General features: G+C 36.5%; 6 protein-coding genes and 1 long non-coding RNA gene across 10 annotated transcripts; 5 read left to right on the top strand and 2 right to left on the bottom strand.

Annotated features, from left to right (window-relative positions):
• Nucleotides 1-18660: 18660 nt before the first annotated feature.
• Nucleotides 18661-23381, bottom strand: LOC143449547 (serine/threonine-protein kinase PINK1, mitochondrial-like). Of its 2 annotated transcripts, none has more exons than XM_076949798.1 (12): nucleotides 23144-23381; nucleotides 22886-23017; nucleotides 22483-22694; nucleotides 22212-22349; nucleotides 21923-22016; nucleotides 21263-21389; nucleotides 20952-21086; nucleotides 20579-20742; nucleotides 20302-20435; nucleotides 19780-19891; nucleotides 19343-19467; nucleotides 18661-19178 (listed from the first exon to the last, which is right to left on the bottom strand). In XM_076949798.1, the coding sequence occupies exons 1-12, from the start codon at nucleotides 23274-23276 to the stop codon at nucleotides 18930-18932; spliced, it is 1755 nt and encodes a 584-aa protein (XP_076805913.1). In that variant the 5' UTR covers nucleotides 23277-23381; the 3' UTR covers nucleotides 18661-18929. The 2 variants fall into 2 exon arrangements, with proteins under 2 accessions (XP_076805913.1, XP_076805912.1); XM_076949797.1 differs by having other exon boundaries at nucleotides 22209-22349; nucleotides 23144-23380.
• Nucleotides 23382-24917: 1536 nt separating this feature from the next.
• On the top strand, nucleotides 24918-29238 carry LOC143449957 (uncharacterized). Of its 2 annotated transcripts, none has more exons than XM_076950311.1 (6): nucleotides 24918-25517; nucleotides 25956-26015; nucleotides 26174-26294; nucleotides 26375-26528; nucleotides 26861-27030; nucleotides 27210-29238. In XM_076950311.1, the coding sequence occupies exons 2-6, from the start codon at nucleotides 25990-25992 to the stop codon at nucleotides 28434-28436; spliced, it is 1698 nt and encodes a 565-aa protein (XP_076806426.1). In that variant the 5' UTR covers nucleotides 24918-25517; nucleotides 25956-25989; the 3' UTR covers nucleotides 28437-29238. The 2 variants fall into 2 exon arrangements, with proteins under 2 accessions (XP_076806426.1, XP_076806427.1); XM_076950312.1 differs by lacking the exon at nucleotides 24918-25517 and adding an exon at nucleotides 25609-25883.
• Nucleotides 28824-31381, top strand: LOC143449958 (uncharacterized). 2 transcript variants are annotated; one of them, XR_013114625.1, is made up of 3 exons: nucleotides 28824-29329; nucleotides 30051-30174; nucleotides 30704-31371. It is a non-coding gene; the product is annotated as an uncharacterized LOC143449958 (long non-coding RNA). The 2 variants fall into 2 exon arrangements; XR_013114626.1 differs by having other exon boundaries at nucleotides 29194-29329; nucleotides 30685-31381.
• Nucleotides 31382-35198: 3817 nt separating this feature from the next.
• LOC143448847 (ATP-dependent RNA helicase DHX58-like) lies at nucleotides 35199-43217 on the top strand. The gene is made up of 16 exons (XM_076948763.1): nucleotides 35199-35363; nucleotides 35742-35871; nucleotides 36673-36798; nucleotides 36901-37039; nucleotides 37296-37461; nucleotides 37666-37776; nucleotides 38123-38271; nucleotides 38510-38672; nucleotides 38844-39062; nucleotides 39230-39397; nucleotides 39568-39722; nucleotides 39988-40158; nucleotides 40297-40430; nucleotides 40647-40834; nucleotides 41022-41101; nucleotides 41188-43217. The coding sequence occupies exons 1-16, from the start codon at nucleotides 35276-35278 to the stop codon at nucleotides 42403-42405; spliced, it is 3405 nt and encodes a 1134-aa protein (XP_076804878.1). The 5' UTR covers nucleotides 35199-35275; the 3' UTR covers nucleotides 42406-43217.
• Nucleotides 43218-43277: 60 nt separating this feature from the next.
• On the bottom strand, nucleotides 43278-49401 carry LOC143448849 (kelch-like protein 21). The gene is made up of 11 exons (XM_076948764.1): nucleotides 49167-49401; nucleotides 48844-49009; nucleotides 48491-48691; nucleotides 47882-47988; nucleotides 47367-47554; nucleotides 47026-47199; nucleotides 46685-46821; nucleotides 46314-46491; nucleotides 46028-46154; nucleotides 44800-45015; nucleotides 43278-44515 (listed from the first exon to the last, which is right to left on the bottom strand). Exons 1-11 carry the CDS (start codon nucleotides 49349-49351, stop codon nucleotides 44428-44430), a joined length of 1767 nt encoding a protein of 588 aa, XP_076804879.1. The 5' UTR covers nucleotides 49352-49401; the 3' UTR covers nucleotides 43278-44427.
• Nucleotides 49402-54981: 5580 nt separating this feature from the next.
• On the top strand, nucleotides 54982-58491 carry LOC143450466 (uncharacterized). The gene is made up of 8 exons (XM_076951027.1): nucleotides 54982-55278; nucleotides 55516-55703; nucleotides 55887-56017; nucleotides 56092-56365; nucleotides 56456-56568; nucleotides 56732-56907; nucleotides 57770-57908; nucleotides 58185-58491. Exons 2-8 carry the CDS (start codon nucleotides 55523-55525, stop codon nucleotides 58350-58352), a joined length of 1182 nt encoding a protein of 393 aa, XP_076807142.1. The 5' UTR covers nucleotides 54982-55278; nucleotides 55516-55522; the 3' UTR covers nucleotides 58353-58491.
• Nucleotides 58492-60624: 2133 nt separating this feature from the next.
• LOC143449269 (uncharacterized) lies at nucleotides 60625-63759 on the top strand. The gene is made up of 7 exons (XM_076949386.1): nucleotides 60625-60847; nucleotides 61029-61159; nucleotides 61240-61510; nucleotides 61743-61855; nucleotides 62408-62568; nucleotides 63141-63276; nucleotides 63479-63759. Exons 1-7 carry the CDS (start codon nucleotides 60670-60672, stop codon nucleotides 63674-63676), a joined length of 1188 nt encoding a protein of 395 aa, XP_076805501.1. The 5' UTR covers nucleotides 60625-60669; the 3' UTR covers nucleotides 63677-63759.
• The last annotated feature ends 1315 nt before the right edge of the window (nucleotides 63760-65074 follow it).

Raw genomic sequence — 65074 nt, 5'->3', positions numbered from 1 at the left:
TTTTCTGCTAACTCTCCGATCTTCAACTGGAATCTCTAGCTCTGTGCATTTTTTGATCGCTGCATCCACAGAACCTTTAACCAGATTATCTCGTTCTTCTACTATAAAGTTGACAAACGCTTTCATCTTGTTAGAGCATTGCACTAACAGCAATCCTTTTTGCTGCAAGTAAGTTTGAGTATGATGAGATTCTCGCAGGATTACTTTCCAAAAACATAAGAAGAAAAAGAAAAAAAAATTCTGAATCGCTTCTAGAATACTATGAGCGTCACCTCGTGTATTAAGATTTTCGTTTGGATTACATAGTTCCTCTAGACTTTAGAAGGACATCCCATCTATAAGTAGAGGCAGCAAAAAAAACATACTTTGTAAAACAGCGAAAATCTGTCGCTTAAATGCGACGATCCGACGGCATGAACACCTGCAAGATTCAGTGTGTGATTTCCACACGGTACGAGTAGTGCTTTTGGATTTATGTTTTTGATTTTTTGCTGAACTCCAGTATGAAATCCCGACATAGTAGATGCGTTGTCGTAGCCTTTTCCCCTACACATCATCACATCTAAGTTGTTTAGTTCAAGTTCATCTAGAATAGATTGAGAAACTTCAGCTGCCGTTTTTCCGCTCAACGGAAAGAAATTCAAAAACGATTCCTTCAGTTGGGCAATACTGTTTTTGATTGTTACATATCTGACTATAAGAGTCATTTGATCAGTATGTGATACGTCCGGAGTACGTATGTCGCACATAATCGCAAAATATTTAGCTTCGCGCACCTCTTCAAGAACGATGTTTTTGACTTTTTTACTGAGAAGCAAAATGAGTTCATTTTGAATAGTGGGAGAAAGATAAGTAGTTGTCATCTTCGTAGAAATACGAATATCAGCAAGGTTTTTGATGATTACGGGACTATATTTTTCCAGAAGCTTCACGGTCTCTAAAAAATTCCCTTGGTTGTTGGATTCAAAAGCTTCACGATGTCCTCGAAAAGAAAGGTTTTGCTTAACTTAGAAATAATATGACATCAACAACGCTTTCTAAAATTGCTTTCCACTTTTTTCGCTCTTCATCCATATAAATGGTGATCTATAACTTCAGGCCAATAGGCCACATCATTGGGCAAATTGTTGACTATTGCAACTGCTTGGTCGTTATTTAGACCCTGTTTCTTGCGTTTCTGCTGATAAGCTGATATTTTCAGTATCTCTCTGGAGCTCAGCGTTATTGTCTGGGTTTTCATTTCAATCGTTCTCTGGTAATGTTAAAGAAACATTTGAACCCGAAGAGGTTACAAACTTTAGCATAGCTCCGTTGTGCTTTTTAATTCTGTTTCTCTGGCTTTCTCTTCTTTTTAAAAAAAGCTCGACTCTCTTTGACACGTTTCATTTTCGAGTCTAAATTAACACTTGTATAAATTTAACCACAACTTTTCATTTAGACGTTTAAATGCCCAGGACTGGTTCACCTTCCACAGTTTTCTTGGTCAATTTTGGCCTCCTTTTCCAGCTGCTTCCCAACGTAAGACTTAGCAAGAGACGGATAAAATTCCTTGAGTGCAAGAGTCAATATGTATCTCTATTTACTTTTTAACCCTGAAAACGTTAATAACAAACTGCATCAAAATATGCCAAGCAAAACTTACGTAATCTGCTTGATGCAAGGATGCAAACGTTTTCTATGTCCGACACGCCTTCACGCGTGATTTATCACGCTTAGGCCACGTATCAACAACATGTCTGGTGTTCTGATTGGACGATAAAAAAGCTCGTTGCCTCGACGGAATCCAGTCATTCGTTACAAGCCACCTTAGCCTGCGGGTGCATGTCTTATTTGTGCTTTCTTGAACAATGGTTTGCAGAATTATTGGGTTTGAACGTCTGTAGTCTATACAGTTTGTAAACATGGAGGCTTAGAGAAATTGTTGACTGAACTACGAGGAAGATGCTAAGATGTACGGTACGGAAATTTTTTTTCAGGCGGTTTCACAGGAAAATGACCTGGTTTGTTGTCGTGTTTATTTTCGTTTAGTCGTTACGTCTACTGACATTTTCCTATTGGTTATCATTATCACAGAAGTAAAATGGAAAGCTTGAAAATGTAGGCAGACTTTCGAATTGATTCGATAAATACTTTTTGAGAGACTTGTTTGTCTGCTTTCATGGCAGCATTTTCCGGTTTAACGATCTCAATGTCAACAAATCTTTCAACCTGTTTGTGACGTAGGTTATTTGTTTGTCGGCATTTTAAGCTGTATCATTTAGTTAGGAATTGTGCCACGAAAAATGTACAATGATAACGGTTATAATCCAACAAAAACTGCCTCAGAAACAACACTGATGTGAATTCTCCGCGATCGTCTCCAAATTGTCGCGATGGTTTTAAAGAAGTGCATTGTCACGTACATGAAACTTTCTTTCTTTAACTGAAGTACGCAGTCGCGAAAGGACATGGTTAAACACACAACTGAAGCAAGGAAAAACAACAACTGAAGCATAAAACTCACTGAAGTTTTGGCTCACAGTTCAGTCATGGTTGTATGCCGAAGTAAGCCAAAGCAAGTTAATGGGCCCTTTGTCTGCATTTCTTATGTCGATGTTGGTTTTTCCTTGGCCCCTGACATCGTTCGTCCTTGAGTGTTGCCACTTTTCAACATATCCAAGAAAATTTGCAATGTTGCTCTTTTCCCTTGTCTCTTTTCTTACATATTATGAGGTAGTCGCATGAAGATTTGTGAAGTCCTTGTAGAAACTCTGATCATCGCTGGGGCATAGTTAGTTGGCCCGGGCCTACAAAGTTGTTGTGTATGAGTGCAAATCAGCACCCTCCTCGGAAATTTCTTGTTCAGCATCCGGATTCAACTGTTTCTCATTGTCCTCATCGATTTCTTCACCAGTTTTATGCAGTGTGAACTCAGGAAGGGAAACCTGAAATGCTTTCATCATGGAGGAAGCATTGTCGGACATGGCTCTTGACTGTTCAAGATTAGTGTGGTCGGGTAAGCTGCAAACATTTAATATTTGCAAGTAGGCCTATGTTTTTATGTTCTGTTAAGTTGGTCTCTTTGCTTTGCACTAGCGATAGTTGATTATAGTCTTTCCAGAAACTCGAAATGATTAATTAATTATCTTTTTTCTAACTCAGTTCGTTTGCTAGGCCAAGTAGTGAAAGTGATTTTAGATTCCGGTAGCTTTGTTAACGTTGTTTGGTTTTTCATGTTCGTGCGAATCTTTGTTTTATTCATTTATAAACTAAAAACTACGGATTACCAACCAAGGATAAATAAGACTTGCAGAGAAGATGCAGCAGCAAGTTTTGCATTAACATGTAATTAATTGTATGACCCAATTTTGCTTTTTCAAAGATTAAAGTCTTTTGTGACCCATGAACTAAAAACGTTTCGCCATCCCTGACCCAAGTTCCACCCTACCCTGGATGTTAGAAATGCCCACGGATTTCTTGAAAGTCTTATATTGAACAGCTAGAAAGAAATGATTACTTGAACTGACGAACAGAACAGATACAAATCTACGAGTGTGTGGTTTCTGAAACACAACCCAGGGTAATATTACTTATCCTCTGAAAGTACAACAAGGAATGAAGACTACCCTGTGAGTCTGCACACAACTGTAATAATCGGTAATACGCCTCTAAAAGGCAGAGCTTGCGTATGTCACGCATGAATCCGTTCTTTGCAGTCTTAACTTGGACTCTCCGCACAATCCCATCCTTGTCTGGCACGCTTTTGGCCAATGTCCACGTTTGGTGTTCTCATCGACCATCAAGACAATCTCCTCAGTCTTAAAGTTTGGTGTTGGTTGCAGGCAATTTTGACGTTGCTGCAATAGTGGTAGGCAGAGGTTCTACTCCTGACATTACGGCTGGAAAAGACTCAATAAATCAATCATATTTCTATTGTTATTGTATTTATCATCGGAATATAATCATGTGCCGGGTAAAACCTGAACACAAAAATTGGATGTTGGAAAAATGTCCATGGACAGTTTTCGGATAGGCTTTAATAGTGGATATGATGTAAGTGTAAGCCATTGTAGATAGTTTTTATGTGATAATGGCAAATGTGCTTGTTTGAAATATTTGCCCTGGATAATGTTTTGTACTACCCAGTCAGAAAAATTTTCCTTTGTCAAACATGATTTGCATGGGTCCAAGCTAGGTCTTGAGATAAATGCCAATGAAACGCCCTTGATATGTTACCTGGCGTATGTTTGTAAAGCTGACCCTATGATAAATCGCCAATGAAATGCCCTGAAATGCCCTGAAATGCTTAATCAAAACAGCACTGCATTTAAAGATCAAAATAAAGCGTTTATTCAAATGAAAATGTCATGCACAGAATTGTTCCTAAAAGCAGTCTATCAGGCTGTGTCCAACCGAGTGGTATTTTCTGGCAGAAAGACACGGTTCAGTGCTTCCATCAGAATCACTGGATTTACTTCGTCTTTCATTTCTTCCCCCTTCCCAGTTTCTACAGCCGGCCAAAACTTGTGAAACAGCTCATCCAATAGAAGCTGGGCAAGTGAACTGAGAAAAACATTGATGGTGAACTCACTTTTGGTGTTATGTCCTCCACAGCTGCCATTGCATAATCAATTTTTCATAGAGTCAAGGTTGGTCTTTCCCTCCGATAACAACGTTTTCCTTTATCGAGGTTGTACAAAAACAAGCTTTGCAGCGCCTAAATGAGGTACATTGACGATCCCTAACTTAAAAACAGTTGGTAGGCAACAGTAATATTCTGCACTTTTTCCATTAACGTTGTAATACTCCCTTTTATGCTCTTGCTCGACAACGATTCTGGGCTTTCCTCCGTCAACTTTTCAAACGGCTTGTCTTCAGTACCAGATGCTTCAGTTGTTGCTAAGCCGTATGGCCTCAGAAAATCTTTTGGGAAATGCTGGAAGAAGTCGAATTCACCAGCGGCCCAAAATGAATCGATATACATTCTGCTGTACCAACACGAGGAACGAGCTTCATGATATTAAATGATTAAACTTTGAGCTATAAATTGTTTATTGTTACTTTATTTTGGTCGGTTTACGCAGCGTTGCTGGTGTACACACTAATTTTATTACTATATACAATATGCATAAGATGCGTTTGTGTTATCATTAGGGCAAGCACTTAATTTTAACCAAAGTTGCATTTATGCACAAGTTTTTCAAAATTATCATGTTATGAGATACTCGACAGGTTCCGTTGTTTAACGCAACAGTTTAAGATTCGCAGAGTGTCTGCTTGGTCCGTTTCTTTCTTCGATATTCAATCGATCATGCATAACATTTTTATGTTCTTTAGGTTTGAAACCTACCTGCATTTCGCTATCAGCCTCTGCATTGCAAAACCCCTTTACCCTAACCCACCCTGATGCCTACATTATCTTGTATATTTGCTGCTATTTTTTTCTGTAGCATGTTTCCATTCGTGTACCGTTTGATGATTGTAAGAATCTGGCTGGAGACAACAAATGCTGCATTCTCAGCACTTGCGAAGGAATGAATGTCAGATTGTATAAACTGATCATTAGGGCAACCAAAAGTCAATATGGTCAATTTTTTTTACCTGCTCAGAATGCTATGAAACAAGCACAAAACAAATTTAAGCTTTGTACGACGTGTGGTATAGAAGTTATTAGGTCAGATAAAGTCAAAATGTTACGTCAGGTCTTTTTTTAAGGTCAAAATCTATTAAACTTGTAATTTTGTAATATTATTCTTCCGTTTTTCTCTTTTCTTGTACTGCAAAGAATTCCAGTCCCGCAAATTTTACTTAGAACCAAAGCCACAAAGAGAGGAGAGGCTTTTCAGCGCGTTTGGTGAACGGCATTGCATTTGAAACTGCAAGTTGTCAATCTTAATACGCAGAAACGAAAAAAAAGTTAACACTAGAAAAGCATTTTGTCATTTTTAAATGCAGCTTTAGATTAGAAAGTTGCTGTAGACAGTGTAGAGACTATCAGTATAGCGTTTTTCAAAATAAGGTCAAAATTTAAAATTTTTAGGTCAAAAAACTGGTTGCCCTACTGATCATGTTGATTTTTATTTGAACTGTTAAATAGAATGCTGTTTATGTGCCAATGTTCTGTTCAAATTTAATCGCTCATTTTACAGCATTGAGCTTAATATACTTTTGCTATTTTCAACTGTATGATATTACTGGTACTGGTTACTAAAAATAAAACACGCCAAAGCACTGCAGAAGTGAACGCATGCGAGAAAGGCAGGCACAACTTTAACCCTTTGCTGTCCACCTACATCCCTCTGATGACTTTTGTGTACAGCGGTTTTTACAGGTCTATCTACATTCTACGAATGTTAGAACATTTTTTATCGATTTCGGAACATACTAGTTATTTATTAGGGTTTTTCCCTGAACTCAGGTTAAATTGAAGTTAAGTTTGAACTGGAAAACAGTTAGTAAAACTGGGGTAGTCAGGAACATTTCAAGGCCTTATTGTTAGGTTGAAAAAGAAGTGGCTAATTTTGTCCTCGTTTTTCGGCTGCATGGCCAGAAACAACTTTTAAACAAACATCAATCAAACAGATTTTGATACACTTTCTGAGTTGTCCGTTTTCCAATGCCAAAAACGTGAAACTCAAGCAAACGATACAAAGATAAAGCTTTGTGTTGGATACTAATAATCAAATTCAAAGTACACACAAAGCATTCTACTTTACCGATTGGAATGTAAGATTGATTATTATTATTGATCATTAAACAACAGTTACCAGGAAATGCTGGAACACTCATACACATAATAAATGGTTGTTGAAGAACTTTATTTTTTATGTCTAATAAACATCCATTACTGTCAAACACAATGACATACTTTGAGCCTGCAGAACAGACTTTCTCTGCCAGCCTTTGAAAAACGACATAGCTCCCCTTTTCTGAGCCTTCTTCTACAAACGAGACGCCAAGAGATGATAGAAAGCTGGACCATCCAAAAGGAACAGTTGGAACGGAACTCTTCGTAGCCCTCACTAACTAAAGCAATCAATGAGTAAGATATAAAATTCTTATAACTTCTATAAAATCAACACCTTACTGCCACGTGTAACACATCTTATGCCAATTTACCTCAATCGGATGAAGACAATATTGCGAGTATTTTTGAAAGATAACATCAACGTCATTTCTCTTCGCCAGATGACGAATTTCCATCAGTCGATGTTCAGGATTGGATTCCCAATCATCGGCAGCTCTCTCTCTTTCTGCTCATGCCAAGTTGTACTTGCAGTACCCGATTCATCATCGCTTTTTGATTGTCCGCTTTTTTGCGGACGGCTAAATCAAGAGCTACCCACGGCTTCTCTCCACCGCATCCCAAAACCGGATACTCCTTTGCAATGTTTTTTTGATATTAATTGTCGCTCAGTCCTCTCTGATTTGCGGCCCAAAGTAACAGATATTATTTCTTCAATACGTCTCACAATTATCTAAATTTAGAGGCCTGAAGATTATTTTTGGTTACAGCGTTAAGAAATTCTTTTTCCACGCCTGAGAAAGGAAATTCACTTCCTATCCCTCCTGGATAAGGTACCAACTGGAGAGATGGATTGGTTGGAAGACACGTCGTCGCCATTGGTGGATACATTCACGCTTATATCACTATCGTTTGCTGACGCGAACGAAAAGGATGTGGACGGCCCATCGGTGTCGTCTTCAAGAAGGGTAAGCATACCTTCAGAAATTACACATGGTATGCTGTCAAGATCTTGAGTTTCGGTCTGGATAAAACCAACAGTTAACCGTTATTAACCAGCTGTTTTAATACAAAAAAACTATGTCACTGCATCGTAATACAATAATTAAAAATATTATACGCACCTCACGAAATAACACTTCAGCAAGGAAATTCAAACTCTTCTTTAACGATAGCATGTGTGAGTGGCAAGTCAGTCGCCATTTGTTAAAACACCTGACATACAGGAAACTAACAACAACATAGGCTAAATACATCGAAATAACCCTATCAAATTGGAAACAGTTTGTAGACAGATTTACAAGCAATGGACATCATCAGTTTGTTGATTGGCATTAGGCATCATTAGCCTGAGTATCTATTTGTTTATGAGATCCTAACCCAGATGTAGCCCTAGGCTATCAGGCAAGCTCAGGCTTTGGTATTATGGATTAGGGTTAGTTCGGATATCAATGATTTTTACTATCCGGATAACGGATACAAACGTAACAAAGAATGTTCAAACTTACTAAAAATTGTAAAACGCATTAGCAACGATACTCTTTTAGCGGGTTAACTGGCAGAATTGTATCCGGATATCAGATAGAAAAAAAAACTGCGGTTAATCGGTTAACTAGGCTAGGCTGCCTAGACTGTTTAAACTTTGAATTGTACACGTACAGGTAAATTTGAATGGAAGAAAGTTCTGAATGGTTCTACAATTCTATACATTGTGTTGCTGAATTTATAATACTGTTATGTTTGTGTATAAACCTAGACTTAATTTTGAAAAGTTTTGTGCGGTTCAGGTGGTGTAATTGTCATCATGGGAAGGAGAGTAAATTTTACAGTTACGGAAAAAAACATTTTTATTGACTTAATGAATAAGCCTAATTACATTAGTGTAATTGAATGCAAAACAACTGATAGTAAATCTTTGGAATCCAAGTTAACTGCTTGGAAGGAACTCTGTGCAGAATTCAATTCAGCATCAAGTTATTGTTTCCGATCAGGCCGATTAAGTCAAAGTAGTGATAAGTAGCAGAATTGGTGGTTTTCAGTGATTACGACTTGTGTTATGCTCTAAATCAGAGGAAATCATCCCCAAAAGTTGAAGAACTGAATCTTTTCTAAAGCGAAAACGTTCGCGAAATTGCTCTTCTGTAAAATTTTCAAATGGGTGTAGCCGGTCTCTTATGTTTCTTCTCGGTGGTGTCTCAATAAAATGTTCAATAAATTCAATACAATCCATTACAATATTTGCAACGTTTTATTGCTAAATCTGACAGAAAATGACACAATAAACAAGGTAACATAATCTATGTTAACAAAGGTTAACCGAATGCTTGGTCTCATAGTTTTATTTGTATTCCATAAAAAATCTAGCTAACGCTTAATCTCTCTGCTATGTAGGTTGCAATTTATGATATAATGAAATAAAGCAACACAAGCCTCTGCTACCTACCATTAAGTTCAACGGTTGATACCCTTCTGTAGTATTACTGCCATTGCATTTTTAACATTGGCTCAAAGGCTAATAGGACTTCCAATACACAACCTATAGCACTCTCCAATACTTCCATAAACTTGCTTTTCATCAATTATTCACATTGGTCTAGACTTAAACCTCCTCGTCAGTAGGATTAAATTCAAGGATTAAATGCCTTATTTTAATCCTGGATTATCTTTGATTGTCGCTGGTGCATACCGTTAGTAAAGATCAACAGTAGTTGATCGCAGATCTAAAGTAATCTGTACTTGATCGTTTTTGGTGCATCCCACCTTTATTCTGTACTAACGATATGAGTAATAAAAGCCAGCAATCTTCCGGGTTATATTTCTCAAATTGAAAAAAATGAAGAAATTTGTGCAGCCAAATTAGGATTAAAAATGTGCAATTTGAAACGTCACATAGAACGGCATCACCCTGATATTTTCAAAACTGTTCTTAAAGAAGAGCAACCAAAGAACAAAGAAGATATTCAAGACAACAACAGCACAAGTAAACAACAAATGATTTGGGTTAAAAGTGAGACATGTTGCTTCACTTATCAGCAAAATTCGCCAGGTTGTGACAGCAGCAAGAACTCCGAAAATTTATGCAATTTTAAAGAGAAAAACCAATGAAGAGGCTATTAATAACCAAGCTACAAGGTGGGGTAGTACATACCATATGCTTCAACCCCTTCTTGAACTGAAACCTGTCTTGGTAGACATTGTACATCCCCCGTCTGATGGTCAATGGAACGAAGTAAAACAGCTGGAAGAGTTGCTTCGCCATCCTATCGTCACAACCTGCAGGCTTCCTATTTGACACCAGGGTCATTTTTCAAAGAATGGAAAAAACTACTTTTCCAGTTTCCTCATATTGGTGGTAATTTGGCTGATGCCATAAGAACATCCATGGAGCGTCGTGAGCAGGCGCTTTTTGCCAATGATGTGCTGCTGGCAGCAGTATATTTTGACCCGATGTACATGGTAATATTGAATGATGAGCAACATTCAAAAGGGAGATTAGGTAAAAATCTGTCACAAGGTGGAAATCAAACCAACGTGGGAGAATCAGCAAACTTTTCACCCACCTCAGAACATGAAGACTTTGAAAAAATTCTAGATTGAACGTAAAAAACTCCCGTTAATTCGGACACAGGTTCGCAATTCCATCGTTTCGTTTTAACACAAGATGCGATTGCATTATGAGTGAATATGGTGAAACAATGACGATCCATGCAGTAACAATCGACAATAAACTCATATAACGCCGTGCCAGCTTCATAGTCGCTTTTACTTCGGTACAATTGCGTCCATCTTGTAGGACAGAATGGTACAGAAAAGTTTAGCACAAAAAGTGAAATTGCTCACTAAAGTAAACGAAGACGTTTTATGCGATCAGGGCCAGTGACTGCAGTATAACGCAGCTGCAATTCATTTATTACGCAACAGTACAGTATTTTAAATGCGTTTTCTGCCTTTATGCATGACCATGAAACGAACAATTGATTTTCCGCTTAATTCGGCCAAAAGTGAGCGGAACCAAAGTGTCCGAATTAAGCGGAGTCGACTGTATATCTTTCATGTTTTGCCTAACTTATTCCGTTTGTTTTGATAAAACCTAAGTTACTTGAATAGGGAGTTTCGAGGTCATTACAATTTGTTAAAACAAGATAAGACGAACTGGTCATCGTCAAGCTCTTACTTCGACCGAAAGATCATACGGTTAGCCCGGATACCGTCGCATACACACACACACATCCCATACAGTTTTCAAGTATTGGTTACAGACGGTCGAAGACTACATTGCTACACTGGAAGAGCTACGCCGTACGCAATCGCCCGCAATAATAAAAAAAGAGTTGTTCGCAGCTCCTAAGTAGAAGGTGATAGCTACGAGAGTATTGTAACTCTCCTGAAAGAGTTGTTCGTCCGACCGAGAAATAATGTCTACGCACGACTCCTACTGGTCAGTAGGCAGCAAAACCACGGGGAAAATGTCCTGGAGTACCTTCGTGCCCTTAAATTGCTCGCTAAGGATTGTACTTTTGAAGCGGTCACAACGAGTAGGTACCGCGACGAACTTATACGGGACTCTTTCATTAATGGGGTGAGTTCTTCGCTCGTATGTCAACGCCTGTTGGAGATAAATAATATCGACCTACAACGATCGGCCGATTTAGCCGATGGCTTAGAGCTAGCTCAATTGCAATCGAACTCAATGGGACGTCCTCGCCTGGTGGCATCGGCCAAATCAACGTTGCTCGCTGTGACACCAAAAGAAACACTACAAACTGGAGGATATTAGTGTTTGAGTTTCGAGGTCATGACAATAATGACAGTGATTTTCCTCATCACCCATTTACAGCTACTGATGTGGGACCAAACTTGGAAGAGATCCCAGAAACAGAATTGGACTATTTTCAGAATTTTATGTCTGATGATATGTCTATGGAAATTTTGATGGCCACAAATGCATATGCAACAAAACGACTTAGGCAAAGAAGATTCGTAAAGAATTCTGTATGGTATGGTTGGCAAGATGTAACTTTACCTGAATTGAAGGCTTATCTCGGAGTTGTACTGAAGATATCCTTGGTAGAAAAACCTGAGATAAAGGACTAGGGTAAAGTGGTGTAAATTGGACCCTCGTGTAAATTGGAGTATCTTCAGTAGAAAATTTACTGAATATTGCCCATTTTTTCTTCAGGTATTTTCTCGTCGGCGTTTGCAAATACATTGGATGCTACATATAAAGTCGCCGGAACCAACCACTGCACCCATAACCCGTGGAAGTAGAATGAATAACTTCATTTCTTGCATCCAAGAAAAATGCCTTCGTAATTTCACCCCCCCCGGCAAAACATTGCTGTTGATTAAAGCACAGTTGATTTGAAAGGGCGTATTGCTTTCAAAACTTATAAGACTGGTAAGAAATCTTTATTGCAAATGCCCGCTTCTTAACTTTACACTGATTGCATCGTCAGCTTGGACTATACATGTAACTCCCTTTGTTTCCTCACAGCATATGTTCTGAAATGCTGCATTTTTCTTGTCGAACATTTTTACTCCCGTCGCACTTCTAACAGCGAGTCGAATGAGCTTACTACGCTGATCATGATGTTTGCAACTCAATAGACATCTTATTAGCAGTAGTATTACTATGTTTTTTGGTTATGCGTAATATTCAGAAAGTGTACAGCACCTAGAATAAAAACTTTTTCTTGTAAACTATATCTGCTGTAATATTAATACTGTAATAATATCTTTCGGCTGATAAGCAGTTTCTTTTACTAAAAAGCTATCTCCTATTATCATCATGTTTTATTTGTCTACGCCTAGTTCTGCATGCACAAAACGTAAACCTTGACGGTCTGAAATCTGACCGTAAGGAAAATGCAAAGATTAAATTATTTCCGTAACATGGTGCAACATTTATTCTAATGCTCTGGGACATTTTCAAAAAACGATAAACTGTTGTCACGATGTTTTCAAACCTTTCCCATACAAGTAATGATGGATTACGTGTGTCTTACAACCTAATTAAACATTGCTTGGTGTACTAAAGTTTTTAGAAATTAACTTTCGAAATCACGCAACTTCAAAAGATACCATATCTAATGCAACTAGTTCTCTAGATTTGTTAGAGTTGCACGACATCACTAATTTATGACTTAGATGCTTATGTTTTGCAACGTGTTGGTCACCTCTTTTTCAAAATTCGATCGTTTCAAAAGGCGAAGGTACTAAAGTCAAAATTAGTTCCAAGCCGAAATTTTAAGAACATCAGTCTACGTAAATCACTGAAGTAATATCTGATGCGTTTACATATAATCAATGTTTTTTTATTATCGATGACTGTAGTTTAAGCAATCAAAAAAATGTGTGTTAATCACCACAGTGAGAACATTTCAAAATGAATTAATCAACAATTTCAACATTGCTCCCCTTTACTTGTTTGTATTGTTTCTGCCCATATGAATTTACTTCAGGAGCCTCATTGCTTCCTCCTGTACGGCGAACTTAACCAAAAAAAGCTTCCAAAGGTTCTTGGTTGATGCGACGAGTACAAACATACGAACCAAGAGGACTAGTTGGCATATGTCTGTTTTGACAAAAATTGTTTTTCTAATTCTAATTCATTTTTACAGTTGTCAAGCTCGTTAATAAAAGTGTCAGACAGCCACATCAAGCGGGGATAGTAAGGGTGGGGTGGATACCGCTGATGAAATGCTCCGCGCTTACTCTACTAAGGCAGCATCACGAAGATGGCCACTTGCTGTATTTTTTAACTTGTTGGACATTGTGACACTGGATGCATACGTAATATGCAAAGATGTGCAAATAACAATTAAAAAGAGAAGGGATTTTATTATCGAACTGGGTGAAAAGCTGTGCCTAGCAGAGAAAAACAGAAGACGTACAGTTCCCCAAGTTTTTCATCTGAAACGCACACGAGAACATGCTGAAGAAGAATTACCACTCAATAAAAGAACCAAATGTAAAATATGCCAGTCAAACAAAACAAGGGTACAATGTTCTAACTGTTCAAAGTTTGTTTGTGGAACGTGTAGTACACCTGTGTGTAAAAGTTGTTTCGAAATGTAACTGAACAAACGAATATTTTCGGCTTTGGGGTCGACTGACCCCTGTGGTAATTCACCGTTTTTCATTCCAAAACACCTGTTTTGAAAAAAAATTTCGATTGTCGTGTTGATGATGTGTCAAATACCCAGAAAGAATAAAAGTAAATTAGCCTACGTCAATTTTATTTAGATTCAATGTAAGGATTGCGGTAGCTTCTTAACAACTAATACAACCCGCAACACAGGTTGTAAGCGTTATGGCGGAAAATGTGACAACAAAAAAGGGCGTCATTGCAAGTGGACTGAACACTAAGGAGACAACTGCAAGAAAATCAAATGATGCGAGGTCACATGACACTTTTCCAATTGGGATTCCGCCAGGCAATTTTATCAACAGCTACTGTATCTTAGCTTATTCCTACGTCGTATAAGTGTTTCATGGAACAAAATCTTGGGTGAACAGCTGACAAGGGACTTCGATTTTATATCTCACTAGTTTCTAGTTTGATTTGCATTGTGTAAAACCAACGTGTTTAGAACTCTAAACTACCGCCCAGATGTACGTAAGATGTGTTTCGTTCAGTAAGGACATTTCACAAGGCCAACGGGATATGCTTAAAGGTATGAGGACTAAGAGCACGTCAACGAAACAACCATAACAACTTGTTCAAGTAACAACCAAATCAAGGTGAAAACCAAGATACCGGCTTATAACTAGTCTTGGTTGTGGACTTGTGGATGACATGCAGCCGAAAAACGAGGACAAAATAGCCACTTCTTTTTTCAACCTAACAATAAGGATTTTTATTTGCTGTGTACTGGTTGGCCGCAGCCTTACGCAAGGAGAGCTGTTATTGATTGATGGCTTGGTTACAGTTAACCTGCATGCATGCTATTTACAAATCAGCCATTTTCGCCTGCTGAATTAGGCTTAAAATTTCGAAGAAAGTAGCTTAAGTTTGAGTCTTTTCGGTTAAGAATTATTTCATGGCACGAAAGTGTTCAAGGATGTTTCGAGTAGGACTGGATTTCTGGTGTGATGCTGAGCTACACAGCAATTCGCGATCTTTCGCCATGTCTGTTATAAACATTTTCATCTGGTAGTTTTAAACCATCCTTTCTTAATTTAATCACTTGCAACTAATCCTATATTGGACTTTACAAAGCTAAGGAGTCAGACATTTACTTCATAACCTCACGTTGGTTAACTAGACAAATCGATCACATACTGTATGCTACAACCGCCTGCATTGTCATAACCTCACCACCAATTTAATAATAACTGAAAAACTTTCCTGCCTTTAACTAATCTAATTGTGCATTTGCAACATGATACAAGCACTTCTTAGTATAATACATCTCGTAAAGATCTTGAGCCAAGAAATGACGCAATTGAACTCCGGTGGGAGATGTTGGTCTAAAAGTTCTTGATTTGCAAAGTCAACCACAGCCACGATTAAACTAAACCTTGTAAACCAAAGTCAATCTGAACCAAATATAAGCCAGTCTTGGGGAAAAAAATAGTGGTAACAACTGACAGCTAAACCAAAATAACTCGCCTGTAAATAGACCCAGGAGCCTTGGTAATTTGGTACAGAAACCTGGCTAAATTGCATTTACCCTATTAGTGTAGTGAACACAGGTCGAAAGAACATTCAAAAATGTAGCCTTCCACAACACGTTATTTCCTGTAACATTCACGTAATCAAATCGTCAGGTAGAAAAGGCAAAAAAAATCAAACATGCCTTCACAAAATATCTTCACCCTCACTCTAGGACAGCGCGCAGCCGCGCAACGAATGACTTGAAAACGATGTGAAGAGATTTTTTCCCAAACTAGATCACGTGACCTTATCATGCGTTCGACGCGTGACGGCGTGCGAAGAAAAATTTTCCATGTCGGCAGAGAATCAGAGATACCACAAAGTAATGTCGAGCGACCGCAAACAAAATTCCTAACGAAATAGAACAATAATGATACAGCAATGTTTTCGATCAATCATATTAAACTGACTTCCCTAAAAAAGCCTGAAAGAATCGCTAGCTGAGAAAATACTAAGTCACAACTGATACAGTAGGCTACTAGTCTTATTATTAACCTAGCTGGCCTGCAACATTAAATGCTCTACTCGTGTCGTATTTGCGACATATTTTTCTTTCGTGATGTCAAAAGATTTTGGTGGCAAAACACTGGGTCAGCTTTTTTAATTAGCTGATGAAATGGTGGAACTATTAAAATGGACCTGCTTTCAAGAATGGGGTTTCCCACAAACTATATTTTTGCCAAAATAAACATCTCCCCATTACAAATGCATATTTCTTACTCTAGGATAAGAAAGGCACACTTCCTGCCATTGAAATGGGAAAATATTACCGCATTTCCACCCATTTCAATGGGCGGAAAGCAGACGAATCGGGTGGGTTAAGGAACGTTGATGTTTTGCTATTCCAATCAACACCGTTGCAGTCGGCATAGAAATAAGAAAATTTGTAGGGGGAATAAAATTACAAGACGTTAAAACCAACTGTCTTTGAGTTTTGCCGATGGCTTATTAATTCACCCTTATTTTTCTGATTACACTGGACAACAATTTACAACTTATTTTTTATTCCTCGCTCATTTCAAGTTTACCTAGACTAATTTTGCAATGCTGAATCCAAATCTGGTCTTAGATTTTTTCTAACACGTCACGTTTTTGAGATATGATATATGCTCACGACAACCCATAACTGTGATTTTGGCTGAGCGGAACAAAACATTACATGTAATCAACCCAGTAATTTCTATTGAAAATAACAGCATTATCATACTGCACAATTTAACACAACCCAGGATAATTAAATCAGACAAAAATAACATTATATTCCCTCAAAAGTGCTTTATACACTTGCTCTTTCGAGTATGTTCAGTGTCAGTTTCACGCTGAAGAAACCAGCAGTAGTCCCCCATCATGTTTGGGTTAAATTGACCTCTATACTGCGATTCCATCACAGAGATGTCTTGGTGAAATCTTTCCCCATGCTCGTCGCTCACATCACCCAGGTTTGGCGGGAAAAATTCCAAGTGTGAATGAAGAAAATGCAGTTTAACCGACATTCTGCAGCCCATTTCGCGGTATGATTCCAGCAAATTGTCCACTAGTTCCGTGTAATTTTCTGCCCTGTACTTCCCAAGAAAATTTTTTACAATCTGTACAAATGCATTCCAGGCTTTTAATTCAATTGAATTAAGCTTGAATGGAAATACTGGGTCACGGATCAAATCACGTATTTGGGGGCCAACAAATATTCCAGCTCTCAGTTTAGCATCACTTAGTATTGCACCAAATTTTTCTTTTATATGCAGGAATCCATCTCCATTGAAATCCATTGCCTTCACAAATTGTTTGATCAGGCCCAGTTTAATGTGAAGTGGTGGCAAGTACACTTTGCTCGGATCAATTAGGGGTTGGCACTTAACATTATATCTTCCAACAATGTAGTCCGTTCTCATTGGCCATTCAGTTGTGTCATAGTGGTTTGCATCGTCTCGACTGTCCCACAAACAGAGAAAGCACATATGCTTGGTGTAACCCAACTGCAATCCGAGCAAAAGTGACACAACTTTAAGGTCTCCACATATGTTCCCCCCCTACCCCTCCCCCCCCCCCCCCCTCTATAGTCATGGCCAAGAACATTCAAGAATGCATTAATTGTGAAAAGATAGAACATTGCATTTACAAAATAATGTCAATATTAATCTTACATAAGATGCATTGTGACATAATATGACCAACAATTCGCTGGGAAAGAAAATTGCACAATACCTTGTACTGTAGAACCTTATAATATAGTGCCAATCAATGCAAAATCCGAATTTCGTGAATTTTCATATCTTGAAAACCTGACGTGATAGACCAATTCTGATTTCAGATTTGGAATCAGCGTCCCAAAGTTAGTCTAGGCAGTTTATTTTCATTTGAGGAATAATTTTGCTGTTGTCCAGTGTTATAAACAGTAATAAAACTATGAAAAATATTTAATATAGATTGAAATTTCAGTGGACCAAGCAAATTTAACGGTGGAAGCAAACCTAAGGCTGTATTTTTGAACATGCTGACTCTTCATATAGTTGCGGGGAACGGTCGCTATGAGAGTTTGAGTCGAATTTTTGAAGTTACCCTGTACTCTGGAGATACCCAACTACTAGGACGCGTTCAATTTGCAGCCAGGCTACTAAAGTTTAACACCTTAAACGTAGAACATTAAAAACGATACGTTTAGAGTTGGCAAGAAAACTACTGTGGAATTAAACCCAGGCTATGGTATAAGACCATCTTGATTTTTTGTTTTCACTTTTAACAACAACCAAACGTTTCAAGTCTTTCCAATCGATGTTGCTGGTATCCTGGATTAACAATCTTTATGGTGGAGAAAAATAATTATCCTCATTTTTACAGACATTATTCAACCACTTATGTACTGCATCTACATAAACGAGAATCAAGATTATACAACTCAGATAAATTTCATGATTAACCGAAAAATCCAGATTAATGCCAACGAAGTTTCATTGTGATTTCTTTGAGTACTTCTTCTAGCTTCCATTGGTGCCAAATGATGTTAGTTCATGTTCCGCTAGATAGCCCCCACCGTGCATTTAGCGGCCCATACACGTTTGTAAAATGTCTTAATTTTTTTTGTTTATTCTATAATAAAGTAAAATTTCTTAGAATGCAATTAATCGAAAAAACTTGAATGATTTACGTTTCATTCCTAAGAGCCATCATCCCCCAGCAGATGTTAAGGAAAAATAATTCAGTTAAAGATACTGTAAAGTGAAAACATGTTATTCTTGGTCACTATGTAGAGTTGTAGACAGCATTCTTGACTAACTACAGATACACGGCAAACTTGACTTTTTATTTCACAAAACACTTAAAAGAATCTAAACTCTAAAGTGAGATGAAAAGAATCATGGACAAAGAAGAATGTTTGAAAGAAAAAACACATGAACTCATCCAATCCATTGCATGCTTAATGATGGTGGTAGTAGTATCAGAACTACTAAAGGTAGTGCATCAAAATCATTGCAAACGATGAAAGTATTTACGGACATAGCAAAGCAATGTATTTACAAGAACATTCCCCTTCAAATTACCACTAACTCATTACACCTTCAGTAAATCCCAGAGATAAAAAGCGCGTGAAAACTGTTTCGAATCTAACCTGGCAAAGAATGAACAGGAGAGCTGATACAAGATATTATTGTGGGTTCTTCTTGCAAATACCTCCGCACAGTGGTCGACCATCCACGAATGTAGCTCTTTGCACTTCATATCTTCCGAGAAACTACCAACCGGCGGAGTTGCGAATAACTCCAAATGCAAGATGTCTGCTGCTTCCGCTGCACTCAATCTCTGGGAATCAGAGTTTAAACAAGTTAAAGACAAGAACACGTAGGGCTGGCAATAAAGCCGAAATTGGTTTTGGGCTTACAAGTGAGTAACTAAATAATTAACAAATGAATTATATCCGTTCTTGTCTAAAAAATATATGAACAAAAGCCTAAGAAAACATGAACCTTGTTATGGTCGGCATTTAGCAACATCTGCGCAACGACCTTCAAGACATGTGACACATCGACATCATCAAGACATGGAAGGTCAGACCAGGTGTATTGACGAGAATCCAAACTTACCCCATCACCTGTTGTGAGATGCAAGTCAGAAACTAAGCATAATTTTGTACGTCTCACCACACATTTCAAATGACGAAAAGCAACTAAAAGTGACAGTAATTTGCTCAAATATAACCAAATACATTAGCTTAGTCCAAATTCGAAAGTTTTACTTAACAGGCTATTTATGTGGAATTAAAGCACCACTCGTGGACCCCCTGCACCAACTTTGTGGGCCTCTGGAGGTCGGTCTGCAAACCCCAGGTTGGAAAATATTACATTAGTTGATTAACATGATCACTCAAGTGAATGACTTTCAAATTAGCAATCTGGCCTCTTACCTTGAAAAGGATTAGCTCCTGTCAAGACCTGATAAGCGACGCAACCCACAGACCAAGCATCAGATTTGCGATAATCCACAAACTGCCTTCTGCCTGCTTTAGCTTTTGAAATCTGTTGGTAAGAATATTTATGCCTCATCCAAACATTGATTTCCAAGCACTATAACAGCTGGCACAAAAAGAACTGCTTTGCATACATGAGACCAGTTGTACAATGAACATGCAAAACTGGTGGCTAACTAAAGCTGGAACGAGACTTTGGGATGCTGAACAAATGCAGAGTCTATTACGCCTAAGGCATCAGGCTTGCATGCTTGTTACTACTCTAATTAAACTAAGCCAGTTTAAATTCAGCTTCAGGATGTGCAAAGCTAGCTTAGTAGCGGAGTGGTTTGAGCACTGGGTTTACAATAATGTGGCCTATGTTTGATACTCAGTGATGTTGCCATTGCAATGCCTATGAAAGGCTATGATAAAGATAATGATGGCTGATATCATACCAAGATCACTCCAACCTCATACCTCAGGTGCTTGTGAAGATAATGGACAGATCCTTGTATCGAGGCTGCTGTGATAAAACGGCACCAGCATATCTTTGTACGAAGATGCAACATACGCGGAACCAAAACCATCCAGTAAAGCATGCGGAAAACCCTCTAAACACAGCAAAACTTGAAAAAAAGCTGGAAACTGGTCAGGAATGAGAAAAAACTAACAAGTTTTGTAAATTATACTTAGCCTAATTATACTAATCTTTATTATTCTAATAAAATACGTTAAAGCAAAAATTGCGACCTACGTTCATCAAATCCAAGCATTATGTTGTCACAGTTGATGCTTCGATGGACAATGTGGTTCTTCACCAAATGGGAAACTGCTTCTAACAGTTGCAAAATGATCAGACAAGCAATATCACCGTCTGGTCTTGTATGTTTCAAGTATTCAGCGAGTGTCACAGGATATCTACACATGCAAAAGGGTCAAAATAAATTTTAATAACTTCGGTTATATATTTGATGTTGATTGCAATGTTTCTATTAAAAATTAATACCTCCAACTTAATTATTCATTATAAATGGTAACATTGTTACTGTGGGGCAATTCCCATACTTCAGACAGTGAGTTTTAATCAAGTATATAACACACCTTACATGTAATGGATGGCAGCTTACCTTTTTGTGACAACATAAAGAGCCTTATCATAGCTTGAGCTGGCTTGATCTGTCCTCTGATGGAATTTATCAACAAACATCCTTTCAACAGCAACAATATTAGGATGGGGAGGCAGTTTTTTTCTTGGCCAAGTCCTATGACAAAAATAATGAATAGTCACACATGTACATGTACATATTATAAGTATATATATATATGTGTGTGTGTATGTACAAACAGAATAATATCCGTATACATAAATAATGATTAAATATGCTCTGACAAGTAGGCAACCATACCGCAAAAAACAACGTTTTCATGCTTAACCCACCCATCTTGACCATCATGATTTCCAAACTGACCCCGACCACATCGAACTGAATCACCTTCACTTTGTTTCAAGATCACCTCGTTGCTATGGCAACCTCTCGGTGGAATTATGACTTTCACGGCGAATTCTTTTGTTTAAGGATACACACAAAATACAAATCTCTGATGATAACTGTAGTAGGAAGTCAGCTTAAGTTGACCAAATTTACTTTAAAACTGAAAGCGAGAAGCAAGTGGTTAAACAAGTAAACCTTAAATCCAAGAATAGAGCCCTGTTAGTACAGTATCGGGGAAGCATTTATCAATGTTTTGTGGTTTCTAAGCAGTCATCAATGACAAAAATGTATGACAAGTTACTGCTTTACGACGACAAAAGTGGCGATGATTATGACATTAAAATATGCTTTGATGAACATCATTGATGAAATGTCATGCACATGGACTTCACATTCCAACTTCATTATTGCAACCAAGGATGTCATAACTATGATATATTTGCATTTTTGGTGATAATTTTTTGGCAATATAGATCAGTTTATCAGGTAAATATAACTGAGCCTTGGTATATTTCTTCAATAGGTCTGAGCTTTACGACAACTGTTTTTTAAATTAAGGTCAACTTGTTTTTGGACTTGCCTGGCTCACATTAAAAAGATTTTACCTGGACTGAACAGCGATTCAGCGAAAGGAAGATTGCTTTCCCAAACATAATCATCCAAAGCAACAGCGGCCATTATTTCATCGGTGCTTTTATCCTTATAATAAATCAAAATATATATTGAGATATTACAAACTAAACTAATTGAACATTATTTAGTATTGACAAGTGACAACAGAAAGAAACTTTTTAAACTCTTTATACTGTTGTTGGTAGACATAACATTTTAAGTTGATAAATAATAACACAACCAGAATTAAAATTTCTCAGACACTTTTATAACACTTACCACCTGGTCCTTAACTTTAGCTTGGTATTTAATCACTCCGGTTTCCATTCTGTCTTCTTCCCTGATCAGTTCGTAATCATCTGCCATACCTCCTGTGTCAGGTGCCAACGTGTGTTCATATTCATATTCCGGAAACATTGTCTATGAGAACAATGCAAATTGATCACATGGATACATAGACACACCCAATAAAGAAAATTACGATACTACTAAAACATAGTAAGCATAAAATTTAAAATTTAAAAAAAATAACAGGTTTGTATTGCTATTAAACCTTTATGTTCTTGCAAACTGTTTCATAAATTTTGTATTGTGCAGCCACTTTCTGTGACATCAACTGATCTTCTTCATTACAAATAAATAATCCAGCAAATGCAATCAATGGCATATTTCTTGCTCTCCTCCACATAAAATCCTTTCGAAAGAAAGTATTTTCCCCCAAAGCATTTCGATAATTTACTTGCTGCTGAACTTTGAACGCATTTTCTGGATGAAGAAAGCATTAATCGTAGGACAAAATTAAAACTACTTTTTACTATTTTCTTCTTAAACATGGTGTAACACAGAATTACCATTAACCAATGTCAATTGACAAATTAACACAATCTGGATAAAGATGACTTTAATTTGGTAGGCTATAAATCTCAGAAATTCTAGATTTCTTTTCGATGACAAACCTTTCAGAGATGACCTAAAATTTTGTAGCTGTGGTCGCCAATTAAGGAACAAACTTTGCTTTGGTGCAACTTGTGAGCCAACATTTTTCACTTCATTGGAAGAAATTTTCTGGACCTTTTCCTTACCACCAACTACAACGTGTAGTTAAACAAAAATTAACTTTGCATTAATAATAGTTTGTATTATAGTATGACAAACAATTCGGAAAAATGCCTTTCTGCCATTTAATGAAATACTGGGAACAACAAAATTCACACCTTTTGAAACAACATCTTTGAAATCCTTGAAAAGGACATCAACTTCTGCTAATTTACTGCGAGCCCATCGACCAACAACATCAAGACCCCTGGGCATAAGGTGTCCAGTAAATTTATCCATTTTCCCCCACATACCAGGTGTCAATCACCTAGATGTGGGCAGAAAATGCAAGCAACTTACAAGAAAATGTTCAATGAAATATTAACTTCTATAGTCTGAAGTATATAGCAGACTGTAAGCATTATTGGTTTCAGGAAACTACAAATGGACTAAAACTTTTAATTTCAATCTATTATTTGAGCAAGGTTCATTTCTGCCCAAAGCATTTAAAATCATTGTTGAGATTATTAAAAAAAGTTTGATTCATGTTATAAATTGGGATCTATTATACAAGTGCACAAACCTTTCGACGTCAAATTTTCAGTAGCTGTGGTCTAGCATACAAAGTCACCCTGTGGTTGTGCACTTGTATGGTCGATCCGTAAATTGTAGGTACTACATAAACTTTGTAATTTTGCCAAAGTTTGATGACACTAGTTGATTAATGTGTTAAACATAATTCAATCATTGAAGTGTCAAGTTATACTAACGTCGATAGTGATCTACAAATAGTGACAATGGAAATATATGGAACAGGTAAAGTTAAAATTTTTAGTTAAATAAGTTAGCCTGGAATAATTAATTTAGTGGTAGCCGAATGGTCATCATTACTCACCACGTGTAAATAAAAATTTTGGGTTGCGTGGTGTGAATATTGAAGGCAATGAGTGATTGACATTTAATAAAAAAGGGACATACCGTAAAACCTCTATTTCACCGCCATGGCGCTCTATTTTTCAACTCTTGTTTAAAAGTGGCGTTCTATTAGAGGTGATGTTCAATTAGAGGTTGGCGCTCTATTTTTCAACCCTTCTTTAAATACAATTAATACAATACCTGCTAATACAATTCCGCCGCTAAAAGTGGTGTTCTATTAGAGGTGGCATTCAATTAGAGGGAGGCGCTCTATTTTTCAACCCTTCTTTAAAAGTGGCGTTCTATTAGAGGTGGCGTTCAAATAGAGGTGGTGCTCAAATAGAGGTTTTACGGTAAAATATATTTTTAAGACTAAAAAGTATAAAATATTAAATGGTTTAGTAGAAGTGATGACGTTCCTTAGATAGTGACATTTTAAATTTGTGCATTTAAACTCTTGTGAGGATTTCGTTACTAAAATACCGGTCTACTGTATTTGAGCCGTATTTAGGCAGTTGTAGACACTGTTTTAAACCAGCAAAGTAATAAATTTTATAATGGATCTAAAACTAAGCCGAGCTTTTTTCCGGATCTGGGCCGCCATGGTAGTCGCTATTTAGCATTGTGCTCTCAGTCAAAAATGATTAGCCATTCACTATCTGTTCCTATCCTAAAACAACTTTCTGGTCTCAAGTAATCACTGAATGACACTGATCACAAGGTTGTTTGTTTGTTTTCAAGTGAGAATTATTTCATGAAACTGTTGGATCAAATCAGTAGAATCCGATTGAAAACGATCAAAATTAATATGAAAACAAAAGTTGTAGCTGATGTATTGTTACTGCTTTATTATTTTTAAATTTTTTGCAACTTTAATTGATTTTATAGCAGATTTTTGATAAAATATTCATTTCCAAAGGGATTAATTTGTTATTGACTTTTTCTAAAAACAACGAATTAATGTCTTTTGACAATATGGGGAATTCCCTTGAAGAAAACTTGGGTTTCGTTGTGATGACCAAGTTTCCTCTCAAAGTCGTTGCGTATTTGAGTGAAAACAAGAAATAGAAAGGGGATTTATTTGCTCTTTTTAAATTAAACAAAAAAATAAAATCCAAACAAAATCAGTAATTGCTTGTCGTGGGGCGGCAAAGAAAAATACCCGGCAAAAGGAAAAACACGGCCAAGATGTAGAGTTTTTTCATAGAATATATACTGTAACAAATCAATTTTCTTAACGCTGTTACGCTGCTGGATCTTCTTTTCTTTGGTCTGCTTAGTTTTTTCTTTTTAAAAAAAAAAACTAACAAATGTTTCGTAAAATAACAAAAACAGTATGTAGCTTGGCACTCTGAAGGTTAACTCTATTTATATTTCTCTACACGAGCTTTCGCAAGCGTAAGCTTGCTTCTTCAGGTGTACTGTGAAATGGAAAAAAATTACTTAAAATTGCTACGTAAAGCTGTGCTTGGAAACAACAAAAGTTTAGTGAAATATTTTGGTCTTTTATACCACCACTTAAAAGCGTAAATGAAAAGGAGTTATGAGATAATAGAAACGAATTTGTATGGTAATAAATAATTTCTCATTGTTCGATCCTGATATGAAAACGTAAAGGAGAACCAAATATTCAATAAGGTAAAAAGTGTAGAACTGTTAAGTTTTTTTTGCAGACTCTAATCCAAGAAGAACGTGGTCATATTTACAAAACTATATATACAGCGCGAAAAAAAAAGAAAAACGACATCAACATATTTTCTCTGACCATAATCACTGGACCTTTTTATAGTCCTATTTGTGTAGGCTGTTTAACAATTATATTAGTTCCAAAAAATTCTTTATTTTATGGCAAAGTGGTGTGATTGCAAGGCTTGTTGATAAAAAATCTTGGGTCTAGTATACAAGTGCCCAACCGCAGGATGCCTTTGTGTTGTACTCCCCAGCTACAAAAACTGTGACATCATGTGGTTGTGCACTTGTATACTAAACCCAAGATTTTTTTAGGTAATTCGACTGGTCATAGACTCTGTAAAACTTAGCAGTTTGTGCGTTTAGTCGTTTATTTTTTGTATTCAGTATTTCATTTGATTGGTTTCACAAATGAACAGAAATGGGAACTTCCGTAAGAGGCCGAAGGTAATTTCTTGTAGAAGCATTTTTTATGAGACAGAAGTTTTTTAAATGCCACTGCTTACATCGACAATAGTAGTGGATGGATTATAACTTATTATGGTAACTTTGCATAAAATGTAATTATAAATTCTATATATATATATATATATATATTTTAATAGACTGGACGACTTAGTAAAAGAGAAAGTAACAAGAAACTTGTTCATAAAAAAGAGGTTATTTGATATTATGAAGCCGAAAGAATTGCTTGAATTCATGCCATGTGTCTATCTTGGTACCAAGGTGCATTATCATATGATTTGTTTTCTATAACTAAGGATTAATATCGCAGATGTAGATTACTCATGTTTAACAACTTTTAGCAAGAAATTGTCCAAAGTGAAAGGAACGATGGCCAGAGATTTTCTACAGGGATGTTTCTAGACAAGGTCCCCACATATGGAAATTGGGCTGAACAATTTTTAGCTGCATTGTGTGAAACAGGACACGAAGATGTAGTACGGCAATTTTTTCCAGGTACTGATACTACTTTACTATTGGTTTATTATTATTTTCTCATTACATTGTTCTGTCCTGCAAGAACATCTCTGATTTAAAAATAATAGAATATATATTTTGTTACAAACTGTAAAAGCTTATTAATTGCAACTTAGCTAAAGGGTCTAATAGAGTTACTTGAATTATCCATAGTAGTGTCTTTACTTGTTCTAGCATTTTTGGGACAAGTTACTTTGAATTGTGTAAAAATTGGAATTTAAAGGAAACGAGCTCTTTCTGAGTTTATTGTTTATATAAAAATTTTTATATAACAACTTTTTATCCTTTAACTGATTTCATTCTTCATCCAGAGTATTTTCCTCTGTTACCTGCATGTGATAATAACCACGATTCCCCTCCTGATGACGATGATCATCATCCAAGTGCTCCAGATTTTCCAGAGCTTTCTTCTCATCCTGGCCGAAACGAAGAGAGTTCTTGTTCACTTCCAAGTCCAGATGTGCCTCCTTCATATGAGGAAGTGGGTAGTCAAGCAATACTAAAATAATTTTCAGTATTATCTTTGACACAGTTTGTTTGGTTTATGTTGTATGCATACAAATTGAAACATTGTCCACTGTAGACTTTACGTATAGCTCATCATAAATATATTTACAATGAGACATTGACCTATAAGGATACTATGTGTATGTTTTGCAGTCAACAAGAGGCGAAATACCAAGGTGTAATGAAGTTGATGAAGAAGATAGAAGACCAGATGGGTCCAGCATAAATGAGAGTGATGAAACCCGACCAAAGATGCCGGTTTACTCAGAACAAGAACCCAGATGTCAAGTTCGGATGAGTTCTGCTGATGATAGTGACTTGACAATGACTGAGGTCTCACGGAGCGCAAATAATTCTGACATGCCAATAGACAGCAGTGCTAGTACATACAGTAGCAGGACCACATCCAACACCGATCCTGAAATTTCAGATCCTAATTATATTGATGAAGCCTTAGCTCATACACTTTCATCTGTCAATCAGCAAAATAATCCACCGCGTGAAAATCAAGCAGAAAATAGTAGGTTTGAGAATTCGCATTCTCCCAATGAAAGACGACAGATGGTGTACTTAGGATCTCCAGCTTCTTCGAAACTTGGGTCTGCACAAAGTTGTGGTTCACTTCCAAGCAAAATGCACAACACCCAAGATATTAGTGGTTCATCTCTAGCGAAAGTGCCTGTAACGAAATCTTGTGCTTCTGATACTGATGTGTCAACATCTTGTAATTTGCATAGTGTTGCTATGGAGATTGAAAGTGAATCTCTTCACGGTAATACACACATATCAGAACCTGTCTTTTCCGTGTTTAAAAAACCTCAGCAACAACTACAAACAGATTCTGAAGAAAATGAAACAACATATCAGCCATCAAGTTTAACGTCAGGTTCTAGTCATGATAGTAGTTTGAGTTCAAGTAATACTCCACCGGAATCTCACCCTCATTCTTCTGCAGCACAGAATAGGCAAGAGGTGGTGAGTAGCATTGAATCCTCGCTGGTAAAGGTTCCTCCTCTAATCGATGAAAAATCTGATGAGGAAGAGGATGGATTTTCTTCATCTGAATCATCAATTGCGTCAGCTGAATATGAAGTAGACACAGATTCCTGCCTTCCCAGCTCTAATCCTGTTCCTGATAGAAGTAAAGAATCAATTGAAGATGGTGTTTTGTCTCTATCAAATACGACGCAAATTTCATCGGAACAAAGTGCAGGAGTAACTACAGAAGATCTCCATAGAAAACGAGATCAACCACAAGCTGTGGATGATGAATTGTTGCCTGCATCACCAGATACGTCTCCAATCACTAACATCACTCTAAAACTGCAGCAAGGATTTCGGTGGCTTCAAAACTGGGGTAGAATTGAAACGCCAGTTTAAGTTAAGCGATGTTAAGCCTATGTTGGTTAAGCTTAGCTTTTGTTGTAAGCTATGCCTATGTTGGCTGCTATCCTACAGCATTCACAAAACCCTGTTTTCAAGAACTTTTATTAAGGTCTTAATCTAGCTCAAATATGTGCATATATTTTTAAAGAATATTTGACATTCATACATATAAATACAATATATACTTATTATCTCTGTGTTTAAAACACAGCTATTTCAGATGCAATGTTTTACTTTTTGTACATTATTGCTATGCTGTAACCTGAAAAATTATGTAAAGGTAACGATGACGTAAAATTTCAAATTATTATTGTTTGTACGTTACCATAGTATTTCAAATGATTTTCATTCTTGTAAAAAAATCTGCCTGTTTAAATAATCTTCAGATACATTAACAAACAGAACGATGAGCTTGCATGTAGTTTGGTTCAAGTTAAGCAAAATATTTTTAAAAAATCAACTTCTGTCATAATTTTTGCATCCATTTATGTATGCATAGATATAAATTGTTGTGCAAAACAATGATTAAAATTCCATATTAAAAATATCATTTTATTATTCTTAAGTAATTGTTGCCATTTTTTGTATATTGTTGTGTCACAATGCTATCCTTATTAATAGTTTCTACGCTAAACTTTCCTGAACTGTGCTGAAATGTTCTAAAGTGTAAACCAGCCTTAAGTGTTTGAATTATTACTTTTGCTAACAACTTTAACTTTTCATTGAATTAAGGAAATTCATTTATTTACTTGTGAGATATATATTTATGGCAAGGCTGAAACACTATTGTTTGCAGGAGGCCTTAGAAATGTCTGCTATCTGAATTTTGTTAAATCTGATTCTTCATGAGAACTGTCCGGTCTTGAATGAAGGACTTCTAATATGAGGTTTGTTATTGCTTGCCATAGAAAAAATTGTAATGGACAAGATAACTGAACTTTCTTCTGTTTAATTAAACTGGTTATTAAAAGATATTTTCAAAACGTTTTCTTGTAAGAAATAACATTTGTGTGTAAACGAAAACAACAAGTGTTCTTCAAAACCTAACTATTTATGCATAATAGATATTTTAACCAACTGCACAGAACAGATGAAATAATTACTATAAATCTCCAGCTTTGTATCGATCGAGGCTTTGATACAGTCTGGCTCTGTTGCAGCGAAATGAAAATTTTTAACATTTAAAATCTTTAACTCTGAATTTAAACCAGACTGTAGAAAGATACTTAATTTAAACTAAACTTGGTCACTGACATATTGGCTCTATAGTGTAGAGCTGGAGATATCCTTCATTTTGTTAGCTTTAAAACAACTCACACTGAGAGAAAACTCTTTTGCAAGGGTATTACCCTAGAAGCAAAGTTAACTTTTAATTCCATTCTAGTATTCTATTACAAACGAAACCTAATTGCTTTCTGTCATGTCCAATCTGAACAACAATGGATATGGCATACCTGTTGCTTTGCTGAATCATATGAATCACATGTTTTAAAGTACTAAATGTAGCTTAATATGACAATGCTAGAATTTACATCAGTGCAATAAGATATTAACTTAAACTTGCAACATGAAGCTTTTATTAATGTTAGCCATGTTGTATATCTACAGTGAGCGAGATAGCATTTTAAAGCGAAAAGTGACGTATGATGTTAAAATTCGACGTCTTCTTTTGCAAAGAATTTGTCCGTCACAGCTGCTAGACTGGATGCCCTGTGTTTATGTTGGAACAAAGGTACAGTAAATATTTAAAATTAACTGACCTCTTAATACTATTCCTCATAATCATAAATTGTTTTTTGAATATCTTAAATACAGTATTAGAATGCTTTGCAGCAATGATCAGTCAATTTATCCCTTACTTAGATTTTGAGTAGAAGTGAAACTACAATAACCAGCCTGTCTTTGAAACATTATATTTTTTGACAAACCACATATGATATGATCCATAATGGATGCATGTATCTGTTCAGAAGATGTCATTATCAGTAATGACTTTACTAAGGCTTGTGACATAATAATGCATCCTAGGGTGGTCCCGGGGTATGCAACTTCCAACAAATTTGAAATTACATTTACAATTTGGATTCCTTTTTATTTTAAAAGGAGCCTTGTCAGGGAGTTAATTGGTGCTGTTTAGTAGATTCTGAAGGTGTGTTTGATTCAGATTTACTTAAAAGTGAAAAAAATTATTTAGCTTTGTCTTAATTTTGTTAAAATAGGCCTACTCTGGTTTCTAATGCAGAATTTACTTTACCCAACAGCAAGAAATACAACAAATAGAACGTAATCAAGGACAGGCATCAGCGGCTGCTAAGTTCCTTGATGCTGTACCAAATTTTGCTGGATGGAGTGAAGAATTTATTGACGCTCTTTTGACGATTGGCCAAAAAGACATTGCCAACATTTTACAAAAGATCTTTTCAGTTTGATATTTTTATTTTTGCCTAACAGTTTTGTTTGTGTTTAGTCACGTAAAATATTGTATAAATTGTATGTCAGCACTCAATCGCTTTTGTATTATGTTCAAAAATCACTTTGTGTACTTGTGTTTGTAGTTGGATATATAATTTGTAATTAATTGTGTAAAAACATTTTCTAAATTTTAACAAAATGCAGTTGTTCTTATTCTTTGTAGAAAGAAATGTATGTTTTCTGTAATTTGCTTGTGATGCAATTTGTTTTTAATAACAGAGTAAGTTAAACTTCCTTTGCATACATTTACGTGTACAATCCTCCTCTTTATGAGTTACTTTCCATACTGCCGTTTATAACTGGAATTCCATTGTAAGTCAATGATTTTGACGTTGTGCATAGTAAGTTACTGCACAATTTAATCGCTACTGCGGTGTTCTCTTGTTCAGACACTTAAAGTGTTGAGGCTGTGTTCAAGTTTGATTGGCTGACGATGTCTATCTAACAATAAACGAAAAAGTGGCAAAGCCGTTTGATTTTAAATATGTACGTATGTGACGCTATTCCTCGCATAGGCAGGTGTTTCTAGGTCACCCAGACTAGATGTTGGTGCAAGAATTAAGCAGACTTTGACGCCGTGTTGTCATTAGTAATGCACCGATCTTGCGCTTCATTGGAAACACGGCTGATGGAGCAGTCAGACATGATGTGGTCTAGGATTTGCTTCTCCGTGCTACACTCATAGGCCATGCAGAGGAAACCACTCCCCATGAAATCAAATACAAGGAACAGGTCGGGAGACGAAACATTGGATGCCTGCTTGCGGTTGTCAACTGCTGAAATCGATGTTGATGTAGAGGTATTAATCTTTAAGTGACCAATAAACAGAAAAGTTGTTTGAATTGTTTGGCTATGGTTTAATGGTTTTCGTGTAAAATAAACTGTTTCGTTTTCTTAGCACTGATGTAGCCTACTGTGTGTGGCCCGCGAACAACGCTCAAAATAATATTGTGGCCCCAGATGCTGACAAACTTGGACCACCCGTTAGACTAGCGGTTGATAGATAGACTCTACCGACAAAAAACAATCGCTGGCACCTTTTAACTGATATAACATGGAAGTAAAATGGAAATATACGTAGGCCTACATAGGCCTATGATGGAAAATTAAATCAAAGGTCGCAGCTTATCAGTCTTAACTTATATTACTCGGTCTTAATTTACCTGCCGAATTAATGATCTGACTCCGTGGTTGCGTGCGGTTAGAAATCTCTAACCTTAACGTGTTACTACTGTTACTAACCGAAAGCTATTACGATTAACAGATACAGTTTATCAGAAAACAATCCTTTATTATAGGAACTGTACAGGTTCCGATTATTATGACACAAGCACAAACTTAGCATTCACCAATTAAAACAAGTCTAACAAATTACATTTTAACACGACTGACGTAATACGTTCGTACGATTCGATATCTCTGTCTGCACGGCTACTCGCATATTAGCACGAGTTTATAAAGCGGAGCGATGTGAGCGGAAGTATTCAACAAAATATACACAAATAGGTCAGAAATCGCAAACGATAAACTAAGCGTTGGGCAATGGGGATTATACACAGTTTAAACTCGGATGCTATGAAATCACCTGGTAACATAATAAACGGCGCTTTCACATAAAGTTGTTTAGGGAAAGTTTCCAAATATTAAGCGACAATTGCAGTTTCATCAACAAACAACATTTCAATAACCAACTGGCGAACACTTTCCCACGAATGATATATTGGTATCGGATGTGGCTCCCAAGCCACTACACGCTTGCGATTCGTCGGACGATGCCACATATGACGATTTATATTACATTCAATTTTGGAGTCAAATCAGAACTAGCTGAACGCTCATGCATTTCAAAAAAATTTCCTCACTAGCTACAGCAACATTTAGATGGCGCGTCAACATTGGGTTTTTCATGGTTAGAATTCAGTAATCATTCTATTTTTCGTCAAAAGCGCTATGGAGAAGAAAAATCAAGCTAGTTGTTACTAACACGCGCCTATAAAAAAGAAAAAGTAAGCAAGCTGAAAGGCTTGAAAGTGCTTAAAAATAATTACTTTAATAATTGCTGGTAACAGCTAGCCCGGCCACTAAACTCATAGATCAGTAAAATTAAAAAAAATTTTCAATTCTCTTCGAATTAAACAATCTTTATTGTGCTTAATATTAATTTTAATTGCTATACGTTTTGTAAAAGGATAAAAATATTCTGTAAACATTATTATAAAACATTTAGTAAATGTTTCAGAATAGTTAGTTTTAAATGTTTTTTACGTATACTCATTCAGTTTAATCGTGACTTTGGCACTGTGTTTGCGAAACTGAAATCTTCCCATAGGGAATTTCCCACTTTCGAACCAAGCGGTAGTTGTTGCATAGCGGTATAGCCTATGAATTTATAGTAGTCTACGACTCTACGCCTAAAGAAGGAAATCACAGAATTGCTTGTGAACTCTAGCCTAGGTTTATATGTTTCGACTTTAGCACATGTTTTCGGTGTGTATTGTGTTTTATTTTCTGTACGTTCACAAAGGTTCTGAGCTTATGTAAATTCACTTGATACTGTGGAGATGGCGATGTGGATTGTTTTATGTTGGCTTAAAGCGAAAGGTTTTTAGTCTTTCTTTTAGAACTCCTAGCCTATTTTGTCTTTGACTCCGTTGCGTATGCTATTTCTGATTGTTTCTTTAAATCGGCACAACATTCATAAATCTAAGTTGTTATATTGTCCAAAATATAGTCGTAGTCACATCAGAAACAATTTCATCACCATTTCACATCCGTATAGAGCAGGGGTGGGCAAATTTGTTCAATGAAAGAGTCACTTGCGGAAAAATATAAACACCAGCGAGCCGCAAAATCAGTAATGATTGTCAATTTGGTTATTATACTATTAGTAGTCATTTTGGGATATTACTTTTTAACTAAAAGACCCATAAAAACATGTTGGTGAGGTGCATTTTGACAACCTTTGCCATAGACTCATAGAGTATAGAATCTATACCTGAAAACAATGTCGGAATCGATGTCTAGTGTTACGTCATAAACGAAATCCTGGCCTAAATAAAGAAAAACTACACAGAAACTTTCATAAACGGTACTCTTGGTAGGCTTTACATGTTTTTGGAATTTTACGATTCAACTAGAAGAGCCACAAAAAACATGCCGGAGAGCCGCATGCGGCTCGCGAGCCGCAGTTTGCCCACGTCTGGTATAGAGCTATCACTTCAATTGAATAATGAATAAACGAGTGGATGTAAAACTGATGGATGAGAAGAGAGAGATTTTACCCAAGCCTAAGTTTTTATACCGCTGTATCTCAGCCAATCAGCGACAGACTTGTTGCTTGCCATGCTACATGTAACATATGTAATATCTAACATTATTTTACGTCACCGAGCTTTTCACCCAAGTACCATCAAACTTTATACCGTGTGAAACGCAATGCTACTTAAAACACTTATATCTAGGTCAGTATGTCGGTTTAGCGATATAATGTTTGAATAACAGCTTAACCAAAAATAATACACCTGTCTAAACTAAACATTCAATTTACATCTAACTGGAGAACACACAATCGCTTATTAAAATGCCAATTATATAAATTATTACAATTTACTATCACGACCGCCACAATCGTAACCACGTAGTCTACCTTTATTGACCTCACTTTTCTCTGTGTATGTTTTAATTACGGATGTTCCGAACCTGAACTCAAACGTTCGGCATGAACTTCATAATTTTTAAGTGTTCTCCCAAGCCTAGACAACAAAGTTTGGCAAAGGCGCAGTCAATATTGGCTTTGATGGGCTTCAGTGCCACACTTAAGGTGCGTTATTCTGCACTTAATGACTTGGACAGAACTTCGGTGCACTCAATTTTCAATCGATTTAAAGATTGAATAAGTCAAACTATGTACGTTATTTGTGTAATTGCGGACTTTCATTGCATTTGAGCATTTTTGCACACCGTCCTTGCCATGTTTGGTTATTTGGCACACCCAAGATCTTACTAAAAACAGCCCCTAGTCTGCACTTTTGCAGTGTAGTCACCAGCCCGATATTTACTTTTTTTTATCAAAACGTTAATTTTTTTGGCCAAAAGTGACAATTATTCCAATATTTTACTAAGGGGTATAGTTTTTAATCTTGCATGAATTCTTCATCATGAATTTAGGGAAAACTAAGAAGTCTTATCATAAAAGTTTCAGGTTTAAACTTAGGAAAACATTTGAAATATCTATGCAAATTTTCATAACTTACATCATCTCATTTTCCATTTCATTTCAAGATTTAGGCTATTTAGTTTCAAAAATGACTTAAGCTTTGAAAAAGTGCATTGTGCTTGCTTTTGTAAAAAGCCAGTTTGAAATGGATGGTCTCAATTTGAGAGATTACCAACTGGAATTGGCTGGTCCAGGTTTAAGAAGTGAAAACTGCATGATAGTCGCACCAACGGGTAATTAAAAACATTTCATGTTTCTTCCAAAACTTTTGTTAAAACATGACATAACCAACTCTATCAATATCAAAACAATATTGGTTAGAAAAAGTTGCAATTAGATAAACAGAAGAAAAGTAAAATTTTTCAAAATTTGGGTAGTTGCTAAGCATAGGGAGTGGTAACGCTTAAATGAAGGTTTTCTGGAAAATGGTAGCATAAAGCAAGCAGTTTTTGTGAAATGGTTACAGTCACACCAGTTATCATGTCATGTACATTACAAACATACTTTTGAAGTTTAAAACTTCACATTAAATTCCTATTACGTGGAGAAATAGCCAATTGTGAAATAAGATTAAGCATTTAAACTTTATTATGATATGTTTATATTTATAGGCAGTGGAAAAACGTTTGTTGCGTTGAAGATTTGTCTGGATCATGTCAAAAGGAAAGCAGAAGAAGCAAAAGTTATATTTTTGGTGCCGCGAGTGCCACTGGTGCAGCAACAATACAAGCTCTTTAAACAGTAACTTGAAATTTATCAGAATTTGATCTGACTTTAAAGTATTTCTTTCTTAATGTACATGTAGAAATAGTACTTAATATCAGCGCATAGTTTAAAACTTTTCCAGGTTTGTAAAAAACCTTTTTGTATTGGGTTTTGTGAAAAATAATTTGAGAAAGTTTTAACTAGTGGACCAAGTAATGGCCGATTCCACGTTCAATTTCTTGTTTTCTTTCTGGCTGCATTTCCATGTGATTGTACTTCACCAATTTTGCCAAAACGATTAATTTGATTTAGTCAATAATTTGAAATTTATCACAGAAATTAAGATTTTGCAAAGCACTTGAGTTTTATGGGCAGAATGCATACCATGACAAATAGTCGCAGGATAAATCAAGCTGAAAGGAAAAAAATTTGAGACAAAAGGAGAAAACATGCCTGATGACTTTTTACTGCATTGTAAAACTCGTTAGCTACTTTAGTCTGAATGATACATGGTGTATATGGCAAAGTAGTAATAATCTAGCTTATGGCAGATTTTGCAGTCCATGAATTGGGTGCTTTTTGTGGCGACATCAGGTTATAACATAAATACTCACAATGTCCAGTGTAATACAAAGTGAGAATTCTTGCAGTGATGGAAAATATAATCTTAACTTTCTAAAGCATTTCGTACTTACGTAATTTGTGAAAAAATAGGTGTTTGAAGTGGGCAATTTGCTAAATTTGCTTAGCTATTTTGCTAAAGTTATGATCCAAACATTTGTAGCTTATTCTACCTTGCTTCATTCAGAATGTTAACTTTGTATTTTTCTTGTTCAGGTATTTCAACCCCAATACTATGTTTCAAATCACTGGTGATGCAAATTCAAATGTTCCAATGCACAAGTCTTTACAAAACCATCAAATAACAATCATGACTCCTCAAATTTTAGTAAATTTACTCGGGTAATTAGTATACATTATATTGAGCTTACGATGCAAGTACATCTGGTATATCTGATTCGGTAATTCCATGAGCTATCCATTTAAATTATGTTTTATTTGCAGTGATGAGTTATTGGACATTCAAGAGCTAACTCTTCTCATATTTGATGAATGTCATCATGCCGTGAAGAAAGACCCATACAGTCAAATTATGAAGCATTACTTGGATGCAAAATTTCAACCAACATCAACATTACCACAGGTTTATTATGTTCAGTTAGCATATCTGGAGGAATAGTGGAATAGTCCAACATCTTAAACACAATCTAACCAGATATTAACCAGATAACCACACATATTAACCACACATATTACACATTGACCAAATTAACCACAGATCTACAGATATACAGACACATATATTAACCAGATATTATTTAACCTAACCAGATACTAGTGCATTGAAGATCAAGTCACAACTCGCAAAGGCTCATTTTTCATCTTTTGTGTTGTTTAAGATCGTTGGTCTGACAGCATTACCAGGCTTTGGAAAGGCAAAGACCATGGCTAAGGCTGAAGAAAACATTAAAACTTTGATGGCAATCCTGGATATTTCGCTTGCACCAGTCCGAGTAAAAAAATATATTTCCAGTCTTCGACAGTATCAAACTGAAACTAAAGATGGTGAATATTGTTCATTACAATTGTATGAAAGAATATTACACAGGATGCATGTGATAACTGTGATAACGCAGTGATCACTGCTAATGTCGCAAGTATAAAGAAAGTAAAGAAATAAAAAATAGTAAAGAATAAAAAATTATGAACGAATTCCTCTGGATCTCATGATAAAGTTTCTGCTTTTTAAATATTTCTTTTATTTTGTAGAAATGAAAGCAGTGTCCAGGAGAAGAGGAGACCATTTTTGTGCCGGCATAAAAGCCGTCATGGAACGCATTCATCACTTGATCAAAAGAGCAATTGATGAATACAAAACAGGTTGTTAAATAGCAATAATGCGTAGCAAGTGTTTTTGGTGTGTAATTGTTTGTTTCTTTAGAAGGCTCAAATGGTTCAAAGGCTCAAAGCTCAGATGGTTCACATAGACCACTTTGCGGTTAATGTTATTAATGTATACTGGGGTACTATTGCGCAGTTTCAAAGTTTGGTTTGAAAAAGGTGCGAAGGAAAATATAGATTAGATTGGTAGCCGGTGCTCTAGTGGTGACAACACTGTTGAGTTAGGAAAGAGATTTTTTTCAGCTTGTGCATTTAAAGTGAAACCACTGCAAGTGTATCGCTTATATGGTCACTTTAAATTTGTGAATGTTCAACATCTTTTTAGTGCTTGAAGGAAAACTTAAATATGATCTTCGTGCTTCACCGGGCAGTCAAGATTACGAGGCGTGGTGCGTTAATCTTTATGAAGCGAGCAAACTTATAAAGTTTACCGAAGCAACCCAACGTTTCATGACATACGCCATGTTTTTGAGGGTTTGTAGCAATCAAAGTTGTGCACACGAACATTGTTATTAAAATTATATTATATAATGTACATTGTCAATTACTCATCAGTTATATTTGAGTATCTTTTATTTGTCAATAAAGAATTATTCAAGGTTAGTTTGATTATGCAGTAGTTATTCAGACTGGTAAATATCTTTTAAAACTTTTTTGTCTAAGACCGAAAAATTTATGTCGCACGATGCTAGTGATTTATCAATGTATGCAGGAGTACAACACATCGTTGATTCTGAATGACCACGTACGTAGCACTGATGCGAGAGATTATTTGGTGGAAAAACTTGTCCTGGCCAATTGTGCTTCGGAAAGTGTAAAAGATGAATTACTGGAAATTCACAAAAATATCTGTGAAAAACAATTTCATTATTTCGGTATGGTTTACTATTTTACTATCCAATTTAATTAATTACGGTAAGTTATTGTAAGTTATTTTGCGAGAAAATGACCCAACACAAATTGCTATCATGCAATTTTTTTCCTAATAGGTGAATATCCCCGTAAGTATATATATTTTGTACCATCATTTGCTTTTTATCATACAGAGATGGATGAGAAAGAAAACATGAACCCAATGCTTGAACAACTTTATGAAATTTTAAGACAACAGTTTGAAAGGCAATCTGACTCAAGGTGCATCATATTTGTGAAGACTCGAGCAATAGCGAGCAACTTACTGACCTGTCTAAAAGAACAAGATGATTTGACTGACTTAAACCTCTTTCCAGAACAGCTCATTGGTTCAGGGAGAGCCGTTGATGCTGGTAAAGTTATTAAACCTGTAATTAACCACGAAAAGTATTTAAAATGCTAAATACTAATAGATTGTAGTTATAATGCAAAAAATATGCAGGTTATGAATTTTGTGTTATTATTTGATAAAAATCAGGTAATTGTGGTTTATACTTTTCACGAGAATCATGTTTTGAAGGAATGAATAAGACCAAACAAGAGGACACACTACAGGCGTTCAAGGATGGCAGATGCAAGGTTATTGTGGCCACGTCTGTAGCTGAAGAAGGGTTGGACATCAAAGCTTGCAACCTCATCATCACTTACAACTACTCCACCAACGAAATAGGACGTGTTCAGAGAAAAGGTGACATTTTACGGTGTCTGTTGACTTTAATTTTATCTTTACTTAAAATGCATTGTTTCCATTCTCCTTAAAATCTAATCGTCTTCCATGTTGATTATACAGCATTGTCATGTAAACTTATCTTTCCCAGAGCTTTTAAATATCAGATTATCTGCTTCTGCTGTTTATAGGTCGAGGCAGAGCAAAGGATAGTAGGATGTTGATGCTTGCTTATGATGACAGTGGGCACGTCAGACGTGAGAAGGAAAATGAAATACGAGTTGAACTCACGAAGGAAATTCTCGACACGATTGGAAGCCGTAACTCCATGTTGCTACTTAAAGATGTAAATTTCGTATTATGAGAATAAAGTGTAGATTTGTAAAAATTGCAATCAGTGAATTATTCTTTGATAACCATATGCTCTTATCTTTCGCCTGATGATCAACTTCTAAGTACAGTGTTGCACTTGTAAATTATAGCACCTTGAGAAACATGAAAGGCCAACATTTGTAGACTATTTTTTGTCATGAAAATATGGGTCGATAATTTTTCCTTGCTTTTCTATTAAAGAAAGTGAACTTTTTATGTGATATCTTTGGTTATTTCAGATCCAAGATATTCAAAAAAAATTGAAAAAAACGCAAGATTTTGAAGAAAAGGTAGAATTTTTTAAAAAACAACGAAAGAAGCCGGATATCAAAACTGTTTACAAACTCATCTGCTTACACTGCCACAAACAGGCCACAACTTCAATATGTTTTCGACATATCGACCATAAGGTTACTTGAAATTTTCTACGCGAAATTTGCCAAAAATGTATTTAACAATCTAGCAGCAATGTAGTATCATAAGAAAATTATCAGAAAATGAGTTTTGAAGAAGAAACTTAAAATCAATTTTTATTATTTTTTTTTCAGCATCACGTTGTGGTGGACGGGAATTTTCGCAAAATCGCTTTGTTTTCACAAGATCTTAACGAAAGCTATGAGGCACCACCAGATGGCGGTGAAGAGTTCATTGGACCAATTTTCTGTGGAAACCCAAAGTGCCGGTGACATATGCTTTGATATGTTTCAGCATTCTGTGAAACTAACTTTTCACTTTACTCTTCACTTTAGTAATGGCGATTGTGTGCTGATTGGACGTGTTTACAATACTTTGCTATAGTTTGGTCACATCAAATAGACGCTGATTAAATAAATTTGAATTATTTTAACATTGGTCACCAATGATAAAAAGAATTTCAGTTATACGTTTATTTTCACAGGTTGCAGTGGGGTTGGAGAATGCGCCACTCCGAATGCTACGTTCCTGTTCTAAAGATCGCCCACTTCGTTATTCATAATGACAAAGGCTATCGTGCAGTTAAAAAACAATGGAAGGACGTCCCATTTAACTCCTTTATAAGAGAACTTAGTATCGATGATCTAAGCGAGCTTTATGAAGCCCCACAAGGTAGATTGCCTCCATTATCCAGTAGGGTTGTGTAGGAAAACGTTAAAGTTATAACAATACAGTGTGGTGAGAATTTCCGCCAAAATCATGAGGCTTCAGTTTTGCTTTGTCAATTTGTTTTATATTTTACACAAAGTATGTTTGTTAAAACAAGTTATCAATATTTAATGTAACTATGTTATTCCAGCTGCTATTCATAGCAACGAAACTGCCATGGATATGGAAAATCCAAGTCATACTTCTTCCAAGCCTCCTCCTTATGAAGAGGTTGGTGGAGTTTTATCATCGTCATTTTTGAGCAAATGCCTCAGCAATATAAGCAGGCAGTTGACAACTTTATTTATAATGAGCAGGCAGTCGGCGGCCGTTCTTCTCGCCCATTAAGCTCTTCGCTCCTTCCACAACGTCATTCTTATGATGAATTAACTTCTCTTAAAGATGTTGGTGTGAACCGACGTAGTGGAGCAAGAATTTTAGCGGATGATCAACGTCAAGAATTTGATAAGATCCAACGACTGAGACTACATGAACAAGAAAGTGGTATTCAGAGGAAAGACAATTTCAACCAAGAAGATCTATCAAACTTACAAGTCGGGACTCTTGGTGAAACGCAACCCAATGTCGCCGATGAGAGTTTTGACAGTATATCGAGCCAACCATCAGGCGATCTTGAAAATTCTGATGAAGATCGCAGCAGTGGAAACACTTCCCCTAAAAAGTTTATACTTGCTCCTAAATTTGATCGTACCACTACTTTCCCCAGTACTAGTTCTCCCAGGAACAATGAAAATATGCATAGACATCCCATAACCAGCAAGCACAATAACAAGTCGCTTGGAGAAAGGGATGAATATATTAGCTGTTTTCAAACTGTATCATTTCAATATATTAGTGGTGACAGTGAGTCTATCACAGAGAGTAAGGTCTTGATAAGTGACACTTCAACTACAGAAAGTGCGATTTGTGTCAGTGAAAGAAAAGTACCTGCCTCTGCTCATAATGATGCTGGCTCCGAACCGAATGTCAGTGATGACACATCTACTGAGGCTGAATCATCTTCAGGTGATGATGATCTTACGGAGAATGCAAACTCTGCAAACAGCAGCACATTTTCCAAGCCATTGGCAGTGGAACCAATAAATGACAATGATCGCCACAAACTCACTCTAGTGGCAGCAGAACCATCGTTGCCCTCACAAGCCGAACTGAAAAACTCGGAAGGAAATTTATCTACTAGCTGCCACCCACCACAAGAAAGATCCAACGTGGCACCAAGAGATGTTGATGATAATGTTGCAACTAGTGATGTACAAACATCATCAACCAATGAGAATGCGATGAAAGCTCCAGTGGAAATCATTCCAAAAACATCTGATCATACTGTTGATAGCCAATCAGATAAGGGAAAAGATCCCAGTTCATCAAGCAGCAGTCGTCAATCTGACACAACACCAGCCAGCAATCAACAGAATAATGAAAATGAAGGCAACTCAAATGAAAACAATCAACCAAGTATAACTAAGTCAGTGAAATACTTTTTTAAATCGATGCATAACTACGGCAGTTGGTAAAGTTCAAGAACTGGAAGATATTATAGAAATCGAACTTTTACATTGCCTATACACAGGGTTGCCATACCGTCCTTATTTCTAAGATTTGTTCTTATTTTAAAGGGCCAGGTCTTAGAAAATATTTTTGTCCTTTTTTCTAAGAAATGTCCTTATTTTCGTCTTATTTTTAGGGCAGAGGTTCGTATTTTGGGCATTTTGAACATTGGTTGCTTTCTCCTGTTGTGCACTGTTTAAGGTGGTATTCGTCTTTCGTCTCCTAGTCGTGCTTATTTCTCAGTTGAGACCGATGGCAACCCTGAGTATACACCTTACAGCAACTATAAAAACGTTTCTTGGAAGAAAGTGTTTTTGTACTAAGATGGTTCTGCCACTAGTGTTTCACAAGTGCATGATTATTTGTTCTTTCTTACTATGCTCAATAAATGATAAACTTGAAAATAACGTATTTGGTGCGTGAAGTTTTATTAGTGTGTTGATTTATTTAATTCTACATCAAATTTTGCACTTACTGCTTTTGTAATTCTTTTCATTGTAAACTTTGTTGTGTTTTAATTTCACATTCACGTTATTCATCAATTTGGCGTCATTTTGAGTATTAAGTTCATCGTTCCATTCTCTCTCAACCTTCAAACTAGATCATGTTTCTGATTACGTACGGAAAGCTTTAAAAGTTTATTACAAGCATTCAAAAATTTTTAAGTGAAATTGCATCAGTTTTAAGTACTTCTTGCATTTTTGTTATTATTATTAATCATGATACGGGTTCCCCGCCATTAAATACTAGTTGTAAACTTGTATCTACCTTTCATCACGACCTAGCCTATATTATATAACGTTTGGGTTTCTGATGTCAGCCAGCACACTTCATAGAATCAGGAAAAAAGATGATTATTATTCGTGAAATGATATTTGAGCAAATGAAGAGTGGAACAAAATGATAAATAGCACCATCCACATATAATCTTGAACATCATACTCGATTCTTTGTTCATCGTTCCGAGTTTTCACGTTGAGTTCCAGCCTTCTATCTCTCACATTTAACTGATACTCGACCATCACAACTTTACACAAATCCATGCAGTTTCATGCAACATAAGTAAATTACAGTTCAGCAAAAATAAGCCACAGGTAAAATCTAAAACAATTGTGTAGACCAGCTACATGCAACACATAAATATATGACTCTTAGCATTAAAACTACTACAAATGCCTGTAGGCAAAAAACAGACAAGAATATTTACAAAAACCATTATTTTTACACTCAAGACAATTTTTGTCTTTGCTAAAAATCTTAGGTAAATAAAGTCTACGCACGCACACACAGTACAACAGATACTAAATACATCAATTTTCATTAAAACTGATTCATATATCGACTCAAATATTTACCCCTCACACTTACAACAATAACACAATATGAGGTAACAGCGCTTGTAGTTCAGATATATGTTGGTTTCAGTTGTCTGCTGTACAAAACTATAAAACCCAGTGTTTAAAAAATGAGCTATATGACACAAATGTGTTAGCAGACAACTATGTCGTCAGTAGATAAGGTTTACCCAATGCCAATGGAACAATAATCCAATAAAAAAAGCAAGAGATTATCAATAACATAATACTGTAAACATTAAACGATGAAGATTTCAACCTATGGAGTAGGTTAGACAGATATTGTAAATTCAGCTGCATTAAACGAAAAATTTTAACACAGAAAATTCAAAACGCCAGAATCCGTATTGTAACTTTGTCAAAGTGTAGCATTTCCGTTTGGTATTTGACAGAATAAGAAAGCAAGTTAGAGTGATTAAAAGCACAGAAGCTCGGGCATTGGGGGTATTAAGAGATAGAGACGTCACAGCATATTATCACACAAAAAATCAAAGTAATCAGAAAGCTGAGGTCCAATGTAGGTCGCAGTGAAAAATTCATAAAACGATAAAAGCATACTTTTAATTAGAAAATGGCAGAGCAACCAAATCTACACATAATCGTATACATTTGTTGTGGTCACATTAGAAGGCGCTACTTCTCAAGGAGAGAAGAGTATGCTGAGAAGTCATGCAGGTTAGGATCTGAACAAAAAGATTCCCCGCTTGGCGAAGAAACATATCTGTAAGTATTAAATATTCTTTAGTCTTGCAGCAGTTAATAGCAACGTGCAACCGTCCACCCTATACAGAGCAGGATAAGCAGAAACATACTATCTAGTTTGTGTAGATGACTTCTGTTCACGAAGAAACTGTTTCTATTAAGAATTTTCTACTGGTGGGAGTTTTTAAACTGATGAAGGACCAGTCTACTAGTGCAAGCTCAATTGCTCGTGTAGTAGTAGTAGCTATGTAGTAGCAGGGGGAGCATTAGGAGTAGCTGTAGCTATGTTGGTGTATATTCTACCTGTATATGCTGGTGCATCCATGCCAGAATATTGGGTGCCTCATTTTGCCGATGATGCTCCATTGATTGTTTTCCCTATCGTAAGCCTCGATGACTCCCGAGAGTCCGAAGGATTCATCGTATCCACCAGAGACAATGATCTTCCCTTCGAAGATGGTGACACTTCCTCCAAGGTGGACTTGCAGCATCGGAGCTGTTGTCTTTACCCATTCCATCCTGAAGAAGAAGACACAATTAAAACAGAAAGAAGATCGTCAAAGAATTACGTTAATACTAAGACATTCCTTCTCTGGGTTAAAAATACACTCAAAGTATAGATGTCAAACTTAACCAGAAGCAGTAAAATTTGAAACGAAAACAGCAGGCAGTGAAATTGAAACAGGTCGCTACAACTCCCCATTTGCTAATCTATGAAATTTTCTACAGCTATGTTTGAGTTTTGTACATTAACTAAAACCATCTAATAAATGGATACAAAATGGTTCACAAAACCCTTGGTTTCACTTCACCACACTGGAAATTGTATGATTTACTTTTAGACATGGAAGTATGCAAATGGACGCTAATTTGAGAAACCGACAAATACATATACACTTATAATAGAAATATTACAATTGCCTTTAACAGCTAACTACTTGTCAACCCATCATGGCAGATCGTCTGTGCACAGAAAGTGATAAGCCGTGCCTGGAAAGTGATTACCAACTCAAATAAGAGTTATGACACGGGGACTTGTATGAAAAGAGAGCAATTATGCCGAGGCTGGTGAATGAGAATGAGTTGGCAATTAAAAGTATTTATAGTATATGGTTGAAAATTAGTCTCGGTCAAACAATTGATATAGAAATTCAAACAAGTACAGATGGAAAAATAGCTTATATATATATGCAAATAAAATCCGATACATTTAGCAGTATGGTCCTAATAAGGTCCTAATGCCCAGAGATAAGATGACAAACATATTTCAAGTGTTTCTGACAGCATAACAACTACATAGCAACATGTACAATTGTACATGTGTGTAGTAAATACTGTTCTGACGCAACATAGAAATCCAACCACAAACAACACATGGCGCTATGGTATATGTACACTGTACAATATATGGTGTTAGTATGTTGTAATTTATATGCTTTCACTAAACAAAAGTGGATTGCATTCCAAGCTTGTAAAAATGGTGCACAATGGATTATTAACTGTAGAAGCTGTATATTTATAAAGCACAGACCTGGTGGGGTTGAAAGTTAGAACTTCGGTTGAGTCTTCCCGGATAAAATATAGAAGCCCACAAAGTGCAACAATGTGGGGCGCATACGCCATCTGCGGGAGATCACATTCCAGAATGCTCCACGAATCTAAACATATATTTTTCGATCGATTATAATCACTGCAAGGTTTTAATCGTGTTACCATGGTGTTCGATGTTTATCGCATACAAATTTCAACCGTGCTTTCCTGACAGTACCATGAAAATTCACTTTAGCACAAGAAAAAGAAAGCTAGCAGACACAAACCAGTTTCTGGAGTATAAACTTGAATAATAAACTCCTCGGTGTCAAACTTGCAGCCGATCGAGTAGATCTTCCCGAGACAAGTCGTCACAGAGCAGTTGTTGACAGAATGAGGGAGAGAAGCGATCGTTGACCATCTGTCGGAGAGGAAGTCGTACTGCTCACATCCTTCCGAGCCCACCTGTGGAAATTCAATATAACCCAAGATGAAAATTATGACAAAACAATAAAAGCTTTTCCTTCTCTAAAACAAAGTGACACTAACAACCATTTGATATAAAACACAGCTTATTGTTCCAGTGCACTACAACCAACAACTGGAGCCGGCAATAAATTGGCACCAGTTTAATTTTTAGGGCAAGGTGAAGCAGTACCACATAAATGTACGAGTTGAGGACCACTGATCCGTGATATTCTCTGGCGTGGAGCATGGGCGCCACCTCAGACCACTCATTCACCTGAGAGTTGTACCTCCACACTCGATTGTACACATTAACACCGTCCGAACCACCTGAATTTTTACGCTTACATTAGTTTTCAGTAAAACCACATATAACATATATACATATAACTGCAGTAAAACATAAATTAGAAGAGGGTTAAGAAGTTTTGACAAAATGTGGATGGTGTATAAATTTTTTCTGTGAGCTTCTGGATTGATGGAGACAAATTAGTTGCCAACTACCAAGGCCCAACAGTAATCAATGGACGTCACCTGTCACATAAATGTCATTTCCAAGTCCAGTGGTAGCATAGCCACCCCGCAAATTGCCTGTAAATGGCTCTAGCGACCTCCACTGGCCGCATACCGGGTTGTAACTTTCAACTGCTGTGGCTTCGTCACAATTTTCATCACAACCACCAACGGTAATTAATAATTCAGCTACACCTTTAATTACATGATGACTTCAAACAAACTTCACGCTGACACAAAAATAGCTGATAAATCTAACTCAATGTAAAAATCCTAAATGAAGTTCCACACCCTTCAAGGTATCTGAAGTTATAAAAAATCATCAAATATCCAAAAAAAGAAATATTTTTACCAATGCTTACCGGTGGATGGCCGCGGTTGATATCTAATGGAGCTGATGTCGTGCTTGTCAAGCATGCACATGTGGAAGGTTCGTGTTTCTTTTATTAGGCTTTGACACAATGGCGAGGCCCGGATTATTGGATTTGTTTCAATTCTGGTGAGAAGATAAATCCGTCGAATGAATGGGAGACGAATAAAACTCATCAACCTTAAATTGAAAAAAAAGAATTTGCAAATAAATTATCAAAAAAATATTTCACAGGAAAGCTCGTAAACAACTGCAATTTCTGTGCTTGTTTTTGTTTTTGTTTTTGTATAAGGCTAGTGGCTTGTAATGATAAATCATAGGCTAATGAAGCTTTAACAAGCATACAGTTGACAACAAAGAAACAATGGCAGCGCAAATTTATATACAACTCATCATTATCAAAAATGCACAGTTCACAATCGTGTCATTTCATAATCACAACATGCTTTGTGCTGGAGAGGAAACCACATTTACGTGAAGTTGTTTATAATAATTTATAATTCTCACCGACAAAAGTCAGCCATTCTCTCGGGTACATTTGTTTTGAGCCAGGAGAGCAAGATTTCATAAGCGCTTTCCTCTCTGTTTATTCCAAGATCTCGATGGGACAGAATCTGCTAATACAAAAAAATTGTCAGGGCAATGTATGAGTTAAACATTTTAACATCTAAAACACTTGCCAATTAACTTGAAGACAAAAATAAAGTCAGCCAATCAGATTTTAATTAAATTTCATTTGTGGTGACATAATATGTGTCTGACTAATGAAAGTGTAACTATGATTAGGCATAATCCCATGACATGACATCAAAATTCGATTTTAAAACAACTTGAAATCCAGTTTCTAGATTCTGGTTGTATAAATATAAATACACCAAAAATTTCTTAGTCTTTTTCGTAGCAGAAGTTAGATACATCACCAAATTTTGCGTTACATTTACCAGGAGGCTATATTTAGTAGAAATAAAGCTTCCAGTAAATATCATGTAATTTATCAAGTACTTTTATCCACATTAGAAATTTATTATTATAGCCCATATTAAGAAATGTCCAATAAGGCAAATCTAACAAAGAAGAAATGCTATTAATGGTTAACTCACTCACACGCAACTTCACCTGTTTTAAACGAGTATATGACAAATTTAAAAAATCTTCATGATCTGCGAGAGCAACAATGTTAGACACAGTGTAATTCAAAGCTTTCTTGGCAAGATCGGGGCAAACCATATCCTCTGCAAAATCAATTATGTCCAAGCAATTTGAAGGATGAAGCTGAGATGCCAGGAAACCACAGCAAGCTTCTCGCACACTTGGAAACTAATAAACACACTTTATTTTATAGTCTTCGAATCCAATAAATCTTTAAACAGTAAATTATATATCTAACTAAAACGTTAAACCAAGTTTTTATCTAATGGGAATGACCTATTATTTTACTGTATTTGCAAGATGGGTAACATGAAACTTACTTGAAAAATGTCAGCAGCTTTCAGCAAATCCACGGCATTGTCTTCAAAAATAAAAATAGTTCCTGTGTAGCAGAAATCAATGAGAGATTCCATGATATGTGGAGCAACATCAAAGATCGTGACATTATCCAGGTAACTTTCTCTCATCATCCCAGTAAACATGCTCCTGTCAATCACAATAAATTATTTTGACACTACAAATTACTGCGTTGTATTTATATACACACAATATATACCAATCCTAGCTACTTATTATTAAAAATAGTAACTAAACGATTCATAAAAAGACAGATTCAAAAATTTTAAAACCAAAATCCAATCACCTGAAATAATTGCTTGCTGCTGCAAGAACAACTCTGTGTGAAGGGAAGCTGGTGTCCTGAACCCATATACTGACATCGAAGAACTTTCCATCCTTCCTCAGTGCATTCAAACCTTGTAGGAAATTATCATTAAATGAAGGGTCAGTGAATTTTTTAACACTTGTTACGTTGTCAGCTTCTTTCATGATTTGGTGACAAAAATATCATTTCACTTCACAATACTTCTTCTTAACTTAAACCTATATATGAAGTTCAAAGCAAAAATTAGATTAAATGCAGACGACATATCAGTAAACTCACTGATAGTCTATGATTCAAGATAAATTACAGCAGTTTCGCATTGTATTATAAGTTCTACAATCTGCTGCTGTTTCTTAATTTTATCCCCGGTAACATCTACGAAAAAATCGGTCTAGTATACAAGTACACAACCACAGGGTGCTGGTGTATGCTAGACCCTAACTACTCAAATTGTGACATCATCTGGTTATGCACTTCTACACTAGACCCTCTAAACCCTTCTAGACCCTTCTAAAAAGTCCTCACAAGCATCTTGGAACAGGAAAAATCCTTATCTATGTTGATATATGTATGCTGGAAATTTGCAAAACTGCAAAAGTAGGCTACTATCTACCTGTTTTGTATCTGCATTTTGTAGCTGATTTCTTGTCAAAAACTGCTGTGCTTTCCAATCGGAGCTAAAGGTATTAGGCTAACTTTATTTACATACTTTTTCCCTTTTTACTATTGACTCAATTCACAATTTTAAAACTAAGGTGTTATTATAAGTTTATAACAATATAGTATAACATGTGCTTCAAAGAATGAAACACACATTATAGCTCATTTAAAGTTACTCAACTACTGCATTTAACTGGTCAAATTGTCAAGTCTAAAACCCATAGACTAACTCTTGTACTTGTTCACAAAAGATAAAATAATCCACTATTATTCAACATAGTAATAGGTGTTACTTCCAACGTACAGACATTTGAACATAGCCTAGCTTATACATTTTATCATCTATACCTATACTTTTTGTCAGTCTTTGTAGGACTAGGAAAAGCAAACGGTAAAGCCATAGAATACCAGTTGATTGTATCTCAAAAAAATCTATGGCTGTGAATCAATCTGACAAATAAAATAATCGAATAAATTTGGACGTCTTGACATTTGTAGCTAAGAAACGTGACCCTGCCCTGTGTTATAAGTTTAACGCATATGATGTTCCTGATTTGTTAGAATTTTCCATCAAAACGTTTCAGGCTAATGAGGCCAATCCTATTTTCTTTGCCATTGCGCAAAACAAACGAACAACAGAATTAAAATTAGGCCAAGTTCAAGTCGTCATTATACAAGAATTATCATGGCCGCAAGCCTAGAGCCACTCTGCCCACTCATGTAGAAGCCAACCGCTTTGTTTACCATGTAACACGTCTAGTTAGATTATTTGGTTATGATGTCATCGGAATTATCGATCAGCTGACTTTAATCGCTTTGACATGACCTTGGTGACGCAATACAAAGTGGTTCTACGAATCTAAATTAGGCGTTAAAAGTAATCTGACGAAATACTTGAATAAAAACCGCGAGACATTACAGCGATATAATTAATAAAGAGAAAAGCTTTTCGCGTGTTTTCCCAATCACGATTGAAAGTAAAACCACGTGCGCTTTCAATCACCATGTATACACACATAAATTTGGATGCCGCCATGTCAACGGAAAAACATCTTACATTCGAAGCTATTTTTCACAGTTTTTTGTTAACCTAACTTACATGTTATAACACAACAACCTAAATCTACCTTTCCGTCCAATTATAACTCAAATAAAACCTCAAATAGCTTAAATCGACCTTTTGCATACCCATTCTCCTTACTTAACCGCCTATCTTTAACAACGGGCTATGTGATCCAAGTTATGGTGAAATACTCGTAGTCATTCCCAAAAAACTTTCTCATTGTATAAGACTCGGCTAGATTTCTTTTTTCCAAAACATGCCATTTGGTTATTAGTCACGTTTCGAAAATTGCTGAAACACGAAATCTTGCAAATTACAGCAACATTTCTTTATTTGGCAGATTAATGCACGAAAAAGAAAAGGCACATTTCCATAGACATCACATCTGGGTCAAAATATGGCTTCATTGGATTGCTTAATTTTCACCATTAACTGGGCGGAGCAAAAGTTACGATGCCAACCGTTGTAGTTAATAGTTACAGAATAATAAAACACCTGCTCAAGAACAATTAACAAGCAGGAAAAAGTGGCAAGGCCCAGGGCTTAAAATATGCAAGATAGAAATAATATAATAGTGCCACGAGATGGGAGGTTAAAATGGCCACCAAACCCACAGTAAATTTTATCAATCAAACTAACTTGAAATTTTTCAAAATAAAAAAACAACCGAACGAAAAACCAATAAATAATTTTCGCAACCAATAAAAACAAATCGATATGACATAAAAGGAACTTACACATAAATCAATGGTGTATTATGATGTATTAAGGCATTAAGCAATATTACAGCCACATAGTAGGCCTACTTTCTAGCTATCAATTGCATGGGATCCAATGAACAAGAATGCTGCTTTATCTGCATTTTTTGTTATTAAAGTCAACGGGACAAAAAACTCGTTGTCTTTAAATAGGCCCACTACATGTATTGTTTAAATACTAAGTTACAAGAAGAATGGTGTATTTACAGTTGCTGTGAAGGGTCAGAAAAAAGTTTTAATAAGCTGGTTTTAAAGTTCTCGCGTTTGTCCGGCTTACCAAAAAAGCGCTAAGAGTAAAAATGAAAACTTTTGGAAATGAAACGTACTCACATATTTATACATGCCATTGCTGCCAAATTACGGTGTACCATTTTGAAACGCCGTAAAGCCGCCCAATATAAGTTTTCCGAAAGATAGGCTAAAAGCTGGTAACTTGATAAGTAGCCTAAGTAGGCCTAGTCGCAAAGAAGTAAATGCAATGGACGAAACGGAATGTAAACATAAAAGCGCCTATATGGCCCAAAAACTTTGGCTTCGTGAGGCGAAACCACGGCCCAATGCTGCTCTCTAGGCCAATTACGCTAGTGCGAAAATACGAATACAGTACGCGTTTAATTGCCATGGTATATCACTGTACTATGAGATACTGCCACTTAGCGGCATCATGGAAAACTTCGAAAAATATACGTTCTGGTGCAGTTACTGTGCCAACTATGACTCAAACTTGGATATACGGCCAAAGTATTTTCTCATAACACTGGTTAGTGCGTTTGGTTGCCAAGATTGCTTGCTGTAGTTTGGCTCCATCATAGCCGTATTGATACAATCACTATAGGCTACAGTATGATCCCGAACTTTCAAACACCATAAAGAGAAGCTCTAGCACAGTGGTTCCCAACCTTTTTTTAGTCGTGGACCTCTTTTAATAAATTTTCAAGCATGCGGACCCCTACCTAAAATTTGCCAAGAATTCAATCAGAAAATATCTTGTTATTTAATGCATAACCTACTATTGAGGGATATTTACTGTAATATCGGATATACTTGAGAGCTGCTGCAAATTTAAATGAAATAGTGTCTTAAAATGTTTATGATTCTCTTCTTTCGTTGCACAAACAATAGAGAAACAAAGTAGCCTACATGCAACCAAGACACTCACGGACCCCCTTACACTATCTCACGGACCCCAGGTTGGGAACCACTGCTCTAGCAGATCGAACAACATAAATATGACTTATATATTTTTACAAAACAATTAAATAAGGTTTTACAACATAATTACTCGCTATTATAAAAAGCTTAAACACATTAGCGGTTTAAGTATATATGTAGGCCTGTAAGTTTAATTTCCGATATTTATACAAGGCTCCAAAGAGCAAAAACCTGATTAACTGGAGACGGCTAAACATCAGAGAACTAAGGTTGCCATGAAGTCACGTTGTAAGAATTAAATCACACGTTGTAGAAATAAAACCCGAATGCCGTAGGAATTTCATCAAAATTTGTTGATATTTAACCCAAATTGGCATGGATCGGAGCCCACTACAACAATACAGGCTTTATTCCGGTGTCGCTTCCTGTGAGGCCTAGACCTGTGTGGTCTAGACGGTATAGATCCAACCAATTATCGAGTCGGTCCACTTTTTCATTCTCGTGATACAAATGTCTTTTCTCCTTAAACGGAAAATTTACTTCGTCACGGTTCATTGCTCGGGATTTTGTCATAAACAAATAAAGAAAATTAATGACGTAATCGGGTTTTGCTTCGAGTGGCTGTCACGTTTTTTGCTTTAAATTTTCATCCGACTCACATGACAATAAATGTCGTTTCAACTCTTGTTTCCATGCAATGTTTATTACGACTTCACTTCAGTTTACATTTCCGCGTTTTGGTTATTTCTGTTTAAAGAGTTTGTTTAACTTGCAAGCATGCAGCGATGAATATACTAGAAATGTGTGGTTAAGAAGACAACTTGGAGAAAAAACTAGGCAGTTATCTCCAAACTTTTCCCGTATTTGCAGAACACTAGCTGCAATAATTCCTTTTTCGCGAAACCCCAAATTCGAAATTGTTACTTAACAGGCTATTTATGATGAAATGAGATGAAGCGAGCGACATCACTGACCTGACGTTAGTGACAGCAAGAGACAGCAAACTGCGTTTGAGAGAGGTTTAGAAAATCTACAGCCAACGATGTTGCACCTGTGCAAAACAAATCATAAGAAAATTACAACGCAGCACATTGCATATGGACGTGTCGTTAACAGCTGATCTATTTTTTTAGAAATGAGTGACTCGAAAATATGTTGAATGACAAAAGATTGTGGAAAATGACCATTTCACCGCATGTTGGTCAGGCAGTCGGTTAAAGATATAGGCGATTAAGCTTAGAATAATAGGTATGCAAAAAGTTGATTTTAGTTATTTAAGGTTTTATTGGAGTTAGATTTAGTAACTTTCTTATGATTAACTGATATGTTTGAAACAGAAAAAAGGACCTCAGCTAGAAAAAGGAATTTATTACGAGTTGCAATAATCGCTTCAAACGCAGATAAAAATTTTTATTAATTAAAAAAGATGATATGTGTCTAACAGCCTTGGTTCATAATCAAAGCGAGAAAAAGAGTTACTATAAATCAGTTGACTTGGGCGTTTGAATATACACAACATTACACGCAATGTACGGTAAAACTTTAAGCTGTACAAATACTCCCCTAAAGCGTATTTTCGCGCTATAATAAAGATAATAATGAAATTGTAAATTGCAAGAACGCTTTGAATTTTCGAATACGATTGAAATCTTATCAATAGGCGGAAGTTCTACGCTTGCAACCTTTGCAAGCCCCAGACAATGCATGCGCGTAAGTTGTCACGAGGTCGCGCAGCACGAAGCAGTGTGAGCCTACTTCCATATTTGGTCGAAGTCCGTTTAACATTTTAATTGTAACACCTAACAGAAACATTTCACGTTGTCGACGTCATAATCACGAGAATTGGTTTCGCGCGTTTTATACAAACTGTGATTTAAAATTTGAAATTTTAGGGGAAGCTGCAGTTTCAGAACTACTTGAAAACCTTAAGAAACGGAATACGATCGAGTGCATAATATTCCCAACAGTTTAAAATATCATGACGATTATGTTCAGTGATTTAGTGTGTTTCAATGGTTACTTAGCTACGTAAGACTAAGATATATAGGCGTGGGGTAACGTTATATACAGTAACAATCCATATTTTGCATTATTATCATCGCAAGGCCTAATCAGTTCCTCCCATCAGGCAAATATGACAACTGGTTGTCACGTCAATTGAAGTCTTACGCACGTATTCTATTTAGAAGACATTTATTGTTGCGTAACAAACGAAGGTGTTCATATCGGAAAACACATGAATAATAAGCTCAGTAATCAATGAATCAGGGTTGAATAAGAAGGAAGTGACGATAGAAGTGAGCTCCTTCCAAGTGTGGAACGTTTGAAGAAAGCCGGAAGTGGACTGACACTTATAAAAGCGAACTGACCAACTAAAACGCGATACTTCGTTTAAGATTCTCAAAGAGAGGTGGTAATCAGATTAAAAAAGCCTGACAAAGAAGGAGATTCAGGAATTGTAAGTTTAAATTTATGAGAACTGCTGTAATAATGATTATAGTCTCACATTAAAAAAGATTTCGCTAAACACAAGACGACAATAATTTTTAAATTAAACTCATATCACTCAGTAAGCTGAAATATATGAGAAAGAATTTTCAGAATTATCCTTTCTTGGCTCTGCCAGTTTTGCCATATAACTCAAGATGTTGTTAAATGAATTGCAACTCACATTTTGTGTTTTGGACGGCATTAGGTTCACGATGAAGATTTTGGTGACCTTTGCCCTGCTGGGGTTGATTGGGTACGCAAGATGCCACAGTTGGATCGCGTGCTCAGACTATTGCGAGAAGAATGGGGGAGATTGGGACCCCAATTGTTGCAGGGGATTTCCCAGGACCGCAAATCAATTTGCCCAAAAGAACAGTTTTGGACAAGATAGAGGTAAGCGGGTTGAATACAACACACATTGAGAAACAGTTTTCGCTTTTAGAGAAAACGTTTTTGTGAGGGGAAAAAGCTTTAGGAAAAATAAGAGCTTTTAATAACATCAAAATATCAGATTTTACAGTGATTTTAGTAAACTTTTGCAGTAAGTTAACTGGCAAAATGCCTCTTTTGCTACAGGGTATGATTTTCAACCCAGCGCCAACGGCCCAGGGTGCAGAAACACTTACGCCCAAGGCGGTTATTCCTCACAATACCCCAAAGCAATTTACTATGAGGGTCAGCAAGTTATTTTGGCTCACCCAATGAAGGTATGCCTGCTAAAAGTCGATGCTAAATGTAAAGTAAATATTATTGCGTGAAGTTATTAAGCAATTTTCTTTAGAACCACGGCGCAGACGCGGCTTGCACAAACATACACATTCCCGACAATGGAAACAAAATTTACCGGGGTTTGAAGGATACAGACCGCGACCGTTCTTTTTCCTACTACCGACAGATTGAGGTCGCTGACTTGGGGGTGTCCCCAGTTGGTTCCGCCAACACCCAGTCAAGCAAGTATCCGAAACTGGGTTATCAAAACGCTCCCAACTTTTGTAAAGACACCGACAAATCGATGGGAACTTATTCCTTTAACCTTCCCAGTGATGTCACTGCTGGTAGGTACAAGACAGGCACAAATAAAAACTAGTCGATATTTTTTTATTCCAGTCTTGGATCTGTTATGATCATTTGTTGTCATTATGCAGGCGAATACACGTTCATGTGGCGATGGTCATTTAACGGACCTAGCAACAATTACGCAACTTGTTTTGACGTCGTTGTGGTGAGAACAAAGGCGGAGAGAGACAACATGTTACGAGTAAGGCAAATTTATTTTGTGGTGTTAAATTTTGTGAAAGTTTAATGTTAATTCTACCCAGTTACGCATTTTTAAGACCTTTAAAATTACCAATCACTACAATAACCTACTCTTTGCATATATGCGAGACGATGCAACAACGATGTGCATGTTTCTTTCGCAGCAAGCAAACCCGAGCGTCAACCTGGAGGTCGCCTGCGGGGGAACAACTTCCAACGGGGGCCAAGGTACCTCGGTTGGGTGCAATGGGTCCCCAACACCAAGCACCACCCCACCTACGACCACTAGGAGCACGACTACAAGAAGAACAACGACGCCAAGGACGACAACGACAACCACGTATGTTTAGTTTGCGATGAAAATAACAAGAAGTAAAATGTGCATTAGGAAACGATTTATGTCCAGTTTTTCCAGTTTGCATCCAGTGTCCTAGTTCGCCCTAAATTTGTGAAGAAACTGAAACTGCTTAAATTATAATGGGGTCCAGAAATTGTCTGGCTTGCGTGTGGGCTGATCTGTTATAAACGCACAGTTTTTTAAGACACTTTAGTCGCGCGTAAGAGAAATAAAAGGTATTAGACTTTATAAAGAAGATATCGCTAAACTGCAAATTTCAATAGTTGTCTTTAACAAGAATTGTCTTTAACTAGTTAAAAGAATCAAAATATTATTATTAGATTGTAATCATTGCACGTATGAGAATGGTTGCTTGGAGGATATATACCAATATGACAACCATCATCGAGTGATTCATAACACGTTTGACGTCAACGGGTTTCTTGTAATTGCTGAGTGGCCCAAAATCCGTATGACGTAGTTGATCATTAAGACATAGTTACAAACCCTAATTCCTAACATTATAAAGCTTTTTGATGTTTGCTTTTGTCAATATTGAATAACAGGGAGAACCAAACTCCCTTTTTCTGTCTATGCTGTGTCGGAAATATCAATCTATTTAGCAAGCAACAAGCCATGTTTGGAAATGCTATTTTCGTGTGTTTACAATGACTTAATAGTTCGGAACGTAAAAATTAAATGACCTCATTTGCAGCGGAAGTAAACGACAGACTTAGACCGTTAACAATGCTACAAAACTAAGCCATAATGTTTAAAAGTATAGCCTTGTTTTGAAGTAACAACATAAAACCAAATATAGTTGCAAAGCCGTCGCACACCCCTAACCCGTCATGATTCCTTGCAGAGCTGGTCCACCAGGAACAAGTAGAAGGGTGCCCGTCATGGCTGTCCAACTTACTGGAGACTTCGACCTCGGCACACCGGCTAACAGGGTCTCCAAGCGATATGTGACCGTTTATTTTGATTGCCCCGCCACAGCTCAGGTATGTCGGCAAGTTGAAACGTCATAGTTCACCTAATTACAGCAAACTGCTGTTAGATCGCTGCAATATAGATGGTTCCCCCATGTTTAAAGCATTCGTTTTGAAAAATATGTGTTTGTTGAAGTCTTGAATAGCCTTCGCCGAGAATCGTTTGTTTATCAAGTAACGACGCTTTTTTATTCTAAAGGCTGGTGACTGACTAAAATTACTTTGGTTACCATTAGCGGTGAGATATTTGTCTTTATACCAGCCACTATCTGGAATCTTCTGTTTCAGTTCGTAAATGCTCGCCTTGTTTCGAACCCGGACAAATTCCAATACGATCTCGTTCAAGAACAAAGCGAGCATATCGCATCCAGGAAAATCATCTATTACGTCACATATGACGAAGCTTGCAACATCGGCTCTAACCCACCGATCGCTACGGTCATGGATGAACAATAGAATATTTCAATCGTGATTTCTTATGTCAGCTGTTATGACGTAATGTGTTTCTTAATAAATCTATATACTGCCAATTATTGCGTTTATATATTTATCTAGTTCTGTGTCACTATGGAAATAAAAAGAATAAGTTAAGGCGGGTGCCGGAATGTTAAATTTTGAATTCGTAACAGACAAAACACAAATATGAAATATAAGTTTGCAATAAACAATCATTTCCTACATTTTTTGTAATTCGCTATAGGAAATTTATCGACGACATTCTAAATATGGAGTGGTTTTAATATGACAATTTAGCTTAAGTTACAGTTTATTACCAATGTATTTATTAAAGTTCTTTTAAAACTGTTACTCTTGTAAAATACAAAGTTCCTAAAACGCAATGCGCTGAGAGAAGAGGGTAAAGTGGTCAACTACACGTCACAGCAATTATTTAAGATTGAGTCCTTGATTTTATAAAACAACTCAACAGCTTCTTTATTAGACTAAAGTAGTTTGACATTAAAACTATATTTCGGCTGCATTTTTTTTTAAATTAATCATCCATTGATTGAAATCTTTGTACTCAGTAATTTGTGAGTGAATTTTGGCCTTTATTATGATACTGAAAGAATTAATGTTCTATAACCCAAAAAATAGTGAAAGATTACCTTTATTGTGACATACTAACTTTCGCAAACGTATTAATTGCTCCTTTTTGGCTGTGATGACAGAAATATGTCGAAGAAATTGAAGTTGGTTAATATAACCAATACACTCAATATGTTCGAAATTTTAGAAACCCACTCGGATTTGAAACAGAATATAAAATATTGTACTGAACGCTAAATTACAATGCACTTAGTTTTTTTAGAAATCTGTTATACATAAACTGGTAGCGGCCTCTTTTTGAAAAATTTATACACGCATTTCTAATAACAATGCTAATAAAATCGAAAAAAATTTCGTTTTACATTTGCATGTTCTGCTTGGATTGTGTACTATGGCGGTTGAGCGACGAGCATGTGATAGAGACAAGCGAAAAGTGATGTATAGGCTTTTTGGTTTGCGTTTTTTGCAGTAAAAACCATCAGTTTACCTAAACACATATCAGTTTACCTTTAATTATTAGAAAACAAAGGTCAAAAACAAAGATACTTCGTGTTTTGATAAGTTGAGAAACTCTGCCAAAATCAAAATTGACATTGATCATTCTGCCAAAACCTAACAAGAATCTGTAGACTATCTAGACCAGGGTTTCTCAACTGAGGGCCATGGAGACGTTTTCCGGGGACCACGAGCAACTTCCTCACTAGTAAGCTGTGGTGTAATAGTAGGGGAAGACGAGGCAAAGCGGTACATCAATTTCTCTTGTTTTTAAGCTTGTGCTTGCTGTGTAAAATTATCGGAACGAAGGCAGCTGCACAGGCAATAGTGGAATGAAAAGTGTTTAGCAGTCAACAATTTATATTTTTATTGAAAGTGTTGCGGCCGAACCATGAAATGACAACGAATGAGTAAGGTCTAAATTGAAGTTTTTAAAAAAAAAACATGAACATACTGTGCTATTGAAATACATTGAATTCGGAAAATATTATTAATTAGTCATGTAAGTAAGACAATTTTCAAACGCAATTTTAAATAGCTTGTTGTTTATTTTCACCGATAAGGTCATCGAAAGGCTTTCGAATTGTTGCCTAATAGCGGTTAAAAATCTTAGATCTATGCTGTCAATACAGCATCAACGCGGCGAAGTTAAGAACGTTAAGAGTATGATTCGTTGTGTTTATTAACATAGGGAGTATGATTTAATAAGTTTGGGTTTTCCAAGATTTCCGAAACGAGCAAGCATCTTCCGGAGATAATTCAGTGATTATGACGGTTGTCATGCCTCAATTGTCTCCATATCGCGATTAGCACGTCTCCCACATCCGCGAAAACAATCAGATGACGGTTCGATTTCTGTCAAATGTCTGTGAATCATAGCACAAGAGGATATGATGGATAAATGGGCGTGATTTCCGCAGTTGGAATGAACGTTTTTGAAGAAGCGATTTTAGACGCTTTGACGATGCTCAGAAAGTGGTTGTACAAGGTTTAAGCTCGTTATACCGTCAATAATGTTAGATCTTAAATAGATCAAAGGCAAAATTTAAGTTGGTAGGTTGAAGCAGTGTTTTGAGTTTTGTTTAAAATTGTTTTGTGCAACTGCATCTAACCAACGAAAACAATTATAAATTCAAGATTGTTGCGAATAATAACATTATGACGCGTTTTAATTTTATTCAGCTTAAGTTTTCTGGCAAATTACAATTCAAAGACGATAAACTTTAGAACAATGAAATTTGTAATACTGTTAATCTTGAGTTTTATTGCGCTCGTTGCTCCACATAGCTGGATCGCGTGTTCAGATTACTGCGAGAAGAATGGGGCCGATTGGGACCCCAATTGTTGCAGGGGGTTTCCCAGAGATGCGCAGACTTATGCGCAGAAGGATAAATTCGGATTGGACAGAGGTGATGACGTATATGAGGTTGAAACAAAAAAGTAACTTTAAAAATTTGTAACATCCCCAAAATTTCATTTTTCAAGATTTTTGCAGAATTTCTTCGTCTGCTTTTAAAAATTATTTAAGTTAGTTAAAATTCAGGAAATAGCCTTGTTAAATTTCTAAACGTTAAAATTATTTTGCGGCAGGGTTCGATTACAAGCCAAGCGGGACGTCTCCTGGTTGTAAGACCACTTACAAAGCGGGCTCTTACAATAACGAATATCCAAAAGCAATTTACTACTGGAACCAACAGGCTATCCTCGCCCATCCAATGAAGGTAAGATCTTTACAGTTATTTCAAGATACCACAAGTAGCCAATTATTGCTTTTATATCATTGGTTGATATCGGTTTCTAGAACCACGGCGGAGACGAAGATTGTACCGGAAGATACATGCCGGACAATGGAAACGCGCTTTATCGCGGAAAAGTCAACACCGACCGCGATGGATCCTTCTCCTATTATAAAAAATTTTTGGTAACGGATTTGGGAAAGTCCCCGTACGGTCCAGCCAACACCCGGTCAAACAAGTATCCGAAGGAAGGTTATCAAAACGCTCCCCACTTTTGCCAAGATACCGATAAAGCAATGGGAACGTATTCCTTCAACGTCCCAAAAATAACACCAGGTAATAAAAGGTTTGGTTAAGCTTTGTTTTTGGGTCACCAAAGGTTGTGAGTCTTTACGTCATAATGGTAATTATTATCTACATACGGGATCATTGTCGTTTGTTTTTCACAATTCGATGTAAATTGTGTTTGACTGAGAAGCTAATTTCTCCACGTGACTTTGCGTTAACTTTGTGTTTGCAAAAATAAAAAATACGTAAGCAGTCTTACTACAAACGCATTACCTACCAGGCGAGTACACGTTCATGTGGAGATGGTCGTTCAACAGCGCACAAGACATCTACACAACCTGCTTCGACGTCCTCGTCGTAAGATCGAGGGCGGAAAGAGACAGAATGCTGATTGTAAGATTTTCTTACGTGATATAACAGCATTATCATGGCATCAAGCTGTAGTTTGTCAAGACTGCTTAAGACTACTTGATCAGTAATTCATAACCAATTATTAAACCGAACGCTACTAAGTCAAAGGCAAATGCAAGTGATCATCCTAAAAAATTATCACAGTTAAAAAGCTTTCGAACGAATTGGTGCTTAACACCGGAATGCGTTCTACCCACGTTAAATCGATATTTGTTTGCGAATAGAAGCAATTATTATTTTGATGTTGTTGTTTCTCCATTTCGTCATATAGATACTGATGATGCCGTTTAGGCAAAATATGTACATGTAAGAACAAGGTAACATAAATCAGTTGGCAGATACGTGAACTACTTCTGCTGTTATTACAAGTACCAGCCAGTATTGTCACAGTTATATGTATGCCATATTACATATTACAACGTGTGTTATGTATGTACGTATGCGTGTCATGACAATACAAATATAACTATATATGTCATAACCAGTCATGACTACAATAATTGACACGATAACTTACTTATCTTTCGTTTTCAGCAAGCAAATCCTTCTTTTGATCTTGCTGTCGGTTGCGGCGGCAAGACATCTAACGGGGATGCAGGAAGCACTGCAGGATGTGACGTAATACCCACCCCTCCTCCTACATCACCAGCAACCACCCCTCCGACCGTTCCCACCACACGCAGCACTTCCGCATCGTGAGTGATAATTCATATAACGCAAAACTTTGTCAATCAAAATTGTCTCCGTGTGACAGGTACTATTTAAGCAATACATAACTGTTATTTTGCTACAGTTACGTTATTTTGCGCAATCGCTTCGTGATTGATGTTAATAATGAATAATTGTTTACTTTCCAAATAAGATGACTCATCATGCGGCGATGAAAGCCAATACAATGGCTTAAAGCCACACTAATTGCACAAATACACTTTGACTGATTGCGCAAATTAAAAGCGATATCAAACCCATCATCAGTGATGCCATAAGCGGTGTTGATTGTGTGAATGTTTGTTTGTGTAAGCGAAGATAAGTCAATACGCTGTCTTCCTAAAATACTTTCACAAACAGCGGTTTGATTCGGTTAGTACAAACAACTCTTCTGTTTGCTTGCCCTGCTTGCTACACAAACGCATAATTCCACAAATTATTGTCTAATGTGTAGAATATGAACCTAGAAATACGACTTAGCTTTTGTAAAAGAGAATTCCAAAGTGTCCTGAACAGAACGAGCAATCATTTTAACTTATTTGCGCTTCAATATCTGCAGCACCTTGCCGGCGAATGTGAAATACCTGACCACCAACGCATACCAGATGACAGGAACTATTGACCTTGGAACGCCAGCACCCGGTATTTCCAAGCGATTCATCTCCATCCACTTCGACTGCCCGGTGCAAGCAATTGTAAGACCGCTTTATTTTATTTTGCTGTTTCGTTTGAAATAGTTTTTTATGAAGTGAAATTATAATTTGTTTGAAATGGTTAGTTATATAAGTTAGTAGTTATTTTGGGATAATTCGCTTCGCTTTAAATAAATTTAAAGAAAACGCTTTTTATCCTCTTTCTTGCAAAATGACTGAATCATTTCGACTACATGTATTGTAGTTTTGGAATGCTCGTCTCATATTACGTCACAACCACGAGAACCAGAGAAAAAAGCGACATGCTGCAATCCATCACGATCTTCTGCAGGAGAAACCGCGAGATGTCGCGTCGGGAAAAATATACTACATGGTCAATTTCGACTCGCCCTGTGATATTCTGGCCAACGCGCCAATTGCAAAGCTCCAGAAGGAAGAATAAAGTTGTCTATTATTTTTTGACGTAATAATTGTCTATACGGATCTAATAGTTTCATTTTTGTGGAATAAAACTGCATAAAACTACTGTGTTTGACTTCATCTTCAGTAATTTGTATGAGGTGTATCATTTCATAGCGAGGGTAAAGCCAATTAATTTGAACAATACATCTGTCTTTGACATCGCCATAAATATCTCATTTCATGTCAAATCATTTTCGAATTTAAATCTTGTTACTTGATAGAATGGTGCAGTGGCTTAATCAAATGTCATTATTGACTATATATTAATACCTGCAGTAGCTTCCATCCCAGGTCGTATGCTTTACTTATGACAAGTGGCGCCTTTTTCCAGATGTTGAATGCGCCCTCCATATTTATTAAATTTCTGTAGTAAAAAAAGTAATTATTGAATTGTATTTTCAATGAAATAAAGAAATAGCAAGTATGACGCAGATTAGTATTACAACGGGATCACATGATAGATTGGGGTGATTGAGCTGTGATCTTTGACCTAGCAAATGCTCAGACTGAGACTCACTCATATTCAATTATTCCTGTTACTTTAACAGAATCTATGGCTGACAGGTTTGTTTGCCGAGTTCACGGTCACCCTTTACAGGCAGAATAAAACCAGTTTTAAACTTTATTGAAGATAAAATGAATGACTGGAGTAGTGAGTCGTTTAAGATAAAATATTAACTTGTTAACGTGTTTTGGTCAAATATGCCACCAGCACCGCAACAATGCCGCCGGCTTCCCCCGCTGCTGATGACTGAATTCCAGCCGCTTTTCTTGCTGACACGTTGGGAAACAAATTAAGGCAGTTTGGTTGCGAGTGTTTGTGTATGTTGCTTAACTGCTTTAGTCATCCTATGTTATAGGATGTCACCTAGTCGCATAGTCGCATGGTCACAGCTCATAGTTACAGCTATACTTTCTTGTATACCAACGCTGACGTAGTCACTTAGTCGTGGAAATTCGCCATGAACGAGGTTTGCTTGCCTGGGAAAGCGATCCGCACATCACGTAACAAATGTGTCAATGATAAGGTTTGTAACCTTTGCCTATATTATGTGTAAGTTGTAACCTGTTGTGAAAAGGTCAATTGTTTTCTCATTTGTTCTTAAATTTGTTATTTTCCGTCAATGGTGAGGTTATTGTTTGGTTAAATCGTTCTTACGCTCACAGTCACACATCATTGCTCATTGTCGCCACCTACACCGCAATGATGTCACAGGTTTCCTATGCTGATGACTGAATTCCGGCCGCTTTCACACTGCTCTGTCGCACGTCATCCCTCGCGTTTAGTTAAAGTTTCTATTTAACTGTTTTTCCTTTTTTTCTAATTTGAAAACACCTTGTATATGGTTCAAATGTTTTCAAGTTTGAAAGGACGGAT

The sequence above is a fragment of the Clavelina lepadiformis genome, chromosome 3, assembly GCF_947623445.1.
Source record: "Clavelina lepadiformis chromosome 3, kaClaLepa1.1, whole genome shotgun sequence".
NCBI lineage: Eukaryota > Metazoa > Chordata > Ascidiacea > Aplousobranchia > Clavelinidae > Clavelina > Clavelina lepadiformis.
Note: the sequence above shows the minus strand (reverse complement) of the source record. Positions and strands in the feature narration are given on the sequence as shown.

What these genes read in the sequence shown, in the direction of transcription:
- LOC143449547 (XM_076949797.1), bottom strand. Translation starts at nt 23,276, where the DNA reads ATGTGGGGGAAAATGGATAAATTTACTGGACACCTTATGCCCAGGGGT. An exon ending in CTAAAGTTAAGGACCAGGTG is followed by an intron (nt 22,017 to 22,208) that starts GTAAGTGTTATA and finishes ATTTATTATAAG; the next exon opens with GATAAAAGCACCGATGAAAT. An exon ending in AGGAGCTAATCCTTTTCAAG is followed by an intron (nt 19,468 to 19,779) that starts GTAAGAGGCCAG and finishes ATCTCACAACAG; the next exon opens with GTGATGGGGTAAGTTTGGAT.
- LOC143449957 (XM_076950311.1), top strand. Translation starts at nt 25,990, where the DNA reads ATGGGAACTTCCGTAAGAGGCCGAAG. An exon ending in ACTTCCGTAAGAGGCCGAAG is followed by an intron (nt 26,016 to 26,173) that starts GTAATTTCTTGT and finishes ATATTTTAATAG; the next exon opens with ACTGGACGACTTAGTAAAAG. An exon ending in TGCCTCCTTCATATGAGGAA is followed by an intron (nt 27,031 to 27,209) that starts GTGGGTAGTCAA and finishes TATGTTTTGCAG; the next exon opens with TCAACAAGAGGCGAAATACC.
- LOC143448847 (XM_076948763.1), top strand. Translation starts at nt 35,276, where the DNA reads ATGGATGGTCTCAATTTGAGAGATTACCAACTGGAATTGGCTGGTCCA. An exon ending in CAATACAAGCTCTTTAAACA is followed by an intron (nt 35,872 to 36,672) that starts GTAACTTGAAAT and finishes TTTCTTGTTCAG; the next exon opens with GTATTTCAACCCCAATACTA. An exon ending in AATTGATGAATACAAAACAG is followed by an intron (nt 37,777 to 38,122) that starts GTTGTTAAATAG and finishes ACATCTTTTTAG; the next exon opens with TGCTTGAAGGAAAACTTAAA.
- LOC143448849 (XM_076948764.1), bottom strand. Translation starts at nt 49,351, where the DNA reads ATGAAAGAAGCTGACAACGTAACAAGTGTTAAAAAATTCACTGACCCT. An exon ending in AAATGACATTTATGTGACAG is followed by an intron (nt 46,822 to 47,025) that starts GTGACGTCCATT and finishes GTAAAAATTCAG; the next exon opens with GTGGTTCGGACGGTGTTAAT. An exon ending in AGTTTATACTCCAGAAACTG is followed by an intron (nt 46,155 to 46,313) that starts GTTTGTGTCTGC and finishes ATATATGTTTAG; the next exon opens with ATTCGTGGAGCATTCTGGAA.
- LOC143450466 (XM_076951027.1), top strand. Translation starts at nt 55,523, where the DNA reads ATGAAGATTTTGGTGACCTTTGCCCTGCTGGGGTTGATTGGGTACGCA. An exon ending in AGAGAGACAACATGTTACGA is followed by an intron (nt 56,569 to 56,731) that starts GTAAGGCAAATT and finishes TTTCTTTCGCAG; the next exon opens with CAAGCAAACCCGAGCGTCAA. An exon ending in AGGACGACAACGACAACCAC is followed by an intron (nt 56,908 to 57,769) that starts GTATGTTTAGTT and finishes GATTCCTTGCAG; the next exon opens with AGCTGGTCCACCAGGAACAA.
- LOC143449269 (XM_076949386.1), top strand. Translation starts at nt 60,670, where the DNA reads ATGAAATTTGTAATACTGTTAATCTTGAGTTTTATTGCGCTCGTTGCT. An exon ending in CGTCCCAAAAATAACACCAG is followed by an intron (nt 61,511 to 61,742) that starts GTAATAAAAGGT and finishes ATTACCTACCAG; the next exon opens with GCGAGTACACGTTCATGTGG. An exon ending in AAAGAGACAGAATGCTGATT is followed by an intron (nt 61,856 to 62,407) that starts GTAAGATTTTCT and finishes TTTCGTTTTCAG; the next exon opens with CAAGCAAATCCTTCTTTTGA.